The following is a 72,089-nucleotide window of genomic DNA, read 5'->3' as shown; positions in this document are numbered from 1 at the left end:
CCTTGGTGATTTTTCCTTAGGGAATTCCTTGATGGCTTGTTCAATTTCTTTTTCTAATATGGGAGTATTTAAGTATTTTATTTCCTCTTCTGTTAATCTATGCCATTTATATTTTTGTAAATATTTATCCATTTCACTTAGATTGCCATATTTATTGTCATATAATTGGGCGAAATAGTTCTTAATAATCGTCTTAATTTCCTCTTCATTAGAGGTGAGATCACCAATTTCTTTCACAATACTGTTAATTTGGTTCTCTTCTTTCATTTTCTTAATTAGATTAACCTATACTTTATCTATTTTATTTGGTTCTTTTAATACCAGCTCCTAGTTTTATTTATTAGTTCAATAGTTCTTTTACTTTCCATTTCTTTAATTTTTAGGATTTCAAATTTGGACTTTATCTAAGGGTTTAAAATTTTTTTCTAGTTTTTTTAGTTACATGCTCAGCTTGTTAACTCCTCTTTCTCTTTTTTGTTAATTTGGGCACTTAAGGACATGCATTTTACCCTGAATACTGCTTTTGCTTTATCCCATTATTCCCTTTCAAATTCTTTGTAGGGTAAGATTGAATTCTATACCCCATTAGATCTGACTATTCTTCCCTCTTGGCACTGATTCCCCTGAGAGTAAGGTTTAAGTATTACCTGTCACCCTTGTCACCAGTCTCTTCTTCTGCTTCTTATAATAGTATTCTTCCCCCTCCCTTATGCCTGTTTATGTGGTATAATTTATCCTGTTTTACCTCTTCCTTTGAGTTTCTCTTAGTTCCATCTTCCTTTTTGTCCTGCCCACCATTTTTTTAACATATCATCTGGCATGGCTTAATATCACATCCTCTGTCTATGAATATTTGTTCTATCTACTATGGTAATAAAAATAATTTTTAAGAGTTACCCTTTGATCCAGCCACACCATTACTGAGATTGTACCCAAAGAGATCATAGATAAACAGACTTGCACAAAAATATTTATACCTGAGCTCTTTTTGGTGGCAAAAAAAAAAACTGGAAAGCAAAGGTATGCCCTTCAATTGGGGAATGGCTGAACAAATTGTGGTATATGTTGTTGATGGAATACTATTGTGCTCAAAGGAATAATAAACTGGAGGAATTCCATATGAACTGGAAAGACCTCCAGGAATTGATGCAGAGTGAAAGGAGCAGAGCCAGAAGAACATTGTACACAGAGACTGATATTCTGTGGTAAAATCAAATGTAATGGATGTCTGTACTAGCAGCAATGCAATGACCCAAGACAATTCTGAGGGATTTATGGAAAAGAATGCTACCCACATTCAGAGGAAGAACTACAGGAGTGGAAACATAGAAGAAAAACAACTGCTTGAACACTTGGGTTGATGTGGACATGTTTGGGGATGTTGACCCGAAAAGATCACACCAATATAACTATCAATAATATGTAAATAAGTCTTGACTGACCACATATGTTAAAACCAGTGGAAATGCAAGTTAGCTATGTGTGGGAGGGGATGGTTGGGGGGGTTTGAAGAGGTGAAGGGTAAAGTAAAAACATGAATTATGTAACCATGAAAAATTTTTCTAAAAATTAAAATTAAAAACAAAGTGTTACAGATATTCCCTTTCCATATAGGAACATAATTAATTCGATCTTATGGAAGCTCTTAATTTTCCCCCACTTTCTTGTTTACCTTTTTTTATAGTTTTTTTGAATTTTGGATTTGGACATAAAATGTTCCTTTAGTTCTGGCATTTTCTTTAGGAATATTTGGAAATTTTCTATTTTATTAAATGCCCATACTTTCCCCTGAATGTATATAGTCAGTTTTGATATTTAGATGATCCAAGCCTTGAGGTCCTTTAATGTGGAAGCTGCCAGATGCTGTGTAATCCTGATTGGGGCTCCTTGATACCTGAATTGTCTCCATCTGGCAGCTTGTAGTATATTCTCCTTGGCCTGGAAGCTCTTGAATTTGGCTATAACATTCCTGGGAATTGTGTTTGGGGGATTTAATGGAGAGGGTGATCTGTGGATTCTTTCAATGTCTACTTTGCCCTCTTGTTCAAGAATATCAGGCAGTTTGCTTGGATAATTTCTTGTAATATGATATAAAGCCTTTTTTTGGTTGTTCCCCTCTTTCAGGGAGTACAATAATTCTCAGATTGTCTCTTCTGGATCTGTTTTCCAGGTCAGTTTTCTTTTCAATGAGATATTTCATGTTTCCTTCTATTTTTTCATTCTTTTGATTTTGCTTTATTAATTTTTGCTTTTTCTTGAGATCATTGGTTTCTATTTCCCCAATTCTCATCTTTAAAGACTGATTTTCAGCTATGTTCTTTTGATTTCCTTTTCACTTTGGTTTATCCTGCTTTTCATGGCTTCCAGTTGACCAATTCTAGTCTCCAATTTGCTTATTAGTTCATGTGATTTCTGATAAGCAATTTTAAACTATTATTTTCTTTTTGTATTACTTTCATTTCTTTTCCCTTTTCTACCCATTTTTCTTCTTGAGTTATATAGAGATTGTGACCAATTTCCATTTTTTGGAGGAAGATTGGATGTGTTTGCTTATTTTTCACTCTCTCCTGTTGCTTCTGTATTTTGCTCTTTTTTCCATAGAAATTATCCAGGGTCAAGAGCTTTTTTTTGCTGTTGCTTATTTCTTTTGCCACTAGAGGAAGTGAGATTCATGCATGTTGGTGGTCACTGCTTTCTTAGCTTCTGTCTCACAGAGCTTTGCCTTGGTACAATTTTGCCTTCCCTAACAGAAGCCTAAGTGAGGGCAGGTAGATCTGTGATCTTCCTCAGCTGCTACTACTGCTGCTGCTGCTGCTGCTGCTGCTTCTCCTACTCTTGCAGTTGTTGCTATTGATGCTATTGTTGCTGCTGCCTCAGCCCCTCAGCCTCTGTTGCCACTGCCACTGCAGCCACCACTGCTGCTGCATGGGAGTGAACTCCCTGCTATTCCCCAAGTCTCACTGCCCACATATGGTATAGTTTGTGGTGCTTTCAGCCAGCCTCCAAGAATTTGAAGATTTCCCTAGCCCTGGTTCTCACTGGTGTGGTGAGTGGGGTTAGGGGTAGGTCATTTTGTCTCCTTATAGAGCAGGAATTCCCTCTATCTGCCTACATTTCATGTTTTGTCCAGTGAAAGAACCCCTTTACTCACTCTGTTTTGATCTCTGTCCTTTTGAGATGCTTTGTAATGATCAGTTTGGAAGGAATTTCTGAGTGGCTCCATGTTTTCCCTGCTACTAAACTACCATCTTGGCTCTGCATCAAGACAAGGAAATACTCATGATAAAACTCAGGAAACATAGGTTAAGTGACTTCCTTACCCAAGATACAATATATCAAACAAAAAACTTGAGACCTAGATCTTCCTATATCCAAAGTCATTTCTTAATCTATTTTTCTATGCTGTCTCATATTTTGTCTAACAAACGCAAGTAGAATGGAAATTTTCATGACTAAAATGATTCAAAAGTATTGCTTTATAAGCTTAAGAAATAAGTCCTCCTTTTTTTCTAACTTCCCCTCTTCTCCCTCTCTCAAAAACACAAAACCAAACTGTCTCAGGAGTCTTTCATAAAATAATCAATGGAACAACCAAAGTCTGAGAGATGTTTAAAATATTCTAATTTCTCAAGGCACAAATGTGGTGAGCCAAGTTTTACCTAAAAAATGAGAGATAATCCTTTGCAAGACAGCTTTATATGCAAAAAGTAGATTAAGAAATATAATGTGATGTATAAAAGTCCATTTTATAAATTCTAAGTCAGTTAGAAACAGCACAAATTCTTTATTTATATGATTAAATGCATGTATGCATGCTTTTACTATCCCCTCATGTTAACATGAAAGTTGTTGGAACCAGTGGATGATGTTGTATAATATGTACTATATTATACATATTGTGTATGTATAATATATGCTCCTAACATATTGTGGACACTCCAAGTCAATTTATCATAAACTGTCTAGGAGGAGTAATAAATCAAATTTTTTGAAAAGTTATTTCTCCTTTGTAATAGAGTCCATTAAATTCATTTAGTCTTTTTCTATTCCCTTCTATTAAAAGAATACCAAAATTTCTTCACTGTAGTCTTATAAATGGATTGATTTTATTATTTCCCTTAAAATGTTTTTGTGTGATACTTAAAGGATAGGAAGAAAAACAAATTTGATATTTCTAAAATGATTTTGAAAGTCAAAGTATGAGATTTTGAAATTTACAGCCCCCTCTACAGTATCAAGTTGTATTTTCAAACAAACTTAAGGAGTACAAATTACAGACTGAGGCAAAATACCTGAAATTTTCCCTCCATGCAAAATGTCATATACATTTGTTTACTTGACACATATTTACTCACTTAAATGAGTCTCACCATCTTATCTTCCTGATAGGTGTCTACAACTGAGAAATCTTTGGAAATCTTGAGTTGCCATCTAAAGAGTCCTAATTTCCTGAGTTATTCAGTGTTATACTTAAATATCTAGAAAATTCAACTTTGCATTTGTAGTGAATAAAAAAGAAAAAAACAACTTAATTCCCATTTGTTTAATTTAATATGTCTCCATTACTATCTACACTTTCCTTGATCTAGTCTTAACTGCCCACAATTGGAACACATGTTTATAAAGCCTTACTTTATTGATGTTCATTGATTGGGAAATGTCTAAACAAATCATGGTAAATTAATAAAATTGGACATTGTTGTTCTATAAAATGGTATGAGAAGAGATATGGAATGACAGAAAAGGAAGTAGAATCAAGATAACAATAGACATGAAGAAAATAACAACTAAACAAGTGAAATTGAATGCAATTAAATAATTTCCATTTGGGCCACAAATAGGAGCTAGAAGAAGGTGTCTCCTCCCCTTTTTTGATGAAATAGAATACAGTACATATAGAATACAATAGATATTGTCAGATTTTTCACCGTACATTTTGTTGTTCAATTGTTTTTCAGTCAACTCTGACCCTTCATGACCCCATTAATAATTTTGTTGGCAAAGATATTGGAATGGTTTAGCTTATTTTACCTATGAAGAAAGAGAGGCAAACAGGGTTAAGTGACTTGCCCAGAGAAACAGCTAATAACTGTCTGAGGCTAAATTTGAACTGAGGAAGAAGAATCTTCATGACTTCAGGTCTGTCACTTTATTCACCAGACCACTTATCCACCCTTTCAATGTGATAATTTTCCTTAAGTTTTTTTCACTCTATTTTAATTCTTTCTAATAAGGGATTATACTCTGAAAGTAAAAGGAAGATGAAATATAAATGATATAAAAACAAAGGCATTGGGTCAGCTGGGTAGCTCAGTGGATTGAGAGTCAGGTCTAGAGACAGGAGGTCCTAGGTTCAAATCCAGCCTCAGATACTTCCCAGCTGTGTGACCTTGGGCAAGTCACTTGACCCCCATTGCCCACCCTTACCACTCTTCCACCTAGGAGCCAATACACAGAAGTTAAGGTTAAAAAAACAAAGGCATTTAAATTATTTTGAATGTCTACTTTGTTGTGTGTTATTCATGTGATCAACACCTGCCCTTATGTGAACTGTCTAGCACAAGTCTAAACTCTACTGTCCAATATCAATCCATCTTTAGATATATGCCATTTATTATTTTTAGCAAAGGCCCTTCTATTCCTATATTTTCTAGTGTTTTAAATAGGAATGGGGATTATATTTTGTGAAAGGCTTTTTCTGCATCCATTGAGATAAACATTGATTTTTGTTCGTTTGGTTGTTGATATTGTCAATTATGTGAATGGTTTTCCTAATATTAAACCATCTTTGTATTCCTGGTATAAATTCCACCTGATTATAGTAAGTAATCCTCGTGATCACTTTCTGGAGTCTTTTTGCTAGTATTCTATTTAAGATTTTTACATCTATGTTCGTTAAGGAGATTAGGCTATAGTTTTCTTTCTCTGTTTTTGATCTGCCTGGCTTTGGAATCAGTACCATATTTGTTTCATAAAAGGAATTTGGTAGAACTCCTTCTTTGCTTATTTTGTCAAACACTTTGCATAGTATTGGAATTAGTTGTTCTTTGAATGTTTGACAGAATTCACATGTGAATCCATCTGGTCCTGGGGATTTTTTCTTAGGGAGTTCTGTGATGATTTATTCTGTTTCTTTTTCTGATACGGAATTATTTAAGTATTCTATTTCTTCTTCTGTTAATCTAGGCAATTTGTATTTTTTAAAACATTCATCCATATCACCAAGATTGCCATATTTATTGCCAAATAATTGGACAAAATAGTTCTTAATAATTACCTTAATTTCCTCTTCATTAGAGGAGGGATCTCTCTTTTGATCTTTGATACTGTTAATTTGGTTTTCTTCTTTCTTTTTCTATTAGATTAACCAGTATTTTTATCTATTTTATTTGTTTTTTTTCAAAATTATAGCTTCTAGACTTATTTATTAATTCAATAGTTCTTTCACTTTCAATTTTATTAATTTGTCCTTTCATTTTTAGGATTTCTAATTTAGTTTTTTATCTGGAGATTTTGAATTTGTTCTATTTCTAGTTTTTAAATTTACATGCCCAAATCATTGACCTCTTACCTCCCTGATTTGTTAGTATAAGCACTCAGGTATATAAATTTCCTCCTGACTACTGCTTTGCTTGCATCCCATAGATTTTGATATGATGTCTCATCATTGTCATTCTTTTTAATGAAATTATTGATTTTTTCTATGATTTGTTCTTTAAACAAGCAATTTTGGAGAACCATATTATTTAATTTCCAATTAATTTTTGATTTGCCTCTCCATGTATCCTTTCTAATTATTATTTTTATTGCATTATGATCTGAAAAGGTTGTATTTATTATTTCTGCTCTTTTGGATTTGCTTGCCATGCTTTCATTCCCTAGTACATGGTCAGTCTTTGTGAATGTACCATGTGCTACTGAAAAGAAGGTGTATTCCTTTTTGTCCCTATTTATTTTTCTCCATATATTTATTAATTCTAATTTTTCTAACATTTCATTCACATCTCTTACCTCTTTCTTATTTATTTTATGGTTTGATTTATCTAGATTTGATAGAGGAAGGTTCAGGTCTCCCACTAGTATAATTTTACTATCTGTTTCTTCCTTAAGCTCCAGTAGTTTCTCCTTTAAAAATCTGGATGCTATACCGTTTGGTGCATACATGTTGAGTACTGATATTTCCTCATTGTCTAAACTATTTTTTTTTCAGGATGTAATTACCTTCCCAATCTCTTTTAATCAGATCTATTTTTACTTTGGCTTTCTCATATAGCATGATTGTGGCTCCTGCCTTCTTTTTCTCAGTTGATGTCCAACAGATTTTGTTCCAGCCTCTTACTTTTACACTGTGTGTGACCACCTGCCTTATGTGTGTTTCTTGTAGACAACATATGGTCGGATTTTGGTTTCTAATCCACTCTGCTATTTGCCTCAGTTTTATGAGTTAGTTCATCCCATTCCCACTCAGAGTTATGATTACCACTAAGATATTCTTCATTGTTCTGATTTCCTTTTCTAGTTTTACCCTTTCTTCTTTCACTATTGCCTTCTATACCAGTGTTTTGATTTTAATCAGTCCCATTAATAGAAACCTTTATTTTACTTCTCTTCCTACTCCCTCTCTTCTTATTCTCCTCTTATTTTTCTTTACTGTCTACTACATTCCCTCCCCACCTCTCTTTCCCTCCCTTTTGGTACTCCCTGCCCTTAGTTTTCCCCTCTCAACTTCTCTGTAGGATAAGATAGAATTTTATACCCCAATGGATCTAGATACTCTTCCCTCTCTGAGTTGATTCCACTGAGAGTGAGGTTTAAGTATTCCCTATTAGCACTCCCTTCCTCTCCTTCTTATAATAGTATTCTTCCCCTCCTCCTCCCATGTGCCTCTTTTTTGTAGTATAATTTATCGTATTTTCTTATTCCTTCAAGTTTTTCTTGGGGCCATCTTCTATTCCTCCATTTTCTTTTTTTATATATCATCTTAAATCACTTATTATGCCAATCACTACCTATAAATAATTCTTCTAAGTATTATGATAGTATTATTATGGGGAAAACCAGGGGAGTTAACTTAAATATTACTTGTGGGCTCAGTGGGGTGGATAGGAGACAGGAAGGGACAATGGGTAAGACTTTACAAGCCAGGGAACCAGGTTTAACTATAAGGGGATTGACCGTTGACAGAAATGGCAGTTAAGCCTGACTTACTGTCACCCTGCTCCACCCAGACTGAAATAACTTCAGAGTATTATACAAACAATGAGGACTTTAAAGTACTAGAAAAACAGACAGGGAAACAGTTTAATTATAATATGAAGGGATTGGAAAAGGGGATTAGGTGAAGCTATGACTAACTACCCAGGACTGGATTCAAAGGGGTAAGTTCCTCAGCCAACATGGCTTCTGCCAGATTTTGACAGCTTGGCTAAGGACCTGAGGAAGGGGGCTTGAATTTGGGGTCACACAACTGTTCCAAGAGATGTTTTCAGGATGCCAGGAACCAACTCCTCCATAGCCAATGATCCAAAGTAACCAGGTAGGGAGAGATGTCTGCAAACTGTCCACCAGATCATAAGACTCTTTCCTACTCACAGTTGCCTTGCAGGATTGATGTCTTCTGCCTTTTCAACCTTCACCACTCTCCAAGATCCCAGGGAATCAGGATATAACTCCACTTCCTCTGAATCTCCCAGTGTCAGTTACAGCTTGTCCCAACCACCATGGAGTCTGTCCCAGAGAGAGAAGCCCACTTCCTGCTTCCCCATTGCATTTGGAATTCTCCAGCCCTTCCTGTTAGGTCTCCTAAATAATAACTAAGTAATCTTCCTCACAACAGTGTATAGTTTTTGAAAGCTACAAACATCATTTTTCTAGATAGGAACATAAATAATTTGAACTTATTCAAGCCCTTAAAAGGAAAAAAAAATCCTCTTTCTTGTTTACCTTTTCGTATTTCTCTTGAGTTTTGTATTTGGACATCAAAATTTTCATTTAGTTCTGGTCTTTTATTTAGGAATACTTGGAAATCTTCTATTTTGTTAAATATCCATATTTTTCCCTGGAATTATATAGTCAGTTTTGATGAGTATGTAATCCTTGGTTGTAGGCCCAATTCTCTTGTCTTTCTGAATATCATATTCCAAGCCTTGTGGTCCTTTAGTGTGGAGGCTGCCAGATCCTGTGTAATCCTGACTGGTGCTCATTTATATCTGAATTGTCTCTTTCTGGCTTCTTGCAATATTTTCTCCTTAACTTGGAAGTTCCTGAATTTGGCAATGACATTCCTGGGGGTTGTCTTTTGAGGACTTAACGTAGAGGTTGATCTATTGACTCTTTCAATGTCTATTTTGCCCACTTGTTCAAGTATATCATGGCAGTTTTCTTGGATAATTTCTTGTAGTATGATGTGAAGATTTCTGTTAATTTTAGATTTTCAGGTAGGCCTATGATTCTCAAATTGTCTCTCCTAGACCTGTTTTCCAAGTCAATCATTTTCTCAATAAGATATTTCATGTTTCCTTCTAATTTGTCTTCGTTTTGACTTTGCTTTATTACTTCTTGATGAATTGTGAGATCATTATCTTCTATTTGTCCAATTCTAGTTTCTAAAGACTGGTTTTCAGCTATAATCTTTTGATTTTTCTTTTTGGTTTGGTCTATCCTGATTTTCCTGGCTTCTAGCAGGCCAGTTCTGGTCATCAGTTTGTTTATCTTTTCATTTGATTTCTGGGCTTCTTTTTTTCCAAGTGGGGAATTCTATATTTTAAGCTGTTATTTTCTTTTTTTAACCATTTCCTACTTCTCTTGACACATTTCTTCTATCTTTCTCACTTCATTTATCTTCTCAAATCTGAGCTCCTCTAGAGCTTGAGACCAATTTCCATCTTTTTCGGGAGCTTTGGATGTGTTTGCTTGTTTGCTATTCTCTGCTGTCTCCTCTGTAGTCTGGGGGTTTTCTCTGTAGAAATTATCTAGGGCAAAGGTTCTTTTCTTGGTTTTTTTTTTTTTTTTTTTTTGGTAGTTGCAGATTGTTGTTTCTGGGTGTTAGTGGCCATTTCTGTGCTAATTCTTTCTTCCCTTCCCAGGCAGAAGTCTGAGGGAAGAGGGCAGGCTCTCTGTATTGATCTATAGAGTGGTTTTTGCCTGAGGCTATTTTTCAGTATCCACTAACTCTGCTGTGCATAGCCCCTCTCTGCCCTATTTCTGTGCCCAGTTGCTGCATTCATCACCCTCCTGGGGTCCCAAATCTCACTTCTCTCAGGTATAAGTCTTTGGTGTCCTCAGCCAGCCTTCTAAGAACCTAGCAATTGCCCTGAGCTTGCTCTGACTCTGGCTCTGGCACTGTAGGTGGAGTGGGGTTGGGGTGATCAGCTGGAGCTTTGGTAGGAGTAATTTTACCCCCTTATTGTGTGGAAATGCCCAAACCCTGCCTACCTTCAAGGCCATGCCCTACAGATGAGCCCTTCACTCATCTGATTTTTATTTTTGACCTTTTGAGGCACTTTATATTAGTAGGTGTTGAGGAGAGAAAATTCTTTGCATCTACTCTGGGGCCATTTTAGCCCAGAGTTTCTTGAATTTTGTAAACTGTATAATTCTTGTCCCTTTAGAAAGATCATAAAGTATTTTAAGTTTATTTAGGACTGAGATTCTGACATATATATGTGTGTGTGTACATACATGTATGTATTATGTAGTCATGAATTATGATCTTTATAATTGCATCTACTAAAAAACAACAACATTGAAAATGGTTTGCATTTATAGGTTTTTGAATAAGACTAGAGCTTGGAAGTTCATGATATGCTATGTAGAGGCAGAGACAGAGAGAGACAGAGAGAGACAGAGAGATGAATGGACAGATGTATTATAGATATAGATATGGAAATATATAAATCTAATTTTATTCCTACAAATCTCAATGAAATGCTGTTATTTGAACCATTTTGCCTATGAGAAAACTGAGGCACAGACCTGAAACAATTTGTCTATGGATATAAAGGTAGTTAGTGTTAGAAGAAGTATACCAGGTCTTCCTATTTCCATATCTAGTGGGTTTTGAATTATTTATCAATTAATTTTGTTCTTAGTAGCAAGTATAAATAGAATACTTTTGACTTTGTTTTTAAAAGCAACTCATCCCCCCAAAATGACTTTGGCTCTGTATTTTTACCAGTGGCTATATAACACCACTGCTTCTGTACCTGACAATTCTTGATTTTACTTTGTGCTTTAGGAAAGGCAATTTGGCTTAAAGTACCATTATCAGAGTAAGAAGATCTGTGCTCAATTCCTCCTTCCAATATATATTAGCTCTATGATGGTGGCTTAACCTCCCAGAGCCACAGTTTCTCAACTGCAAAATTATAATCATAACACAAGTACTAACTAACTATAGGTTTATTCTTTAGAAAGTACATTATAAACTTTAAATAACTATAGGACTATAACTTTTAATACAATCCAAAGAAACATGAAGATGCAGAATAATTATGATTTGAATAAGTGACCTATATTTAGCAAGAAGTACATAAGAAGTAATGGAAGAAGATGACATATTTCATGGTATTAAAAAAATTAAGGATTAGTAGGAGCCTTAGAGGTCACCTAGATAAACTTATGCCTAAATAAGAATTTCAACTATAATATCTATGACTAGTGGACAGACCCCACCTTAATGCTTCAAATGATTGGGAAAATACAATCTCCCAATAAAGCCACCAATTAGAACTGACAGGTTGAACAGTACCTAAACTGGCAGAAATTGTGGTAGAGGCCAGAAGCCAGAGAGATGGGCATTTCCTATTTTTTCCCCTGAATCCAAAACAGAATATCTAGAAATGGCAACCTTTATAAAAGGGAGTAATAAAAATGGCCATTGCTCCCAGCAAATCTTAAAATTCAAGGCTATAATTGTATCTTAAATAGTTTCTTTGAATCAACTATCAGATATTCTTAAGAGCCTAATGACTTCTAGGCATACTAGGCATTGAGGATAACACTAAAAAGAGTGAAAGAAAATTAATATTTTAATCAGTGAGATGACAAATATATTCTGTAAACAGTAGGTGATATGGTTATAAAGTGAATAAATGCATATGTACACACATATGTATATGTACAAATAGCTAAGTATAAGGTAGTTTGAGAGGGAAGGCATAATACTTGTGAAATCAAGAAAGGCATCATGCAGAAGAAATTGATAAAAATGCATCTTAAGGGGAAAAAGAAAATCTGAACAGAGGGAGAGAAGGATTACATTGTAGACATGAGTAATTAATTATCAAAAGGCATAGAAATTGCATAAAAAATGTCTTGCATGATCAACAGAACAAGAACCACAGTTTTCATGAATGTAAAGAGTGAAGAAAGGAGAATAATGTCCAATACAATTAGAAAGATAGATTGGGACCAGGTTAAAAAAAGAATTAAGGAAACCACTAGAGTTAGCAAAGTAGAGATTTCACCTAATCAGATTGACTCTTATGGAAATCACTTTGGCAGGACTGTGACTTGGAGTGAGAAAAGACTTGAGGCAAGTCTTTTAGTATTCTCCATTATTATTATTCCCCATTACATATTTATTGTCTATAATATATCTATTACTATCTATTGCAGTTGCAGTAATCTTGGGGAGAGGTAATGATGGTCTGAATTAAGGTGGTGGCTATGTTAGTTTGATATGAGATTTTGTAGAGTAAGAAACTGCAAGATTTGGCTATTAATGGATTTGTGAGATGAGAAAGTATGCAAAATTTAAGACAAAACTGTGGTTGTGAACCTATACCTTTTGAAGGCTAGTGAGTTGTTATACTGAAACAGGAAATTTTGGAATAAGGAAAGGTCTATTTGGAAAAATAACGAGCTCAGTTTATAATGTCTCTACGACTCCAGTTTGAAATATTCAATAGGAAAATGGTGATGGTAGGAACATAGTGCAAAGAGGAGAGTAGAACTGGCTACCAGGATACAAATATGCTATCATTGAATCTAACTTAAAACTACCTATTGCTATAGAAAGGGAGGGATTTGTCAAGTTGCCATCCTTGTTACTTATGGTTTACTAACCTGTGCCTTTCATACACACAGACATTAATTCAGAAGAAACACAATTTCACAAATAGCTCACTTTTTCTATTTTCTATTTCTATGTTCTATTTTTCTTTTTTTTAGTTCCAAAGCCAAATATGGATCTTGAAATGATTCAAGGAGGAATACTACAATCTAAACACAATCACATTCAACACACATATACACACACTTCTATTTCAGTACTTTAAACAATGATTTTAGTGATAGAGAACAAAATGGAATTTAAACTTTTGCTTTCAGTGGCTTATAAGGGATGTAAAAAAGATAGGTGCTTGTTTATTTGTTTATTTTTATGATATAAATATAGAAATCTAAAGTGGAGGCCAAATGTTTGCACTGAATGTATGGCTGATCGATGAATAGAGGATACAGGAAGACAGAGACACAAAACAGCCAACAAAGAAAGGAACAGAGAACAGTGAGACATAAAGGGAAGAGAAAGACAAACAGAGAGTGATGGAGAAGGAGACAGAGAGAGGGAGATGGGGCAGGACTGTAAATGTACAACATTTATTAAGCAATGACCATGTGTCAAACTGTGCTAAAGTTCAAGATACACTCAGCAAGGAAGACAGCCCTTGTCCTCAAGAAGCTTACATTCTAAATAAGGGAAAAGCACATATTAAAAGAAGGAACTGGAAAGTGAAGAGTGGCATGTTTGCAATGACATGTAGCATATGGCCAAGAAAAGAGTTGGAAGACTAGTTTGGGGAGAGGGAGAAAAAAAATTAAGCCAGGGTGGTTTCAGGGGAAGACTCTAAAGTTCTGGTGTAGAGGAGCTAGCGATGATGGCCAGAGTATAGATGGAATTGTTTGGATCTGGTAGCTAAGGTTAAATCTTAATACCAATTATTCACATTAACATTCTGATGCAAAATAAGATATTTAGGTAGATATCTTTACATAATTTAGGACTATTGGTGATAGTTACATGAACCATCCACAGAACTTATCTCTCACGACATGCATACATCTCTTATAGAGATATAGCTAACTGAAAAGGAATTGGATACAGGATTAAAGAGGAGAAAGAAATCAGACTGAATCACCATATCAGAGAAAACAAAATTCTTTAAATTATCCCAAGTATCTTCTTTTTAGTCATGTGTATGTGTATCAGGGGGAGGAGAGGGAACTACATTTGCCACCAAACTTCTGTTTTTAAATTATGAATTAGGAGTTCTTGTATTTGGATTAATATGGAGAAAATGACTCCAAGGACTTACCTGGTGGTTTTCTAATTACCATAAGTCTTCTAATTATTCTGATTCTCTCTCTCTCTCTCTCTCTCTCTCTCTCTCTCTCTCTCTCTCTCTCTCTGTCTCTCGCTCTCTCTCTCTAGCTCTCTCTCTCTAGCTCTTTCTCTCCCTCTTTCTCTCTTTCTCTTTCTCTCCCTCTTTCTCTTTCTCTCTCTCTTCCTCTTTCTCTTTCTCTCTGTCTCTCTCTGTCTCTCTCTTTTTCTTTCTTTCTCTATGCCTCTATACCTTTCTATCTGAATATGTGTGTGCAATGTATATATAAAATATATACACCCATAAATATATGTGTATATATGCATATTTTCCACTATAGTTCCTATACATTTAATATATGTACTTTTCGTATATATTCACATACTTATGTACTCTTTTTTCATAGAGATGGATATAACATAAATATATCTATATAAGGATGAGAGTAATTACTGGGGTACCAGCTTTATCTGATTACACAAACCATTAGGCAAATCTTTAGAGCCATTTCATTCATTTCTATCCAAATAAAAGGACTCAGTTCATAATACATACATAGAAGTATAGCCAAAGGCTAGTGATAACAAAAAAATATTATGGCTCACTTTTATATCTTCCTGAGTTGTATCAATACATATGTATATTACCTATACACCGTATATGTATATACATATTTAAATTGGCTGAAGAGAATATTCTTTTCCCTTGATTGTTTTTCTTTTCTTTAATTGTGAAAAATGGATTATTTTTGCTATATAAGCATAGGCTAATGTTTAGTCCTCTATGTATTAGTAAAAATGAAACATATAGAAATACCACTGAGACATCATCTCTGGTCCATGCTGACAGAGCAAAGGCAGCTGGTATTGATTGTCACATCTAACAGCAGTAATGAGGCTCAGCCTGCCACTGCTTTCCATCAAAGCAATGGGAGCCCAGCTCTCTTCTCATGCATGCCTACATTCATCTGCTTGTCAATATACTCTGATGGTGCTTTTAGACACATCAATATTTAACAATATTTCCTATTGACTCAGCAATTACCTAGTAATTGATTTAAGATTGATTATCATAATGTTAAACATTTTAATGGTAAAAAAGCAAAGAAATTGAATTTTTTTTCTTTTGTTTGCTTGGGATCTTATTTATTTATCTCCACACCATTAATACTACTAAGGACCTAGAAAGACCAAGGTCACATTTGGTTTTCCTAAAATTAAATGGGTTCATACCAAGCAAGCTCTGAATTAGAACTATTCAGCAATAGTGAAGAGAAACATTTAATTCTAGGATTTTAGAAATGGAATAAACCTTTAAAATCATATGCCTTCAATCCCCACTCCCATTTGGCAAATGAGGAAACTGAGACTCAGTATGATCATGTGTTTTTTTCCAGGACCTAATAATTAATTAAATGATAAAAGGAGTATTCAATTGGAAATATGATCTAAGTTTTGAATCTGAGAGTAAAGAATGCAAGTTATAAAGGAAGCCACCAAATTACACCAATGAGTTAACTTTAGAAAACGATGCTTCATGTGAATCCACACTATTGATTTCTCATAAATAAAGGTCTAAGAGAGAGCCAGAGTTCTGACAGGTTTATATATGACAAGCCAAGATGGATATGTGTATTTAACCCAGGAAATGTTCCAATAAATCAAACCACGAATATGAAAAGATGGAGTTGTTTCTGTTGTTGTTGTTGTTTTATGACAGTAACTAACTATTGATTTCTTGAGGTATATTGTTTTTAGATTTTTTTTTTGCTAAAAAAGACTCAAGTTATAAATCAACATTATATAGGAGATAAAGAACTGAACCTGCTTCAAGTACTTGATTTTCATCCTCATTTTGGCACTGATTGCTTAATGCTGGGCAATGTCTTTGAAACTCAATTTCTCTAAGTGTAAAATGGAGATAATAATATTTGCAATTCCTCACCATGTTTGTATGAGTCTCAAAGGAGATAATATAAGAAAACAAATTTTTAAATTTTAAATGTTATATTATGATTATGATTAACTATTATTCTACCACATGAAGCCTGATACTTATTTAGGTTACTTATTTAGCAAGATCTTCTGAAAGGCAAAAAAGTCATCTCATTATAAAAAGGGCAGAAAATGAAAAATAAATACAGAAAGTATTTCTAGAACTTTTATAGAAATAAAATTGCTAGAGGAACAACAAAAGATTAAACTATAAAGTACTTTAAGATCTCACTAAAACACCATCTAAGAATAACACTCTGATTCTCAGCATTTTAAACATATTGGTGAATCAAGAGATTAATTTGCATACATTATATTATAAGCAGTGATTTGAGAGCTAGAGTATGGGGCATAGGACTTTTGAAGGGGTTCTTAATTGTTCTGATCATTTCACTTAGAAGGGTACTCAGCTCTTACTGGGTATCAGGTACAATAGGATCATAGCATAGTGGAATCATAGATTTAGATCTAAGAAGGTAAGGAAACTGAAACTCAGACAAGTTAGGCGAATGTTCCAAAATCATACTGGTAAGCAGCAAAACTAGCATTGTAACTTAACATCTTTTGAAATTAAACTCAAAATACTTTTCACTATACTATGCTAGAGATAAAAACAAAACAAAAATGCCATTCAAAACAATGTATTTTTTTTATTATGAGTCTTCTAAAACCTCTCCTCCTCATTAGCTTTCTAATTTTTCACTAATGTCAATTATTGAGTTTATTCTTTAAATAAGATAATGAGCTGTTTTGGTTGTATATGTCTTTTCATCTAAAAAATTGCCTCTTCAGATGAATAAAATTAAAACATTTTAGTGGGACTTTTTAATAATATTGAATAACTTATAAAGAGTAAAATATGAGAGAACTGAGGAATTTTATCATAAATTTGATTGAGAAGAAGACATGAATCCTTGGGAAGGGAATTTCCTACAGTGATACAGGCTAAATGTAAATTGGCTAATCCCATCAAATATAGCCAAACCATATAGGGGATTTTTCTAGGAGGAAGAAGGGAGGGATAAAGAAATCTACCTTATTTAATGTAAATTCATTTTAGAGTCTTTAATCAGGACAGAAATTGAATATAAATATGTTTATGAAGAACATAAGGCCTCTTTTCTTCCCTTATTGAAATCTCAAAAGCTCAAGACATCATGCCTCTCTTCTTCTTTACTCTAGTTTCTAAAAAAGAGATGGTATTTCTCATGTCCAAAGCCAGATTCTTTATCCATGCATTTAATTCAAAATCCCTTCCATTTCCTTTGTTAGATTGCAACCTCAATAATCTAATAAATTGGTTTCTGTCTTTGTCATTCTATCTCTGTATTTCTGTTTCTGTGTCTGCCTCTCTTCTCCCCTTCCACAGTCCTATAAAAAGTTGCATACCTTCCACTTTCTTTCTTCATCCACTACTCACCTCTGCATAGTTTGATTTCTCTCTGTTTGTCTCTGATCTTTGTGTCTCTCTATCCCTGTATCTCTATTTCTGTCTGTCTCTGTATCTTTGCTGTCTCTCTCCTCCTTCTTCCCTTTCTCTTCCCTATCCTCTCCCTCTTTCTTTCTCTCCTTATTCTCTTTTCCTTTCTCCCTCTCCATCTATCTGTGTGTCTCTCTCTTTGTCTGTCTCTATCTCTGTCTCTCCTTTACTTAGCCAAACTTCTTGAAAAGTTGTCTTTACTTAATCCTTCCATTTTTGTCCTCACTGACTCCTTATCCCTATGTAATTTGGTTCCTCATTTCATAATTCACTTGAAACACATTTTATAAACATACTGTAAATCTTTTAATTGCCTATTCTGATTATCTTTTCTCAGTTCTCATCTTTCTTAGATTATTTGCTGCATATGACCTTGTTGATCGGATTCTTCTCTTGTATACTTTCTTCTCTAGGATTTTATAGCATTCCTCTCTCCTGGTTCTGCTCCTACCTCTTTAATCACTCCTCAATTTCCTTTGCTACCATATCATACTCCACTAACTGTGACTCTTTCCCAAGGTTATCCTCAGGGCTCTCTTCTCATCTACTATTACATATTCCTTCTTAATAACTTTATCAGCTCCTATAGGTTTAATTATGATCTCTGCCTAAGATTCAGATAGATAGTTAGAGGAAGAGAGAGAGAGGAAGAGAGACAGAGAGGAAGAGAGAGAAAGGAAGAGAGAGAGAGAGAAAGAGAAAGAGACAGAGACAGAGACAGACAGAGAGCCTCGGTTTCTCTCTAAAGCTTCAGTCTCTAATCACTAATTCCCTACTGAATATTCTAAAAGCTATTGCTTGGTGATATCTCAAACATAACATATCTAAAAGTAAAGTCACTTTCTCTCTTCCCATGCTACCCCCAATAAATCTCTCTTCCAATTGTCCCTATTTCCCTATAAAGCACCATTCCCAGGTTAATCATTTTGGCATATTCTAGAATCTGGACACTTTATTTTCATTACCATATATATCCAATCAAATGCCAAATAGCATCTTTCGTTCTCTACTGCTTTTCTCTGCTTACATAGTTACCATCTTAGTTCAGGTCCACTTCACTTGTAATTATACCATAGATTGCTAATTAGGTCTCCCATTCTCATCTTCCTCTCTTCCACTCCCACCATCTAGTCCATTTTATATATTATTAGCAAAATGAATTTTATTAATTGTACATCTGACCATGTTACTTTCCTATTTGGTGAATTGTAGTATACCCTATCAATGTTTAAAATAAAATATGAACTCTTTTAATTAACTTTTAAAATTAATCTCAATATAATGCTAAACTATTTTTACAGCTTCATGGGACATTATCCTACCTCACCAAATGTCATGAGTCAGCTAAACTGGCTTTCCCCCATTTCCTTACACAGAATATTAGATCTCCCACTTCTGTTCCATTGTACTGACCATATCTCATTACTGATAGGTACTTCTTCCTCACTTTTGTTGACTGAATCCTTTTCTTCTTTCAAGACTCAGTTGATGGCAAAATCAGGACACTAATGCATTGCTGGTAGAGTTGTGAATTGATCCAACCATTCTGGAAGGCAATTTGGAACTATGCTCAAAGGCAGTTAAAAGAATGTCTACCCTTTGATCCAGACACAGCACTGCTGGGTTTTGTAGGAGGGTGTTATAGGGAAAGATACCCTATGGTTAGGATAGAGCCAATATCAGAAGCTTAAATGGTTTGGGAAGGCCAACAGAACCCAGACAGGCAGAGCCTGGTCTGAGACTACACACAGAGACCACTCAGTAACAGGGATGGATGTTGTATTTATTATAACAGGGAAAGGTTAAATGGGAATTTGGATGACACTGACACTAATGTCAACTACCTAACCTCCCCAGATCTAAATGTCCTGTCACCAGGAGTCTTCACAGAGTTTAAGCTACACAACTCCTCACCTCACAGACCTAAAGATCCCAGTCCCTAATCTAGGTAAGTCTGCACTAAACCAAACCCCCTTAGATGGTGTTGGAGGTAGTAATCTGTGGCAAACTTGACAGGGCCCAGGGAGAGGTCCTGAATCCAAAAGAACCCAGCCCTGATCTTACAGATGCCAGATGGTTCAGGATTACCAGGAAACACAGTAGATAACAGCAGGGTAGGAGAGGGAATCAGGGTAATATAGGAAAGTATCAGCCACTAAGGAAAAGCTGCCAGGCTCTCCAGGTCAAATTAGAGAAAGACAGCCCAAACCTTGGTTAACTGTTTGACTCCTACTTTTCCATTCTAGAATTCTCTCCCTGTTGGTCTCATGCCTCTGCAAACTTGCTCTAACCTTCTCTTTCTTATAACAGTTTATACCCCAAAGAGATAATAAGGAAAAAATATGTGTTCAAAAATATGCTCTTTGTAATGGCAAAAAAATTGGAAAATAAGGGGGTGTCCCTCAATTGGGGAATGCCTGAACAAACTGTGGTATCTGATGGTGATGGAATACTATTGTGCTGAAAGGAATAATAAACTGGAGGAATTCCATGTGAACTGGAAAGACTTCTAGAAATTGATGTAGAGTGAAAGGAGCAGAACCAGGAGAACATTGTACACAGAGACTGATACACTGTGGTACAACTGAACATAACGGACTTCTCTACAAGTAGCAAAGCAATCGATGATCCAGGACAATCCTGAGGGACTTATGAGAAAGAAAATTATCCACATTCAGAGGAAAAAACTGTGGGAGTAAAACACAGAAGAAAAACATATGATTGATCACATGGTTTGATGGGTATATGATTGGGGACTGGGCTTTAAATGATCACTTGATTGCAAATATTAATAATATGAAAATAGGTCTTGATCAATGATACATGTATAACACTAGTGGAATTTTTTATCAGCTCTAGGAGGGAAGAGGGAAGAGAGGAGGGAAAGAAGATGAATCATGTAACCATGGGAAAATATTCTAAATAAATAAATTAATGCAAAAATTAAATTAAATTAAAAATACTCAATTGAACCTCAACCTTCTAAATGAAACCTTTGTATTTCTCCCACCTATTAGTGTCCCTCTCTCATAAATATCATTCATTGATTCTCATTATGGTTTTCTTTTTTAAAAACCCTTATCTTCTTTCTTAGAATTGATACTAAGTATTGGTTCTAAGGCAAAAGAGCAATAAAAGCAAGGTAATTGGTATCAAATGACTTGTCCAGGGTCACACAACTAGGAAGTGTCCAAGGACAGATTTGAACCCAGGAGCTGCTAGCAACAGATGTGGCTCTCTATCTACTGAACCACCTAGCTGTCCTTCTTTATAATTTTCTATGTAAGCTTATATTTGCCCTTGCTGTTTTTTTTAATTAATATGTAAGCTCAGCATATATTGGAACTGTTTCATTCTTTGTATTTGTATCCCTACTTACTCAGCACTTAGAACAGTGAATGGAACATAATAAGTGATTAAAAATTATTGTTTATTGAGTATATTATGAAAAAATCTCAGTATTCTTTCATGAGAATAACATGTATATTCTTAACAATCTTAATTAAGCAAAGATGCATTAAGTTTCTTTTTGCATGTGGCTTCATCTTGGGCATCTTGTAAAAAGTTATAGCTTAGCACCTAGCATGATCTCAACCCTCTATACATATCAGTTATTGTTCTTGTTTATTGACTAAATAAAAAATACATAGAAGAAAGTAATAGAAATGGAGACAAGAAAAATAAAGGAAAAGACATTAGAAAGGAAAGCTTTGTAGAGGACCAGAATTAGAATTTGGGAAGAATACATTTAAAGAATTTAGGAAAACTTGAGGAAAAATTGGAAGATATTTAATTCAACAAATATCTAAGCACCTAAAGTAAAATGGGCCACAGCCCTAAGGAACTTATATTCTACTCAGAAAAGCCAGCATGTTCATAGAGAAACACATATAGGAACATAACTTGCCCCTCCTCCAAAAAAAACCAGTGATGTCTGGGAGGAGAGCTTGCATTAAATAATTAGGAAAGCATTTTTGAAAGGACAACATTAGCTGAGGAACTGAATATTCCAAGGATCCAGAATTTCAAGAGGTAGGTGTCATGAGGGATAAAACTAGAGGAATTGAGAAGAGGCTGTATAAAATCTTGGGAAAATTGGTCTGGGGTTCTACAGGGTCCATTAGAAAAGGAAGGGATGGTTGGATAGGTACCTAAGAAAGAGAGATCTACTTGAACTGAAATACAATCATTAATGAAAAATACCTCAGAATAAGAACCTAAGTATAATAATAATAATAATAATAATAATAATAATAATAATAATAACATTTATGTCATGCTTTTAGGTTTGCAAAGACTTTAAATATGTTACCTCATTTAATTTACACAATAATCCAGGGAAGTATTATCATCCTCAGTTGATAAGATAAGGTAAATGAAAAGATCCATATATAAATTAATAAATAAGCTAAGAACATAGTGAAAGTATGTTGGATATGACTATCATATTGTTAAAAGATGATAAAAGGGAATACAAAGGACAAAATAAAAGTAAATTTTTAGAGAGTTAAAGGAAATATAGGAAATAAATTTGTAACAAAGGAGACAAAAGAGTATAAAAACCAGTACAAATGAACAGAGGCTCACTAGTTTAAGAATATAGGAACCTCATGGGATAGTGATATGCCCATAGAATGTCCAGCACACCACATGCAAGTAAAATCTTTGTATATTTTTTAATCAGCAGCATTTATGCATTTTTCCTAATTCTTCACCTCTCAAGGTGAAGAAATGATCTGAAATTACATTGGTTAGTCTATAATTAAGTATGATATTGCTATTCCATTTGCCATTTCTTTCAAAAGATGGAAATTCTTCACCTATTTTTAAACATCTTTTTCATTTGGTCAAGGAAAAATGTAGGATGTGGGGTAAATCTATTATGAATTAAATATCAAGCTTACCAAAACTTCATGCTCCAATTTTAGACCTTTGTTCCATTACTTCTTTTCTATGTACAGCAAGAGAATTAAAAAGCATTAATGTTTTGTAAATGTTCTCATAGGTGAGACCCATCAATAAAAGACAATTAAAGTTGAGTGATACCTCATACCTAGCACATTGGCCAATATGACAGAAAAGGAAAATAATAAATATTGGGAGGAATGGGGCAGAACTGGGACACTAATGCATTGCCAGTGGACTTGTGAATTGATCTAACCATTCTGGAAGACAAATTGGAATTATGCCCAAAGGACTTTAAAAGATTCCATGCCCTTTGATCCAGCTATACCACTACTGGGTTTGTACCCGAAAGAGATAAAAAAAAGATGTTTGTACAAAAATATTTATAAGTATGCTTTTTGTGGTAGCAAAAATTGGAAAATGAGTGGGTATCCCTCGATTGGGGAAGAGATGAACAAATTATGGTATATGATGGTGATGAAATGCTATTATACCAGGAGGAATGATGAACTTCTTGATTTCTACATGAACTGGAAAGACCTCAGTGAACTGATGCAGAGTGAAATGAGTAGAACCAGGTGAACATTGTGCACAGAAAATGAAACATTATGGGATGATCAAATGTAATAAACTCTGCTGCTAATAGCAATTCAATGACCAAGAATGCTATCCACATCAAGAGAAAGAATGGTGGGCATAGAAATGCAAAAGAAAAACATATGATTAATCACTTGGTTATATGAGTACATGATTTGGGTTTGTGGTTTTTAAAAGATTACTCTAAATACAAGTATGAATAATATAGAAATCTGTTTTGAGTAATAAGACATGTATTAACTCGAAGAATTGCTTGTCAGCTCTTGGAGGGGAGGGAAGAAGAGATGGGGAGAATATTAATCGTGTAACCATGGAAAAATATTATGAAAAAATGAATAAAATAATATGGAAAAATAACTTTAGTGATAGAGTGTATGCACTTATAGTTTTACCAGTTCTTTTAGCTTAAAAGAGGAAATGAACACTTGTGGGGTAATGGTTTGGGTTTTTTTGTTCTTCAGCAGGTTTTTTTTGTCTTCCTATGAGAAACCCTAAGATAACACTTCATATGTCTGTACGCTTGAGCATATACTAGCACAAAGTAGCATTGTATTTAAAATCATAGAAAGTAAATGTTTCTGGATTTCCCAATGAATATGAAATGTCAATTGGTTCAAATTTATGCCCATATCCAGTTGCTACATTAATAAAATCTAATTAACCACTTAACATTAGAATAGTTATTTATTCTGCTTAGCCAAATGTTGGTAGAATGATATGCTATCTTGTACAGATAGGATCTCAGTATATAGAGAAGTGACAAGAGAAGAAGAGAGGAGGGGGGAAGGAGAAAAGGAAATGGTTTCTTTCATGTTAATTTTTTTTCTGTGGAGTTTAATGCCACTTCAGTTTCCTCCTTAACCATAAAAGGAACTGGAATATTATGGTCCAGTTGTAGAGATTACACTATCATTGATGTAAAAAAGAGAAATGCAATAATTTTACCAAATTTAGTTTAGCAGTTATTCTATAACATAGTTTTGGAGAATTCTCATGATCTATAAGAGATTATATGATTTACCCATAACAAATAGCTAGTTTTTTTTAAGGGAAGGACTTGAACTTCACAGCCAACCCTTAAACCATGATGCCTCTCCCCTTATCATATACAGTAAATATAATATATATCTATAGAAAATATGGGACCTTTTGTCTCTAATACTCATAAAATTTGATCAATTAATAATGAACATCTAGGATGAAACTATCTCTAAATTTGCTCAGCTCACTTTTCTTTTGAATTAGTGAAAGTTTGCTTCATTCATGGAACAGTGCTTTCTTTGATGTAAGAATGCCATATCTCCCAGTTGATAACAAAGTTCTTCAGAGAGGGCTTTAGAGGGTCCTTCTTCTGCCCTCCGTGTGAGTGCTTGCCTTGTGTGAATTCTCTATAAAATGAGCTTTTTAGGAAAATGTATGCTTATCATTTGAACAACATGGCAAGCCATATTGCTTTCTCTGCAGTAGAGTTTGAATACTTGGTAATTCAATTCAAGAAAGGACCTCAATGCTGGGTATCCCATCTTGCGGGGATCTTCAGAATCTTCCTATGACTCTCTCTGAGGGAGTCATGGGAGGAATTAGACAAGGATCACACAAAGACTCTTGTGAATAGGCTGTAATCTGACCCATTAAAAGGAATTATCTTCATAATCAAAATTAGGAAACTATTAGCACATGGACAAACCTTATTATGTGAGGTGCCAGAGATACAAAGTTAAAAATTATTAAGTATCACCTCTCAAGAAATTTACAGTCCAAAAAAAAGCAATAAGACATGGACAATAAGTAAAATAAAGGCATTTTAAATGACTCTCTTACTTTTTTTAAATAGGAGGTCCCCACTAAAATTCAAAGACATATTGTATTGCCTGTCAATATTATGATTAGAATGTGTACCAACTCAATTTTTTTCTTCACTCTAAGAAAGGAGCCAGAAACAACTGTTTGGCATGACAAATTATACCACTGTAACCAGTCTTATAATTAGTATAGAAGGTAGATGTGTTAGATCCACATTTAGTGAATGAGTTAACGAAAGATTAATTGCAGTCTATTAAAATTCCAAGTCCATCCCCATTTGAAATTTTCCTTACTTGAAGCCAGAGTGGAAGGAGCCCCAATGCATTTGGTGAAATGAATCTTGTATGCACTAATCTTCCATGCTGACCTCATTCAAACTTGAAGGCCTTGTGCATTATAAGCCATAATTACTTTAGAGCTAAAATCTTAAACAAGACTGAAAGCAGAGAGCTGTGTATGTGAAATGTAAATTGAAATGGCCATCCTTCATGTATAAACAAGGAGTCTCATCAAGTAGAATTGGCTTTTTCATTCACTAGTCCAAAAATATAAGATTAAAAGAAAAAAATGTAGTATAGTCCATATTGTTACTTTCATTTCACATTCTATCTTTTTTAATTAATCTTAAACCTTCTAATGACGTGTAGGTTCTCATATCTTTTAAGTTATTAGTTTTAAAATCCTTTTATATTAGCTAACAGATGTCACAATAGAACATCACTGGATTCATCAATCTAATTACACAAACCCAGAATTTGGATGGAATCTTATTAATAATATGACTTCTAGATGCCAGAGGCTTTTTTTTTCATTTTTATTAGCACAATTAATCTAATTGCATATTAGTCAATTTATGATTTAAACTCCAAATAACAAGCTGTCAACTTTGGGAGTGCAATAAGGGAGGGAGCAGTAATTTTTGAAGAGTTGCATTTAAGAATGTTTTTTTGTTTGTTTGTTTGGTTGGTTTTTTTGTGGACTGCATTTACAGTAAAGCCTTTTAGAAATAAATCATTACTATTCAAAGGTAACAGCAAAAGTCTTCAGAAAGGAATTTGATGAACAAAAATGGGGGGAAAACCGATAGAAACAAAGAGTATTTTGCACCAGAAAACAAGTAGGAAACAATGTGCTCAGTTTCAGCTGACATTTGACATGTTTGAAATTCCCAGTTGCTTACCTTATTCAGAAGTTGAGATAAAAATCAGATCTAGCCTTCCCTCCCTGGATCATGCTACACTGAAAAAAACCCTGACACTAGCACTTCATTACTTTTCAATAATACCCATGGCTTAATTTATCTTGAAGCGATTATAGCTTGATGATCAGCTAATTAGGAACACTCATTATAATTTTCATACACTGTAAAGTCTTGTGTCTGAGTGACTTACTGTAAGTTGCTTGATGAGGACTCTTAGCCAAGTTTCAGGGAAAGTACAGAGAGATGAAATCAAATTATCATCTCCAGTAATGACAATCCAGTAAGCAACATTACTAAGGAAGGTATAGGAACAGAAGCCAGCATCAAGAAAAATAAAAAGCCACAGCTTTAATCTTTAGCAACACAGTATCAGTGTTTATATTGTATTTCCTGATCTTCTCAATAATTTTTCACAGTACACAAGTTCTTTATTTCTCAAAAATTAGATGATTTTGACCATGTTTTCGAACTAAATTATAGGAATGAAATATATTGTACGAATGAGTGTCCTATTTACTTTTTCACGTTCTTCTTTTATGAGTTTCCCCCATCCCAATGTCAGTAAATAAGCAATTAAACATATAATTAAAATTCAATACAATTATTTACTATATATCAAGGATTTCAGTAGATGTTAAGGCATTGTGGGATATGGATCAGGTGTTGTAAATGGGATTCAGGAAGACCTATATTTAAATCTTGCCTAAGTCACTTCTTCATTTTAGGCAAGACATAAAATCCCTAAAAAATTTAGTTTCTTCACTTATAAAATAGCATTATTCACATCACTCTACCCCATAGGAATGTTGTGAAGATAAGGATAAAATACAATTTTTAAAATTCATGGAAAACATTTTGCAAACCTTAGTTATTTGTTATAATAAATGTGAGATATTATTAAGGTTTGGATTTTTTCCCTATTATAGGGAACCCTTAGTAAGGACACTTCCTCAGACAGTACAATTGCAAAACTGCAGTATTTAGAGCAGTGATGGGGAACCTTTTGGAGACTAAGTGCCCAAACTGCAACCCTCATGCCACATGTGAGCTGCTCCCTTACTCCAGGCAGGGAGCGAGGAAGTATTCCGATTGGGCTTCTGGGCAGAGGGGCAGGTGATGTGAGAAATGTTGTCAGGATCATGGAGAGGAAGAAGGGAAGCAGCCCCTTCTGGCATGCTCCAGCATCTGTGCCATAGGTTTGCCAACACAAGTTTAGTGTACTGCCTCAGGACTCTGACTGGTTAATTTCTGTTTCACATAGCGAGTCTATGTCAGGCAGAACCTGAACACGAATCTCTGTGGTTTGTTTTCTATCCATACTTCCTTTCTTAATGTTATTACAAAGATAAAAATCAAATAATCCCTGCCTTCTCCTCTAAGGGAAAACAAACATTTCACACACTTAAGTAAATATATAATATATAAAAAAGTCAAAATAATTTTGATGGAAGTGTCCTAACAAAATAAAAACAAAACAAACAAACAAAAAGAGTCCCACAAGAGAGGAAAATTTGTTTAACAACCTTCTGATAATAAATATAAGGCAAGGCATAAAACAGTTACAGATATGCCTTTCAAGATGTTCACCATTGTTATCAGGGAACTTTGATTCAGAGTCCAGGTCAAAGAGGCATTTGCTGTGGCTGGTGAGGTCTGCCCGATGGTTCCTATTTATAGATGACATTGTGCTTGCTGAATCCAACCCTAGAATATATCAATGCCTTAGAAGAGATCTGTAATCACTGAGGGGAGAAAAAGTGATGAAAAATCTCTATTGTACAGAATACAACATATAACTGAGAGGACAATGGCTTGGCATACATGTGTATGCATAAGTGTGTATATGTATATAGATACATATTTATATACATATTACATATGTAACCTCAAACCCACTGGTATGAGATTCTCTCCTCTTTGGGGGAAATCATTGCCCCACATCTACCTCAAGTATGGAACGCAGTTTGTGAGAACAGGAAAGAGAATTCCTGTCCTTTTAGGTCTCTTCAGTTTAGGCTCTTTGGGTATATCTGACTTCCAGCTTTGAGGGAGAAGATAGATAATGCGAACCCTCCTTCAGGTTGCTGAAGGAAAAGTCCCAGAGTCTTTTTCTGAAGTAAGATCAGAATCATTTATCATCTCTCTTGAAGTTGGAAGTCATATTTGCCCAAAGAAACTTTAAAGCAAACTTGAAAAGACTGAAGGAATCTTAGCCTGAAGCTCTCCTCTCTCTTGCTCTCACCATCTCCAACACAGGTTGGTATGGGATATTGATCTCCACAAGAAAAGGAGAGAATTCCATATTATACAATTCTTTATTCATACATACATATATACTGGATAAACAGTCTAGAATGTAAATTGGACACAGTTAAACAAGACTGCTATGCAGGAGAAAGAGCAATGCTGCTAGATTCTGAGGATTTAGGTTCCAAACCTGACTGTCATGCTTACTACCTGAAAGACCTTGGGCAAATTACCTTCCCTGAACTTTGGTTTCTTCATTATGAAATGATGGGGCTGTTCTGAGAAACAACTTAATGACCTAGTTATTCTCAGCAATGCAGTGATCTAAGATAATCCCTGAGACTCAGGATGAAAAACGTCATCTGCCCTCCAAGATAGAACTGATGGAGTTTGAATGCAGACTAAAACATATTACATTTGATTTTCTTTCTTTTTTTGTTTGAGATCTCTTTCAAAAAATGGTTAATATGTAAAAATGTTTTACATGGTTACACATGTAAAATCTATATTGGATTGCTTACTGTTTTAGGAAGGAGGAAAGTCGGAAGGGAATGAGGAAGGAAGAATGGGAAGGAGGGAGAGAATATAGGACTCAAAATTTTAAAGAAAATGAAAGTTTAAAATGTTTTTTTCATGTAATTGTAGGAAAATATTGATTTGAAAAGGAAAAAATGAAATTAAAGAGTTGAATTCTGAAAACTCTCCCAAGTTCCAATTTAGACCTTGGATAAAAAAAGAACAGGCTAGAACTGCCTTCAGGAAATTACATTATTGAAAAAGCTCATTTTTTTTATTATTGTAGTTGTTAATTAATTAGTTTAATTAAACCTAATTTCTCTTTAAAAAAGCCATAGTTTTAACTAAAATTCCTCCAAAGTTGACTGTAAGTTACAGAACACTATAGATTCCAAAAAAACAAAAATGTGTATCATTCAAAGGACAATGGAGAGATGTAAGATAGTTGCAACATAAATAACTTTGAAGAAGAATTGGAATAAATGGTGTCATCAAGGAAATGTATAGGAAAGAACATGGGTTAGTAATATTATGAGGTAAGGGACAAACTAATATGTAGCCTTGACACTCCATTAACATAATTCCACATACTCATGATGAACTTTTGGAAGAACATGAGCATGATTCCCACAGAGTCATACATGAATTCTGATCTGAATCACTAGAAGAAAATTTTCACATGGATAAGATTACATGTCAATTTAATTGTTATTCAAGTACTACTAATATGTGGAATCTAAGAAATCTTCTTTAGTAAGGGATGACTAAATTTGAGGAGGGGTTAAGTTTGGGAAGATTTCACAAAAAAATCTAAACAGAAACACAAGAAAATTTTAGAGTTATTGTATACTTTCTCATCATTAGGGGGAAATATCTTGGAGATGGGCAATGAAGTAAGTAGCCAACACATTTACTCAGGGAAGATTCCAAATCTACTACCACATGTAGCTTGGTATATATATTTGTATAATCTAGATCTTTAATAGAAAAGTACTTTCCTATTACATCAGAGAGCACTAAATGGCTTGAAATAGAACATTTTATAATAAATAGAAGGTCATTATAGAGAATAGGAAGACTCAGGAGACACTATCTGATTTCTTAAAAGGAACTAAGATTGTAGTTTAAAACCTTAATCAAAAGGAAATAAAAGACAAGGTTCAATTCCTTAACGTCCTTTGACCCTTAGAAAGGATTTATTTAAACCAAAGACACAAAATTCCTAAAAGCAAAAGATAAGTTTTTTCAGGGAAGTTAGAGAACACCCCAGACTGAGTAAATCATTCCAAGAATATAATACAAATTATAGTTGAAAGAAGCCATTTGAAACTTTTTAAAAATCTCTATTGAATATCTCACTCCACTCGGCATATGCTGCTCTGTCTGTTTTCAAGGCCATGGAACGAGAAAAATGAGATATTTCCTCATCTCTCTCATCTTTCCTGCTTCCTTTTGTATATTATCTCTCCCCATTAGATTATAGGGTTCTTTAGGGCAAGGTCTTTTTTTCTTTTATTAAGTATATCTCCAATGCTTAGCATAGTGCCTGGCACATAGTATGAATTTAATATATATTTATTGGATTTTATTGAATATCTCTTGATTTCTGTGGATAGCCTTCTCTTTATATTCCTAGCATTTTAGAATTGGATAGAACTAGAGGCCAAATAATCCAGCAGCCATCTTTCCCCTATGAGAAGTCAGAATTGCTTCCAAAACATCTTGTCTCTGAATGTCAGAAGTCCCAGGGAACTCTTTAACATGGTAGTCTGTTCTCTTATTTGGATAATGACATCTGTAAGAAAGTTGTTTCTTTAGAAACACAGAAGGAAAAAAAAACAGCTGCTTTATCACATGGGTCGATGGGGATAAGATTGGGGATGTAGACTCTAAATGATCACCCTCGTGCAAATATCAATAATATGGAAATAGGTCTTGATCAATGACACATGTAAAACCCAGTGGAATTGTGCATCGGTTACGGGAGGGGGTGGGGGAAGAGGAGGGAAAGAACATGAATCGTGTAACCATGGAAAAAATATTCTAAATTAATTAAATAAATAAATTTTTCAAAAAAAGAAAAAGAAAGAAAGAAAGAAAGAAAGAAAGAAAGAAAGAAAGAAAGAAAGAAAGAAAGAAAGAAAGAAAGAAAGAAAGAAAGAAAGAAAGAAAGAAAAAGCTTTTCCTTATAATGAGCTAAAACCTGCTTCCTGAAAACTCAACCTATGTGCTCCAATTTGATCATCTGGAACTACATAAAATAAATCCAGTCCTTTTTTCACATGCCAGCCGTTTAAACATTCAGACATAGATCCCATACCTGCTATGCCTTTTTGTTTTGTTAAAGGACAAATAGCTCCAGTTCCTTTCAGCTGTTTCTTATATGACACAACTTTCAGACCCTTCACCATTCGGGTTAATTACCCTCCTCTGGCCACACTCCAGTTTGTCAATGTCTCTATTTTAAAAAATCAATAACCTTAGTCCAAATGGGCTATTGAATGAAGTTTCTTATAACATATTACTTCAGGTGACTTTTAGAATTCACAGATCACTGAGGGAGAAAAAATCATACATTTTCATGCGTGCAAAATCTTTGTTCCACATTTTTTCATCACATTAATGGTAGCAACAGCAAGTGATAATCTGATAAATGGTGTCTTTTTATCATCTAAAAACACTTAAATTATGCTATATTTGATAATTATTCACTCAAAAATCCACCCACAAACTGATTGAGTAATAATTTTACTAGTCACAATCACAAAATACATAATCAGTCATTCGATCAACATTTATTAAAAGCCTACTATGGACTGAGGACTGTAAATAATCAACAAAGATTTTTGTTGTATTATTGTTTCTTGGTTTGTTTATTTCTTAGTTCAAGCCTTAGATATCATTTGTTTGGAGAATCCAATTAGGGAACTTTGAATTCAGATGAATAATTTACCTGTAGGAATTGACCTACAGTATTGAGAAGTTATGACTTGACTGGTCACATAATTAATGTCTTCAAAAGACAGGACTTGTAAGTAGGTCTTCCTGACCCATCAGGGCCAGCCTTCTCCTTGCACTGTATCACAAGTATATGAGTGTGGTGCAGAAAATTTCCCATATCTCCCATATTTTAATTGTTGTTGTTCAGTTGCTTCAGTCGTGTCCAACTCTTCTTGATCCCCTTTGGGGTTTTCTAGGCAAAGATACTGGAGTGGTTTGCCATTTCCTCCTCTAGTACATTTTATAGATAAACTGAGGCAAAAAGTTAAATAAATCACACAGGATTACATAGCTAGTAAGTGTCTGAGGTTGAATTAGAACACATGCCTTTCTGATTCCAAGCACAACGTTTTATTCATAGCTGCATATTTCAATTTTCTAAAAAATTAGAATCTGATAATAATCGCACTTTAGGAACTTGAATTACCTTTTTTTTCCCCTTTCATAGCACTAAGTTAGTGAGATAAGGGATACGTTTGTTAGATATTAATTTGTTTTCACAAGAAATCTACATTAGAGCAATTTCTGATTCAAATAACCTGCATACTTCCAACCAAGTAATTTTAGGGTCAAATGACTTTACTCTGGGGAAGGTTAGGGTTGGAACTAAGGGTTGACACCGAGTCTCTGTACTGTTTATAATCTTGTTTTTAACATCTCTTAAACCTACTAGAGTGCTTAGCATATTTATGTTTAACAGATTCTTCTTGAATTTAATATATGTGGTACCTTTCAGCCATTGCCCCACTACACCAAGGTCTTTCCTATCCCATGTCACCCTGAGTTGAGGTACTCCTAAGAGGTACATTTTATCTTCACTAGAAGAAATATCAACAACCCAGAGTACAAATTTGCAAAATATTAATGAGAAATGAGATTACATAAGCTTTTTCTGGCATAATTAGATAATTTTTTAAAATTGAAAAATGGAAATCTTGGAAATTCTGACTAGATGACTCATTTTTGTTGGAGGAAATCTCTATTTTTATTCACCTCCTAACAATTAGTATACTATAACATCCATACATTTTGTCTTCCTAGGGATATTTAGAACATTACCTTCAAATAGAAAGGGTGGCCCTATCCCAGGATTGAAATGTATCCTACATATTTACTGACTATGACAACAAGCAATCTTTATCCTATCTCCAAGAACAACCTACAGTAAGCCTGACTCTGTGAGATCTCCCCTACCCTATGCCTTATTAGCAACAGTTCAATATTCCATGAATATGGAGAAGGCATAATCAATTGGTTGGATTAGACCTATGAGTGTAAGTAAAGTAGCCTGCCCTAAAATGACTGAATTATGCTCCTAATCCAGGGAAGTCCAATTTATCAGATTGAAGTCCCAGGATTTGAGAAGTAAGCTTTCACACTCCACCCATCCTTGCCTGGCTAGATCTAGCTGTCTAAGACATGATGGTAAAACAGCAAGGTAGAAGAACTTCTTTCCCACTAAGGCTTCATTTTCCAAAGAATATAGCCATTTTCTAGCCCATCTCTTGAGGTAGTGAGGGAGGAAGACAAGAATGAGAAGAAGACAAGAAGAGAAAAACCAATATTATGATACAACTAAAATTTCTCTGTGTTCTCCTCACAAACTCTCTTCCTTAAAACATGTCCCCCACATTGGAGGTGTAAAGTTATTTCATTTGTCCAAAGCACTCCCTAATAAGTACATCACCTAGATCTCTCTTCCCCTGACTTGATACTCTATGCTTTAAAATGACCTCTTCCTTTTTTATTTTTTTTACAACTCCCAAACTCCTAATTCCTTTAGTATAATGGTGAATGAAGAAAAGAACCCTAATTAAATAAATTCACATGAAGGTATGAATGACTTGGGGGGGGGTCTGTTTTTCATCTTCCATATTTATGTAATGTATTTGAAGGTAACTGAGAACTACATAGCTGTATCTGCAGTTCAATATGATTTGAATAACTCATTGACCTGCTAAAAATCTACTTAATGTTTTTGAAACAATTATCTTATAGATTTAATCTATTTATCTATTTATCAGGCACACAGTAAATAGAAATGTAATTATAGTAACAATTAAATGTACAATTACAATACCTCAAGATTGAAAGTGACCTCAAGAATTGTTGGCTCACTCGTGACTGAATAAAAAATCCTTTATAACATGCCTAATGAGTGATCATTGTTTCTCTTGAATGTATTTAACAAAGGGGAAATAACTTATATAAATTATCCTTTTCCACTTTCATAGAACTCTAATTTCTATGATTTTTCCCCTTTTACATGAAGCATAGGTTTTCCTCTTTGATTTTCATCCATTGTGCTTACTACTAGCATCTGGATTCAAGCAGAAGAAGTCAAATGTCACACTTATCTGAAAAAAAAATTTCAAATATTTTAAGACAATTGGTCCCCTTTCCACACATCTTCTCTTCTCTGGGTGAAATGTCCCCAGTTTATTTAAAACCCAAATGGCATAGCCAAGGTTATTTTTTACAACCTTGGCTTCTCTGCTTTGGATATTCTCTAGTTCATCAATGCCTTTCCTAAACTATGATGAAGATAATACTCTAGATACTGTTTGATCTAATTAGCTTATTATTTCCTTGGTCCCCTTAGTCATTAAATTATTTGCTGTAATAATCAGAAAGAATGTATGATTGATAAACCACGGTTAAAATAGTTGGCCAAAGTTATGCAGGCTAATATATCAATAGATACACACACACACACACACACACACACAATGAACTACAAAACTTTCTGATCTCTCTCTCTCTCTGTGACCTAGATAATATGGACTATTATTCTGTTTCCCATGTCATTATTGTTACTTCAATGACTAAATTTACATCTATTTATTTAACAGAGGTTAGAAGTTAGAGACTAACCATTACTTCTATAAATATTAAATTGTGTGTGTCAATTATAATAATAAAATGAAACAAAGTACATTTTTACAACATTCTGGTAGACATATGCAAAATTAAGGAATATAAAATCCCTCAGCTTTAACAATTTATTATCATTAGAAATTATAGTTAAGGGGGTAGATAGGTGGCTCAGCAGATTGCATCAGATTTCGAGACAGGAGGTCCTGGGTTCCAATGTGACCTCATACATTTCCTAGCTTTGTGACCCTGAGCAAGTCATTTAACCTCCATTGTCTAGTCATCATCACTTTTCTGCCTTAGAATCAATACACAGTATCAATTCTAAGATGGAAAGTAAGGTTTTGTTTTTTTAATGATAGTTAATAAAGGTCAAGTCCTAATAATTTGAGTAGATAAGAGATACACTCTGAAAAGGAACTTGGATTTATATGTTAATATATCATCTATATTAATGCATTAAGTCCTGCCCTCATAGTTTCTGGTTGTAGCCTCCAGTGTTCTCCAGTCTAGCCAGAGTGGTTTTCTCATTGGACCTCATACATGACATTCCATTTTCTATCTCTGTGGGGTTTTTAATAGCAGCCATCTCCTCTGCCTAGGATGAACAACCTCCTCATTTCTGTCTCAAAGAGTTCCTCTCTTCTTTCAAGATAAAGTTCAAGCACCACCTTTTCCCTAAAAAGCTTTTGATTCCCCCTATCTTAAGTAACTTTCTGAAATTAGCTTATATTCAAATATTTTGTATTTGTATTCATTCTCTTTGCATATTCTCACATTTATATTTGTTGTTTCTCCTGTTAGGATCTGAACTATTTATCTTGACTTAGTACTTAACACGGTATGTAGTATGTAGTAAAAACTTAAATGCTAGCTGACTGACTGACTGACTAATGAAAAATTATAAATTTTGGAGATGAAAAAGATCTTATATGTTATCTGGTTCCAACCCTTCTTTTTCTAGAAATAAGTAACCTGAGGCCCAGAGAGGTTAGTCACTTCCCAAAGATTTCTCAGTCAAATGTCAGAGTCTATATTTTAACCATCTCTCTCCAAAGCCACAAAATGACTCTACCTGCCCAATGTAAGAGTCTATTATTCCTTGACAAAAATAGCAATTTCCCTGCCTGTCGAGGATTGTTGCCAGTATTAATACGTTAATGTTTCCAAAACTCTTTGAACTCCTTAAACAAAAGTGTCAGGTAATTGAAAAAGTATTATTGTCATGATGATGATTATTATTAACCTTTCTTGGCACTTTACATTTTGAAGAGCTGGGCACACAATTTATTAGCTATTATTAACAACCACTCCAAGGTGCACTTCAAATTGATTAATAACATCCCTGACCTGATTACTCTATTCATGTTGGGGGGTTTTGCTCTGATATGTTTAAATTACAAATTACAGTTTCTAGTTTTCTATTTGTACATTTGATCCAGGGATTTTTAAAAGTTCCCCTTCAAGATAAAAATGAAAATAGCATCTTTCATGTAATCCCAATTTCTTTCTATAAAAGCCTTTTAGAAACTATAGTACTTTTTTTTCACCCACTTGTTATAATGGTCTTTTAGAACTGATACAATTCCATGTGTGAAGAAAATTGTATTCATTTTATGAAACCTTGTTCACATTTTGAAGACTGACATTGATAATGCCTTTCTTTTAAAAGTACAAGTTCCTTCCAGAGGAAATTACTAAGGGATGGCAGATTGGAACTTTATGATGGTTTTGAGAGCAACTAACAGTCCATGTGTGACCTGTGAACACTACCTTATTAGCCTTTTATCATGGCTATCTCTACTCTTGCCTCATATCTGCTTAGCTCTTCGCCCTCTTTCAATAGGAAACAGACCTAATGTAATTGTCACAACCACATGAAATAGGCAGGGTGAGAAAGGGGAGTGAATATATCTGCCTATTGGGGAGATTGTCAAGTAATGGAGCCTAGCTTAGCTTGTTGCACACGAGAAGGAAGGAGGGTCAGGCACCTGTAAGAACATCAATATTGAGATCTCTGTATGGCAGTTCTTTCCCTCCATATAGTTCAGAATTTCTTGTACAGCTTCATTTCTTATAGAATTGCCTGAGGGCACAGAAAGGCTAGGTGCATTGCCTTTGGGGAAACTATACCAAAAGCAGGATTTAAATCCATGGTTTTGGAATCCTTTCTCTATCCACTCCATAAAGGTACTTCTTAACTTTCACATTTATTTTTGATTGTTTAATGATTTCAGCAGTGTTCCCTCTAAAAATTCAGAAGGACAACACAATGAAAATGGAACTTAGATCAAACAAGAAACTGAAAGCGTACTAGAGTGTGCTAGACTATTTGATTTTATATTTGTGTATAATGTAAAATTATAGGTTTGTATACAGAGAAACAGACTGGAGGAAAGAGACCAAGAGCACTTTAAGTTTTACTGTGCCTTCCTCACAATGATTTTGTGACACTGGTATTCTAACTTTTTGTAGAGATCCCTCTCCTCCCATCCTCATTACTGGTATCACTCAGATGTCTTTCTTTAATAACTCCTCTTTCCTGCATGTTTCATTTAAAGAAGTAGCCTTTCTCTTTGTCAAAGTAAACTCATTTTCCGAATTTAACACTGAATTACATTTTGTATCCTCTCATCTCCAGCAGACTTCCTCGTTTCTCATTCCCATTCTCTTCTATTTTTTCACCTCTTTCTGTCTACTGGTTACTTCTCTGTTGTCCCCTCACAGATAACATTCAAGGGCAGATTATATGTGCATTAGCTCTTTGACCAAAATATAATATCTGGATCAAATTGTGTTAAGTAAGAGGATGTCCTATTATGTCTTGGAAAAGGTGGGAAATTATTAAAACTAGAAAGTCTGTTCAGGGCAAGCAAAAATAGATGGCTAAGGTAATAAAAAATGCAAGTTATTGGTAGAAGTTTAAATCTGATGTAGATATGTCCCCAAGACTTTGTTTCGCACAGCAAAATCAGAATAGCTCAGAGTTTAAAGAAAACTTAGATATCATTTAGGCCACCTGGACAAAAACTTCTCTCTATTTAGTCAGTCAATAAGCATTTATTAGGTGCTAACTATGTGTAAGCACCTCTACAACATCCCTCATACTTTATTTCTCCTTTATTTGAGAAAATAGAAAGAGTAGGAATCCATTCACTCTTAAATCAGCTTATTCTACTTTGGATGGTTCTGTTATCATACATTTCCTAATGAGCAGATAAATTGTATCCTTCTTTCAATAAGCTTTAGTTTGGAAGGCTAAACAGAATTAAGTATTATCTTTTTTTTTCAGAAGATAGCACTTAAAATATTTAAATGAAGAGAAGCAATAGTGACTAACTCTAATTTTTTAAAAAGCAATATCAGAAACAAAATAAAGGAAAATATGACCACCCCTCATAATTTTAAATGCCAGTGAATCAAACAATTCAATAAGGGAAAGTGGGGAGTAATACATTAGATAAGCAAACAAAATTCTACAATCTATTGCCTGCAGGAAAAAAAAAGTGTAAACAACAAATATATACATCGAATTAGATTAGAGACTAGAAGAAATTTCCTCATCATTTATTCAGAATTTATCCATGAAGTAAATCTAGAAAAGTAAGAATTGCAATCAGGATATCAGATAAAGAAAAAACTAAAATATAAAATATAAATTGAAGTGAGAAAGAGAATTACATTAGTATCTGAATAAAGAAAAAATAGTTAAATTACAGGAAGACATAGACATTAATACAATTCTACTTGGAGGCTGTAATATCCATCTCAGATTTACTTAAATGTAACAGAATTATAAAGAAAAGAGAAACTATAGAATTTAAAAATTACTAGAGTAGTGAGACAGAAAAGATTTATGGGTTCTTCTGAATGGAACAATTAATGAGCATACATATTTCTCTGCATACTTTGTGGAACTTTTACTGTATTTGAAAATCTACAGGGACAAACAGATTTTTCAATTAAATGTAAAAAGACAATAAACTTTTCTGTTAGAGACCATAATGTAAGGAGCATAAAGAAAAGACATAGGACCAAAATAGGTACTTAATCCTAAATAAAAAGTGGTTAAACAGACAAATTATAGGACTTGTTAGGGATTAGGTAAAAAAAAATAAAATAAAAAGTAATATATCAAAGTTTCTCACATTCAGTTAAATGAGACCTTATGTGGAATTGAAAACATGTTATAGAAATAGCAACATAGGAGATGAATGAATGATTGTGCATCTGTAATACCAACAAATAAACAAACTCAAAAAAAGCAGAAAAAGGAGATGTTAAAAATTAAAACAGAAATGAATTTGAAACCAAAACACAATGGAAATAATCAACAGTATTAAAAGCTGATTCTCAAAATAATTTTTAAAAAATCAAAGCAATATAAAAACAAAAGAATTAGGTAAAACACAACTAAACCAGATAAAATAACCATCATAAGAAACTATCATGCAATTATAATATAAGCTAACAACATTGATAAAAAATATAAAGGATTACCTTAAGAAATTCAAACTATGAAATCTAATAGAAGACCAAATAGAATTAATTAAATTTCAGAAAAGCAAATAAAGTAGTTCTATAGGAATTGAAAAAGGAATACCATAAGGACTCTCCTGGTTCTAATGAATTTATAGGAGATTTTACAAAACAATACTTGAAGAACAATTGATACATGTGCTTTTGTTTCTGTCTATATGTATAGATAAATTTATATATGTATATGTGTATGTATGTATGATGAAAAGCCATTGTCCAAAAGTGGTCAAAAGATATGAGCAAAAACTTCTCAGAAAAACAATTGCAAACTATTTTGAACCATCTGAAAGCACGCTCTGATTCACTAATAATATAAAAAATGTTAATCAAAACAACCCTACAGTTTCAAATCACATGCTGAAAATTGTCAAAAATGACTAAATATGAGAATATTGGAGAGATTGTGGCAAGATAGGCATACTAGTCCATTATTAATGGAACAATGAACTAGTACAACTTCTTTGGAAATCTATTTGTAATGATACAAATAAAGCGAAGAAAATATCTCTGTCCTTTGACTCAGAGATACTACTAATAAACATATATCCCAAGGAGATCACTAATGAAAAGAAAGTCTCTCTAATAATTTTTGTAATATTTATAGCAGCACTTGTATGGCCACAATGAAATGAAACCAAAGTAAATGTTCACCTCTTGGAAAATGGCTAAACTAATTGTAACACATGATTATAATGGAATATTACTGTGCTAGAAGAAATGACAAATATTGTTAACATCAAGAAGTGTGGTAGATATATATGAATTTATAAAGAGCAAAGAAGATCCAAGAAAACAATATATACAATTACTGGATCAAAATAAATATAAAGAAAAACTAACAAATACACACAAATCTAAAGTGGTAAAAAAAAATCACAAAGAACAAGATTGGCCCAAAAGGAGAGATATAAAAAGGTACCTCTGTCCTCTTCCTTTGCAAAGATGGGAAATCCATAGGCATAGAACATTGTGTACCTTTTTCAGAAATTTTCAATGTGTTGATGAGTTTTATTAATTATTTTTTCCTCTTCCTATTTTTCTTTTTAAAATATTGTTATATAGGAGGCTTATCTGGAATGTGTGAGAGAAGAGGTTACAGGGGAAAATTTTAACATTGCGAAAACAAAAATATTAGCAAAATAATTTTTTAGCAAAATCTAAGATGTTCAATTAGTTCCCTATGTATCATTGCTTCATTCTTTAGATAATTTTTCCCCATTTTATTTCCGTATCATGTTTTTGTTTAAGAACCTTGATAGAGAGAGCTTCCAAATTCTCTTGAGCTGCCTCCTCTTTTCAAATTTTAAGCTGTTAAAACTTACATATTCTTTTCCTGAGCTTTTTGAAATCTATTCTCCCAAAATCTAAATTTCACATCAGGCAATTCATATAGTTCATACCATTTTCTCTCAAGTTTAAATGGCATGATCACTTCCTAGCTATGTTCCCTTATTTACTTCCCTTGGTAATGATTTCCTCCCTATTGGTTGGCACATTATCCAGAAGAGTAGTTTCTTCTTTTACTTCTTTCCAAATTTGGGGAGGTTGAAGTTATCCTTAAGGCAAAAAAAGGAGTTATTAACTGCTCAGCTTTTGACAGAGAGAGAATTCCAGCAGATGTCCAGATAATTGAAGTCACTCATCAATAATATATCATGCCTTAGTGCCAAGTTCAAGATCTGTTTCCTATTATCTTGATTTATTTCCTCCCTTTGTCCAGGGGCTCTATAGTGTGCTCTGAGCACAGTACCTTTTCTTTTTCTCCTACCATTGATCTTTGCCTATATTCTCTCTACCAGACGTTCCTTTCTGGTTCTTAGATATTCACACATGAGCTTGTGATTTCCTAATATATAATAACATAGTACATTTCCTTTTGTCTATTTTGTTCATTTTGGACAGACCTCTAGTTAGCTAGGCTAAATCTGTTTTTGTATATCTTTTAGAGGAGTCCAGTGAGGGTTGGGAAGATTCATCAGTACAGAGGATAATTGATACAGGAGAGGGTGTGGGAAAGGATTGAAAAAGAATAAAAGCACAAAGGACAATCTTCCCATGATGCAATTGCCTTTAGGAGGGGACAAAATAATCCCAAGACAGACTTGAAGGAGCTCTCTCTTCAAAGGACCATTAGATGAGACCTTGGAATGGTAAGGGAAAAGCAAATTTCCCTCCTCTACTTAGAGGCAAATGAATATTTGTCTCATGTAAATGACTGATCTAATTTGGGATAAAATATTTTTTTCAATGCCATATTCCAGACAAGAATCCTATCTAACCAAATCTTATTGAGATTTGTCTCTGAGTCTGGAGGTTTAGTTCACCTTACTTATTTTTCAAGAGTTCTTTAGACTTGAATTTTATTGTTCACTACTTTGGAATTTGTCTCTTATGAATTACTGAATATTTCTACCACTATGCATACATACATACATACAAATATACATACACAGTTTTCTCCAAACTCTTTACTTTTTGATTTAAAGGCTTTGGAAACCCAATTGACAGTTAGGAACTATTCCTGCTGTCAGGTTTAAAAAGCATTTGTTAAAAAGCATTTGCACCATTAACCTTAATATTTTTGTTCACTGGAATAACTTATAATTTCTTTTTATGGTTTCTTTAGATTTGGGTGCTTTAATCAGAAAGATAACACTTATTTATTTATTTATACATATGTTACATATCTTGCTATTTGATTATTATGGTTTACATAAACTTGCCTGGAATGATGTTTTTAGGAATTCAGTTGAAAAAAAGAATAGTTTGGGGGTAGGATGTGGATGGCCAGGGTGTTTTTACTACTAGGGCTCCTGCGTTTACCTCCCTAACTGTGCCAGTCTGTTGGAGGTTAGTGTTGTTGAGTGAGGAATGTTCCTTCTCCATGATGAGTTCTCCCTTCATAGCTGCTAATTGGAATTACAGCTGCTGGTCTGGAAGACAATGCTCTTCCTAGGTTTAGGGTCCTTGGTTAACTGTATCAAAGGTAACTGTAACTAAATATCAACCCTGTTTTCCACAAGTTTCTCATTTATATTGATCCCTCTTTAATCGGTGACATATCATCTGTACTTGAGTCACTCATAAGAGAATTTAACCATGCTTCTAATACCATCTAACACCTGCTAAATGCTTATTTAAGACACCTGATATTTAAAAGAATCAGGCTAATGGATGCTTCGATGATCCATTCCTATCAGGTCTCTAAATTTTATACCTGTATTCAGGGACACAATCATAATGTAGCCTCCTACCTTGACCATATTATCTCACTTCAGAAATGGTTCCACTAAATTATTAAACTGAATGTTTTGCTTTAGAGAAGGTCAATATAAGAAATGTTTATTTAAAGAAAATAGTATTGATACTCTTAGAAAATGTTAAGAAAGTGTGTGTGTGTGTGTGTGTGTGTGTGTGTGTGTTTATTTATTTATTTATTTAAAGCCCCTTATATAAGGACCCATGCAAAAATTCAAACTTTCAGCAAAGGAGAGCTCATTGCTCATTACTTCTTGAGGTAGCCCATTCCACTTGACATCATTGTAGCACAGAAGTTTTGCCTTCTTTATATTGAATAGAAATCTGCCCTTCTAAAACTGTCACCCATTACTCCTATTTCTGCTCTCAGTGACCTTGATCAATAAATACAAATCTTCTTTCATATTATTATATTACTGTACCTCAAATACTTCAAAAAAATAACACCTACCATTCCCCTGTTGCTTCCCTGTCAAGTTTCTTCTATTTTCCAGTTTTCTGCCTTTTGCTTCCCTTATTCTTGTTGCTGTCCCCAATTGTATTTTTAAATGTTTTAAGGCTTTCTAAACTGCCTCATATTATTTTTAGAATAATAAATTGAAGGACTAATTTTGGACTGATCCTCCATAAAAGTCTTACATCAATTCTTGATTTTAGCATGAAAATGAATTTGGATAAAGGATTAGAAGCTATAGCTGATACTACCCAGCTATAAAGGGCTAGGTTTTAGGTCTACTGACAGATTATTCTCTGAGGATTAGGCTAGCTGTGTCAATCCACAGATGTTAAGAATGTTGCAAAACTGATTAGAAGGATATCAGAAGGGATCCTTTGCTGGCACTAGCAAAAAGGACTTTGTTGCATTGTCCATAAGAGGTTATAGATCACAGTCCCAGAGCAAGGAGGAACACTAGAAGGAGTGGGGACCTGGGGCATAGTTCCAGAATAGAAAGGAGTGTCTGTAGTTCCAGAATAGAAAGGAGTGTCTGTGGTTCCTCATAGACAAGAGCATAGGTCAAGAAGAGGTAGCAATCATGATCTCAGATGAGCAAAAGCAAAAATAGAGCTGACTAAAAGAGATAATCAAGAAAACCATGTTTTCCTGAAGGTACAATAGACAATTAAGAAATATCAATACCGATATTGAACACCAAATATTTTCCCAGTTTTCTGCTTTTATTTCTAATTTTGCTTGCATTGCTGTTGTATGTACAAATTTTTTTAATGTAATATGATTAAAATTATCCATTTGTACATCCTGCAATGCTTTTCCTCTCTTGTTTGGGCCTAAATGTTTTCCTTATCCTTGGACCTGATAAGTAAACTATTTCATGGGCCCTTAATTTATTTATGGTTGGTATTAGCTTTTATATCTAAATTATGCATTCATGTTGACCTTATCTTACTGTGTGGTGTGAAATGTTGGTCTACCTTCAGTCTCTGTCATACCATTTTCGAGTTTTCCCAGTAGTTTTACCAAGTAATTAGATCTTGTCCCAAAAGCTTGGATCTTTTGCTTCATCAGACACTAAGTCAGTATGGTCATCTATTACTAGGTACTGTTTACCTAATCTATTCCACTGACATACCACTATTTCTTAGCTGGTAACAGATTGTTTGATAATTTCCACTTCATAATACAGTTCAAGCTCTGGTACTACCAGGTTACCTTCCTTCCTTTCTTTTATTCGTTCCCTTGATACTCTGGGCCTTTTGTTCTTCCAGATGAATTTTTAGAAAATTGTAGCTGAAAAAATAATTTTGGGGCAGTTTAATTGGTATAGAACTGAATAAGTAGTTTAATTTAGGGAAAATTGTCATTTTTATTATATTGTCTTGGCTTACCCATGAGCAATAAATTTTTTCCAGTTGCTGAGATCTGACTTTATTTGTATGAAAAATGTTTTGCAACTGAGTTCATAAAATTCCTGGGTTTGTCTTAGCAGGTAGAGGTCCAAGGATTTTATATTATCTACTGTGAATTTTTTTATTTCTTTCAATTAATTAATTAGTTAATTTTGAATATTTTTCTATGGTTACATGATTCATATTTTTCCCTCCCCTAGCTCCCTCCTCTCTCCCATAGCCAACAAGCAATTCAACTGGGCTTTACTTATGTCACTGATCAAGACCTATTTCCACATTCTTAATATTTGCAATAGTGATCATTTAGAATCAACACCCCCAATCATATCCCCAAAGTACCATGTGATCAAGGAAACGCTTTTCTTCTGTGTTTCTACTCCCACAGTTCTTTCTCTGGATGTGAATAGTGTTCTTTCTCATAAGTCCCTCAGAATTGTCTGGATCATTGCATTGCTGCTAGTAGAGAAGTCCATTATGTTTGATTGTGCCACAGTGTATCTGTCTCTGTGTATATTGTTCTCCTGGTTCTGCTCCTTTTACTCTGCATAAATTCCTGGAAGTCGTTCCATTTCACATGAAATTCCTCCAGTTCATTATTCCTTTGAGCACAATAGTATTCCATCACCAATTGATGATACAATTTTTTCAGCCATTCCCCACTCAAAGGGTACCCCCTCATTTTCTAATTTGTTTGCCACCACAAAGAGCATAGCTAAAATATGTTTCTATACATATTTTCCTTATTATCTCTTTGGGGTACAAACCCAACAGTGGTGTGACTGGATCAAAGAACAAGCAGTCATTTTAAGCCCTTTGAGCATAATTCCAAATTGCCTTCCAATCCACTGTGAATTTAAGTGGAATTTCTTTGTCCTTGAATGGATCTTGAAGTCTCTGGTCTGAACTTCCTGTGAACGTTTAGGGGAATTGAAAACTACATTTCCTATGATTCCTCTTACATAATATAGGTGGGCAGGAAGTGTGATTATGTAGACAGAGGTAAAAGAGGTTGAATGGGACACTCTCTTTCCTATGAGGCAGCCAGGGAAAAAGCATGGCGGGGCATTTGAATTAGATCTTAGCAGGCATGTGGTATTTTAAAATTACCAATATGACTTTAAATAAAACCCTAATATCTTTAGATATACCCTTCTATATTAATTTTATTTGTTACACAGTAAAGTATAGAAATGCTGAAGCTATATCTGGGTTTGTTTTATATCCCGCAACTTTGCTAAAGTTGATTATTTCAACTAATTTTTGCTGATTCTCTAGGATTCTTTAAATATACTATCATGTTATCTGTAATGAGTGATAGCTTGGTTTCTTCATTTCCTAGGCTAATTCCTTCAATTTCTTTTTCTTCTCTAATTGCTATAAATAGCATTTCTAGTACAATATTGAATAATAGTGATGATAAGCTTGTCTTCTCATTAAGCAGTAATGGGAGGGAGGGAGAGAATTTAGAACTCAAAATATTTGAAAAAAATACAAAAAAGGACAAACTAATGTAAAGACATATATTGTTATATAGTGTTGTGGATTTTCTCTTCCTGAAGTTGTTTACAAAGAGCCTGGAATACCACCTAGTGAGCATGTTTTTATAGGAGGCTGATTCTTCAGTTAAAGGGCTTCAGTAGATGATCTCTCTATTCTATTTTAAAGGGATTAAAATCTTGGAATTCTAAAAATTTTGCTGTCTGTGATCCAATGAATGGAGCTTTTAGTCCCAGGTATAGCTAGGTTTTAAGGAGGAATTTAACTTTGATTTATTTTTTGATGAAAGACAAGCACACAATTTAGAAAGAAGGAATAAGGGAGAATAGTCCAGATAGGCAATAACAATTCTTTTTCCTACCTTAATCTTCACCTTGGATTAGTGTTGTTCACACTCATTTTATCTATCTTTGCCCAATCAACTCACTCAGGTCTTTTACAGAAAGCTAGGCATCCTTTTACATTTCCTGCATGATTTTTTGTTTTTTTTTTTAATTCTTTAGAAAATGAAGACAGGCGATAACATCCTTTCAGAAATGACCAGATCATACTTCTCAAAAAGAACCAATTACCATAGTTGCCTTCAATATGCTAGCTAAATAAATTTGTTGACACTAACAGAGTAGCAATAATACTTTCTAGGTATATAGGTTTATATTTCAGCCAAGAAGCTTCAAGCATCATGTAATGAGTAGCTCATTAATCTTCACAGTTTTCCTGTGATGAAAGGAGGGGGAATTATTATCTCAATTTTGCAGATTGGGTAATGACAGCCTAGAGAGATTAAATTGCTTGCCTCAGGTCAAAGCATGAATCAGAGTGGAACCAGGCATACGACTTCCAATGTGGTAGGCCTATATAACTGTTCAAACCTTTCCTAGAAAATTATTAATAAATATGAGACAATCTATCACTCTATTAAATTATACAAAATTACAATAATCATTCTAGCTAAACTTTTAATATTCTAGTAGGATGGTAGGAATTCTTGTTCCATCGATTTGTTTATCCTCTTTTCCTTATTTACATTACGTCTTTACTTTCCTTATTCATTTTACTTTTTACCCCACTTGAGACTGGAACAGGAAAAAGAGCTACGAATATAGACTAAAATTTCCATTTTCTCTCACTCTCATATTTATATTGTTGGAAGTGACGATTTTTAATGAGGAGCAAGCACCAAAGCCAGTGTTAGACCCGAATATGTAAACCCACTTTCTGTGTGCATTTTAGCCAGTTACCTAAAGGAAAATTTCCCTATTCATTGTTGCATCCTTTACCCTAATAATACACAGCATACATAATAATACATCATAATGAACCTTGGACAACTCATATTTATCTATTAATAGTAATAATTACTTTATTAATAAAAGCAGCTAACATTTATCTAGTGCTTTAAAGTGTTCAAGGGGCTTTAAATACATAAAATCACTTAATTCTAACAACAATACTATGTGGTAAGGGCTTTTATTAACCCTTCTATGTACAGATGAGGAATAAACATCAAAAAAAACAAATGACATGTTTAGGATCACAAGTAATTAAGTGTCTGAGGCAAGATTTGAACCAAATCTTAACTGATTTCAAATCTTTCACTTTATTCATTACTACTTATGTTCCTGCTGGGTTGATTGAGTTACTAAAATTTGAATTTATCATTCCGACAAAATCATAGACCCTTCACTTATTTATAAAAAAATATATCTTGATTTATCTGAACTTTTTTTCTTCAATTACAAAACAGAAGGACTCAGTCAAAAGGAAGCATAAAATATATTCCATGTTTAAATCTACAATAGAGATATTAGTTTTTGCCTATTCTTTACTGTTCTACCCCATTCTGTACTTCACCATAGATGCCAATCTGTTACAACCACAAATAAGGCAAATGGAGCAACTAGGTGGCTTAGTAAATAGAGTGCCAGGCCTGGAGGCAGGAGGTCCTGAGTCCAAATCTGACCTCACACACTTCCCTAGTTGTATGCCCTTGGGCAAGTCACTTAACCCCAACCACCTAGCCCTTACCACTCTTCTGCCTTGGAACCAACACTTAGTTCTGATTCTAAGGCAAAATGGGATTTTAAATTATTGTTCCTTCTTTCTACAAGGCTTTCTGCCTTTTCTTGATTTTGCCATACTTTCCTTTTTTAAAAAAATATGATAGTTATATTTATTTGCATTGAAGTACATCCTTTTGAATTCTCAGGTCAAAAATGTCCATTTCAAACACTGACTTTGATCTTTGCTCACATGTACATTTTATGTGACTGCCTTTAAACTATCGGATAGCAAATTAACTTTCACACATTTTCTTCCACTTGTTAATCAGGACACCCAACACCTTCATAGCCTAGAAGATTGAACTGAATTTAAATAAAATTGTCACTGGTAAAGCAAGGTGATTATTTCTCAGAAAAGAACTGGAGGCAATTGTTCTCATTCTGTGTAATTTACGAATAAAACATAATGGGGAGAGCCAAGCACAGTGTTCTGGGACGCTAACATTTTTATATGGATGAACAAATGCACAGCATGTGCAAATATGCTTGAATAGTCATTGTGTGGCAGAACCAGGAACTGGGTTCATTATTTCTGAAAGAGAGTCTTCCATGACTGTTGAAGCATTATATTCCTTGTTGTGCATGTGTGTGTGTGTGTGTGTGTGTCTGTCTGAATTTTAATTGTATCTATCATTTCCCAAGTGTCTATTTTTAAAATAAGTACCACCTGAGTATGAAATTCAGTTCTGGAACCCTTTAAATAATGAAAATCTTAGAGGGTGGAGGGTGAGGGAATTCTCTGAAAAGGTCCCTCTTCTCCAAGCTAAACATCCTCTAGTTAACCATTTTACATGGTTTGATCTGAAAAGTCTTCATCGCCTTGGTAGGATCCTTTGGAGTACCTCTAGTTTATTAATGCTATTTCTAAAATGAGGCTTCCAGAATTCTATTAATGTCTGGGTATAAATATGTTTTATAGCATGTCGACCACTTCACATCACTCCACCCCTATCTCTCTCTCTCCATTCTCAAACTCTTACACAGCATCATGTGGTAACATGGAATATGCCCTGGGTAACTAATAGGGGTTTATATTTACTCTAACCCCTAGGTAATGTTTGTTAGAGACTTACTATACCACCTTACTTCCATCTATGTGCAGAACAACTTTCTATCTTTTAACCTTCAACTCACTTATTATACATCTGCAAGAAAACTCTCTTCCCCAATCTCTGACCAGAGTGGGACTAGGGAACAGGAATATAAAATCAAATGTGATTTCATTGGGAAGCTATTCATAGATAAGGAAATTCCTCCTACCAAACCAAACCAGCATCTTCCTTTCTTCTTATAGTCTTAGATACTTGCCTAGAGCACCAAGGAGCTATTAGTAAGGATTGATTTTAAAAAAAATTATTTTGATAGCAAATTGCCACATGAGTTTTCCAAAGTTATATAATTGAAATTGTCTCCTTCCCTTCTTCCCTCCCCACTTCCAGAGTTGGCAAGCAATTCAGTCTTGGTAATACATGTATCATCACTCAAAACATCTTTCATATTGTTTCTTTTTTTTTTAAAGTGAATAATCCTATAAAACTCTAAAACATATACCCAAATAAACATGTGATAAATGATATGGTTCCATCTACATTCTTATTCCAACAGTTCTTTCTCTGTAGGTGTATAGCATTCTTTTTCACAAATTCCTCAGAATTGTTCGGGACCACTGTATGGCTGATAGTAGCAAAGGCTATCACAGTTGATCATTCCACAATATTGTTTATTACTGTGTACAGTGTCTTCTTGGTTCTGCTTATTTCACTCTGCATCAGTTCACGTAGATCTTTCCAGGTCTTTCTGAAATCATCCTGTTCATTACTCCATATAGCACAATAGTATTCTACCATTATCGTATACCACAATTTGTTCAGGCAGTGCCCAATTGAGGGACATTAAGAACTGAATTTTCAAATTATTCCAAGCTATCTTCAGCATCTGCTTTTAAAGACAAATCCTCTAAAATTTCCAACGTGGGGATCAGATGATCTACTTCTTGGGTTAGAACCATAGTTATGTCTCAATCAAACTGAATCAGTGAATGTTTAGCATAATTATTAATTTGCATATATAAATTAGTATAATATATAAGATTGAACCTAAAATATCCAGAGACTCCACAGATTTCTTCTGCCTTGAATAAATATTCCCAGAGTTCTCTACAACATGACTTCTGACAATTTCCTTTAGGGTGGCCTTGAATCTCTTCTACACACACATTTAAATCTTCTTTTGGTGCCTACAGATTCATAAATGTCCAAGGAAAAGCAGATGTTCCTCTTACTCAACAGAAGTTTGGGGTGACAAGCTTTGAATATTCATGGTGTAGTTTCTATGTTTTGATATATGTTGTATTTTAGTTTTTCTATCTAATATTAGTTTCAAAAACATTTGTAAAAAATGCAAAATTTCTGGCAATTGTGGCACAGGTTGAATTCTTCTTTTAAAGATTTGTCCTTTGATCAGATATTTAAGTGAGTTTTACTGTCCTGGAATAATAATTTTAAAAATAAACAAAATCTTACTGGCAGATCTGCAAATGATGTCAGGGTAGGAAAATATTCCATCACTAACTAAAAAGTATTGTGTAAACAAAATGGTTTTGTCAAACATCTTGATCTACTCTGTTGACTAAACGAGTTCTGTCAGATCCATAAAAAGCTTTCTTTCATAGAAATTTTACATTGTCAAAACTGAAACCATTCTAAAGGAAACATACATTTTGATAAACATGATACAATAATTATCTATTTTGATAACATGAATTTTGGTAGGTCTCTGGAAAAAAATTAAATCTGTATTTTCTTTGAAACCTATACTACCAAACAAGGAAAATATTGAGATTTTGTATGTTTGTTGAATGAAAAAAGTTAATGAAAAAAAATTTTAAGCTAGAATATTTTCAAGTTATATCAAGAATAATCAGAATATAATTTGATCTCCATGTCAAAACCCATCCTGAGCTTTTTAGGTAGTTTATATGAATTTCTTTTAATTCCTTGGGCGCACTGAAAATAGTATAGTTAATGATTGCCTCACAGAGGGCTCCCCTTATTAGAATAGAATTCCTTTTATATTTATCTTTATAAAGTAGTTTTAATTTGTAGTAGCCACTTGGCCATTATTTGCCTATTATTTGCCCACTTTCAATAGCTCAGTTTATCAATTGACAGCTAAAAATTTTATTTGATAGCTTAATTTTTGAAGAGATGAAGTATTATTCCTATGATTTCTGCATATAACGATGGTAGTTAATACTACCATAGTACTATTAGTGCATAAAAATGTGATATTTCATATCTAATCCTTTTACTAAAGCCCATTGGCATGGGACTCTCTCCTTGTTTGTAGAGATGAATGCTCTTTCCTATGCGAGGGACAGGGTAGAGTTAGCAAGAGAGCTTCAATCTTTACAAGTTCTCTTTGGACCTTTCCAAAGATCAGTCCTCCTTTGGGGACTCTCCAAATGGGAGTCCCCATCCAAGATTCTCCAAGTCAGATCCTTCTTTAGGAGTAGTGTCAAATTGGCTTCATAAGCTCCCATGTGTAGCACAAAAATTGTGGGAGTGAGGGATTAAGTTTCACATGTCTATGAGGCTCCATGTGTGGTAAGGATGCGGTAGTTTATGTATGGCTTGAGACAGAAGAGGCATCTCTTGTCTTTTCTCCCTGCACCCTTCTTCAAAGAATACTTTCATTCCTGCCACTTTGCTCTCCTCAGAGAGCAAACCAGCTAGAATCTCCCTTAAATCATATTCATGTAGGGGACATGATCAGGATCCATTTAACTTTTGATCACTTTCTCATGTTGGGAGAAAGACTTTCTCCATTGTACCATGTTGCTAATAAATTAATAATCCTAAATTATAATTCTAATCATACCATCAACAAACCCAAATTTCAAGTACTTCACCATTACTAACTTAAATATAGCAATCCCTTTAGTCTAGCATTCAAGAACCTACACAATGTGATCACATCCGGTATTTCTGGACTTTTCATCTTTCATCATGAACAAAGACAGCAAGACCAATGTCATTTTTATAAAGTTACTAGACTGGTAGTCTAAGGTATATAATAGAAATAGTATATTTTGTCTTAAAAACATAATTTTATAAAGCATCTAATATTAGTCTTATGAAAAAGATAGAGAAATGTGAACTTAATAAAGCATAATAAAGTGACTTTAGAATGACTTGAGATACAAGATTCAAAGAGTAGTCATAATGGTTCAATTTGAACTTGGAAAAGTATTTCTGGTACAATACCCCGGAGTTCTGTGTTTTCACCCATACTGTTCATATTTTTATTAGTGCTTTAGATGAAAGTGCAGGTGGCATGCTTATGAATTTTGCAAATGAGACAAAGATAAAAAGGAAATTTGAAAAACCAAAAAGATTTTGATAGGCAAAAATAACAATTCAAATGTAATAATATAAAACATTTATAAGGATTAATGTAAAGTCTTCTACTTGGAGTAAAAGAAAAAAAGGATTTAACAAGTTTAAGACTAAAGTAGCATTGCTAGATTAGAGTTCATTTGAAAAAAAACTTTATGGGGCTGGTTAGTGGATTGGAAGTTAAGTCATTGGATTGGAATATAAGTCATTATCTAATGATATTTTAATCTTGTTTTTTAAGAAGAATACTGTCCAGGACAAAAGAATTGATGGACTTAATGCTCCTTGGTCTGGTGTCTTTATAGTCAGAGAACCTCAACTTATATCCTGTCTCTACAACTCACTATCTATATAACCTCGGTGGGCACTTAATTTCTCCAGACCTCATTTTCCTCATTTTAAAAATGAAGGTCTGGATTAAATGTCCTCTAAGGTCCCTCTCCTCTCTAGATATCTGGTTTGATGATACAGAGATGTGTAGAATATTCGAGGAGGATTAGCACCTCCAATTTAAGGGCTTACTGATCCCTTTTCAGGGCTGCTTATCCATCCTTGGTGTCCATTTGTCATCTGTGACTCCAAGAAGCTGTAGCAAGTGCAGCAGCCACACTCCAATAAAAACATCTTGGTGAGCTAAGACAAGTTGAGGCTAATTGACAGGCCTCAAACCAATCAGCAATTTGGGGGATGTCCACCAATGGAATGGTCACATGAGGACATTTTATTTCAATAGCCATGAAGGCAACTGAGGTAAGTATTGTAGAGTGCTTAGAGCTTGGTCAGAGAGCAACAACATCAAGTTAATCCATGCTATCAGAGGCCATCATCAGTCATCCTGATTTTTTTTCCTTTTCATTAGACTTTGATAACTCTGGAAGAGCAAGTGAAGCTGAAAGCTTTGTGCTTACTCTGCCTGATTTTGACACAATTCACATGCAAGACATCATTCCATGAAACCACTGGTGTTTTTCAAAAAAAGGAAGGATGAACAATAACATGATCCTATGATCTTTTCACTCCAGCCAAAATGAGCAATTTGATATTAAAAAGAAACTCCTGCCCTTCTCTACTTCTTGTAGATTATGTTCATTCCTTTTTTATAAAATGTTCCCTAACTCATCTGCATTTGAGGAAATTCTTTTTTTATTTTGAATATTTTCTCATTGTTACATGTCAACGTCCCCAATAATATCCCCATCAGCCCATGTGTTAAAGCAGTTGTTTTTCTTCTGTGTTTCTCCTCCCACAGTTCTTCCTCTGAATGTGGCTAGTTTTCTTTCTCATAAGTCCCTCAGAATTGTCCTGGATCATTGTGTTGCTGCTAGTAGAGAAGTCCATTATGTTTGATTGTGCCATAGTGTATCAGTCTCTGTGTGCAATGTTCTCCTGGATCTGCTCCTTTCACTCTGCATCAATTCCTGGAGGTCTTTCTAATTCACATGGAATTCTTCAAGTTCATAATTCCTTTGAGCACAATAGTATTCCATCACCAACAGATACCACAATTTTTTCAGCCATTCCTCAATCAAAGGACATTCCCTCATTTTCCAATTTTTTGCCACCACAGAGTGCAGCTATAAATATTTTTGTACAAGTGTTTTTCCTATGATCTCTTTGGGGTATAGGCCAAGCTGTGCTATGGCTGGATCAAAGAACAGGCAGTCTTTTAAAGCCCTTTGAGCATAGTTCCAAATTGCCATCCAGAATGGTTGGATCAATTCACAACTCCACCAGCAATGCATTAATGTCCCAATTTTGCCACATCCCCTCCAACATTCACCACTTTTCCTTGCTGTCATGTTCACTAATCTTCTAATGTGAGTTGGTACCTCAGAGCTGTTTTGATTTGCATTTCTCTAATTATAAGAGATTTAGAATACTTTCTCATGTGCTTATTGATAGTTTTGATTTCTTTATTTGAAAATTGCCTATTCATGTCCCTTGCCCATTTATCAATTGGGGAATGGCTTGATTTTTTGTACAATTGATTTAGCTCCTTATGTAATTGAGTAATTAGACCTTTGTCAGAGTTTTTTATTATGAAGATTTTTTACCAATTTGTAATTCTATCATCATACCTAAGTCAATAGCAGCCATATAAAAAGAGTTCCACATTACTTTTTTTACATTTTTCAAGACTTAATTTTCAGGATAATAAAATGAGCATTATAGTATCTATTCCATTTATCATCTAAATTGGTTGTGGGGATTATAGGAAAATAGTATTTGTGAAATAATTTATAATCTATTAATTAATATACATATGCAAAGTATTGATATTATATTTTACTTGGGATTTTGAAATTGGGAAATTTTGCCAACTTCTTAACAAATATAGTTTAAAGTTTTATCAATAATATCCATGGTTTCTTCAGGGTTCAGACTGCTTCATTTTTGTTTTTATATCTCTTGCCCCTAGATCGTCGCACATAGTTAAGTGCTTAAAAATTATTTTTTGAGTGATTGATTCGTAGCAATCTTGAAAAGACTTTATAAGTTTCGGGAAGTCATCCATACCTAGTAGAAAATCTTAGACAATTTCCCAGGACCTAATGTTTGCCCTTGGTCACATAGCTACTGCATGTCAGAGGCAGTATTTTGAACCTGGAGCCTCTTGTCACAGCACACTATCCACCATTTAACGCAGCTATATTGTTCTTGTAAATGCATGCATTATCTATTTTGCTATTCAGTATCTTCATTTATACAAGATGAAAATTTGATACTTGAGGAACCAGATACAGATTCAACTAGGAAATAAAAGAGGATAAAATATCATTTCTTTTCTCCTTCATTTAACAGGGGAATGAATTTTAAGCTATTTCTGCTTAGGAGTTTGCTTCAAGATATCTCTAGTTAAAGTCTATTCTCAATATCTCTCAGAATTGTGACAGAAACTGCCTCTTTGTAAATATGATTATAATAATAAAATATGATTTCATTACTTCTCCAGCAAACATTTATTTTTAAAAGATCATCACTGTCAAAAGTCACATGCTAAGAAGGCAATAAGAATCATTTTTACTTATAAATCTGATTTTAGTTACTGGCATTTTTAAAGGTATCCTGGTCTTTTCTGGTAAGAGAACAGAACTAAATTAGAAAGAACAGAAGAAAAATAATCTTATGAGCAATGGAAGAAATAATGCTATACCCTTTTGTCAAACAAAAATTGTGGTACATATGTCTTTCAGGTCAAAATGATATCTAGATCATAGCCATATCCCCAAACAGGAAAAGTCAAGGAGAAAACATTGTACCTTTAGGTTTCTTATAAGGTGACAGTTCGCCTCAATGAAATTCTCAAAAGAGAATGAATTCTTTTAGAATTAGCAATTAGCACTCTACTGTGTTGACATCAACATGGGTCTGGACCAGGTTTAACTTTCTAAAGAATTATTACAAGTTTTTGCAGTCATTTTGTTTCTAGGTGGGAATGTGCTTTTTACTCCCTAGTATCTTCTTATGCCTTTTAGTTTGGACAATTGCTTTACATAGGGACTGATTTCTATAGCAAGAATATAATATATTTGGCTCTTAGACAATAATATCCAGATATCATTTTCAAATCTCACAACTTCTGCCCATGGACATTATAATTCCTTTAGTATTCTGGTATACTCAACACAGTTTTTTAAAAAATATTTATTTATCATTAAATATTTTTCCTTGGTTACATGATTCATGTTCTCTTCCTCCCTTTTTTCTTCCCCCCTCCTGGAGCTGACAAGCAATTCCACTGGGTTATACATGTATTATCACTCAGTACCCATTTCCATAACATTCATTTTTGTAATAGAGTGATCTTTTAAAACCAAAACCCCAAACCACATACCCATATAAACAAGTGACAAATCATATATTTTTCATCTGCGTTTCTACTCCCACGGTTCTTTCTCTCAATGTGGATAGCATTTTTTCTAATAAATCCTTTGAGATTATCCTGGATCATTGCATTGCTATTAGTAGCAAAGTCTTACATTTGATTGCTCCACAATGTTTCAGTTACTGTGTACAATGTTCTCCTAGTTCTGCTTACTTCACTTTGCATCAGTTCATGGAGGTCTTTCCAGTTCACATAGAAATCGAGTAGTTCATATTCCTTATAGCACATTAGTATTCCATTATCATCAGATACCATCATTTGTTCAACCATTCCCCAATGGAGAGACACCCTCATTTTCCAATTTTTCCACCACAAAAAGCACAGCTACAAATATTTTTGTACAACCATCTTTTATCTCTTTGGCGTACAAACTTAGTAGTGGTATTGCTGGATCAAAGGGCAAGCATTCTTTTAAAGCCCTTTGGGCATAATTCCAAATTGCCTTCTGGAATGGTTGGATCAATTCACAATTCCACCAGCAATGTATTAGTCAACACAGTTTTCTCAATTTTGTGTGAGTGTGTGTGTGTGTGTGTGTGTGTGTAATGAACCCTTTTGTCATTTTGAAGACACCTATAGACCCCTTCTCAGAATACGGTTTTTAAAATACATAAAATTTGTTTTAAAAAACCAACTATATTAAAATGCAATATGAAAGTAATTTTTAGAAATATTCAGGAACCTCAAATTAAGAACCTCTATTCTATCAAGATATTCTGTTTAAATATAAACTAAATTTATAACTATAAATTTCCTAAGGTGTCCAAAATATTTACCCGTATTGGAATTTCATGATCTCATAATATAATGAATCATCACTTCAGATTCTGAAACCTTTTCATACATAGATTTCCTTTGTTAGATGACATTGGTAAGCTTCTCTGAGAGCCCTACCTCTCTAAGGATACCTTCCATCTACTCAATACATATTTTTAGGAACCATGAATCATAGATTTAAATCTGGTAAGGATTTTATAGGCAATCAAGTGAATAGCCTCAATTAATACATGAGGAAACTAAGCCAGAGAGAGGTTAAGTGAAACCTTGCCTCAGATATGTCCTAGCTATGTGATCCTATTGGGATCATAGCCCACTTCTTCCTGACCAATGCTTTATCCACTATTATCTTACTATTTATATATATGTTGCTGTTTTCCCTCTCCCTCTCATTAGATTATTAGTGGTTTTAGAACAGGGATTGTTTCATTTTTGCCTTTCTATCTCCAACACTTAGCACAGTACCTAGCACACTGTAAATACTTAATAAATGTTTGTTGATTAACATGTGTTGACTGGATGGATAGATGGAAAGGTGAATGAATGCAAATATATGTAGATTTTTATATACATACATATATATATATACATATATATATATATATAAGCTCTTATTTCCATCAACTGAAAATCTAGGGGAAATCCCATGATAAAAGTCCTTTCAGCATCTTATAACATTAAATTATTAAAGAATGTAGTTTGATAAATACAGATAAAGAATATAGTTTGATAAATATAGATAAATACAGAATATAGTTTGATAAATACAGATGAATACAGGTTGAATGTGTTTTCCTTAAACATTTTTTGCTAATCTCAATTAGAATTATATGTACTTACTTTGGAAATACAGAGCCAGATTTCCCACAGAATTATATGCAAAGAATGAGATTATGGTTTGTTTTACATATTAGTAGTATCACTTAACATAATCAAGGAGGCAGACCTTACATATAGTAACTATATCAAAAGATATAAATTCTTTGAGATTCATACAAGAGCTTGAGTTGCTCAGAATAATGTATTGAATTAATGATTTGCCCACAATATATGTATAATTATTTATATGTTTGGACACATTTTACTATAATAATATATTGTGAATTTTTTAAAACTTTAAAAACAGGTATTTAAAAGAACAAGTTAAAGGTAAAATAAGTAATATTTTAAATAAGTTTAACCTCTCAATCCTATCTTCCAAAAATTTTTTGTTGAAATCCAAAAATAAATTATCCTCTAATGTCAATATGTTGTTTTTGGAAACTACCCATATAAAAGGATAATTGTGAGGAAGATGAGTAATTCAATATTTAATTATTCTGATATTCCAATGGCACTGGGAATTTATCAACATGGTTATTCTCTTCATCACTGAAGATCATAACCCATATGTTCAAAAATTTTTACAGTAAGTCTTTCTGACATCTCAATGAATGAGAAGTTAAAAAGGTGCCCATTATTTAGGGAATGAATAAAAAAATGTCAGTATATGAATCTAATGTAATATTATTGAGCCACAAGAAATGGTGACAGGAATGCATCAGGGAAACCTAGAAAGACTTTCATGACCTGACGCAGTATAAAAGAAGCAGAAACAAGAGAAAAATTATACTGTAAAAAACAACTTTGAAAACCTTAACCTCTCATCAATGAGTCATCATCACTTCAGAAGATGTAGAATGAAGCATGCTCTCTGCTTCTTAACAGATATGTGATAGACTCATGGTGCAAAATGAAACATGCAATTTAGGAAACAGGCAAGAGCAACTTGTTTTTCTTCAATATGCATATTTTATAATGATTTTTTTCAGTTCATGGGAGATAGGATGAACAAACAAATGCTTGCTAATTAAAAAATAAATTATAAAGAAAAGATATTTAAAGGTCATGGAGTAGTGAATTTCTCACTTTCTTCATGAAAACTCCCTGGCTTAAATTTTATTATTTTTCATATTCCTGTACCATATAATGAAAAGTATCTCCTTACTAGTCCCTTGATTCAATTATAGGAATCAGGATGCTTATATCAAAAAGGACTAGCTTATATCAAAAAAGAAGAGTTGCTCCATCTGAAACCTTTTTTTTAAAGGACAATTAAATTTTTTAAAAGACAATTAAAATTTTTAAAGCTGTTAGTTAAAGGATACATATCCCATAAATGAAATCAGCAAAGACTGAGGTAAAAAGTATTCTGAAAATTCTGAGATAGCTCCTCCTAAAAAGTATGTCTTTATGATACCTGTTTGGTCACCTGTTCTTACAAAAAGATGTCCAGTGAATAAAAACAGAGCTTCAACTTTACTTAGGAAGCACCTTTGTTTGAAGCCACTATAACTACCACAGGAATAGGTTTTCTTTTGCAATCTCACATAGAAAATCTCAAAAATAATCACCTGCAGGACTTCCTGAACAGGAAGAAGAGAAGATGATAGAGGATGGAGTTATCCCTCTTATGGTCCAGCAGGAGGATCTTTCTGGATCCATAGCCAATATTTTCTAATACAGATTCCAAAGAGCCTAAGCTCCCCATCCCACGTTTGAATCCTGTTATCACAATGCAGTCCTGGAAATGGTTGCAATACCCCAAGATGCCACATCTTCCAATGCTGAACCCACAGGACAAGACCTATGAGAGTTCATATTAGCCCTGGGCATGCTTCATGGTATGGTCTCTGCCATATATAAATGAAGAAATCAAAGTTTAAGGGAAATAATACAATTTGACCATGATCACCTTTCTAATATGATGCCTTACCAATCTCTCCTTTTTTTAATTCATTTATTTTATAAGCATCTTTCATATATTCTATTTAAACACTCTATAGTTATAGTCCATAGCTTTAAAATCCAGAAGTTCTTAGGATAAAATTCATTTATAAATGATCATGACTATGATATAGCCTGGTATAGTGAATTGAATGCTGGATTTGGCATCAAGAAGACTTGGGTTCAATTCTTGTCCTTGACTGGATTTGTGGAATGACTGAACCAGTATCTCTTAGCCTTGAGTAATTCTTTAATAAAGTTAAGTTGTAAACAGCTTCCTACAGCCACTTGGGTGAAATCATGCCTTTGATTTATTGACTGTGACATTTAACATAGCTTTATGAAGAAGAGGATATGATTTGATTTCATCATGAAATACGAAATTCATTGTTTCTAAATATCTAAATTTTAAAGGATTCATCATATGTGATTTATTTTATATGAGCCTAAATGAAATCTTTCATTTTAGATGCTATAAATGTCATATCTTAAAATAATTAATACCTACTGAAGAATCATCTGCAAAATGAGTTTAAATATTTTGCTTAAGTTTTTCTTTTAGTTATTCATATAATTCAATGAGTCTAAAAAATGAGAAACCAATGTGTTGTTTTAGCCTCATTTTTCACTGTCTACTTCTGAATACCAGTCTGTTTCTGATAAATTGGGAAAAAACCTAACTCTTCCCATGTCTCCATGTCACCTGTCTAACAATGTGTTTGTTTTGTCCTTCATTTTCATTTCAGCTTGGTAGGTATTAAAAATTTAAAGCAAAGGTAGATAATAGTCACGTTCTATAATTCATGAGATGTTGTGGGCATTAGTTTACCTTTGTACTGAGAGATAGATTGAGAAAGAAAAATCTAATATTTTCACAGAAATATTCTTTCCTTATTTATTCATAAAGATGACCTTAAGTCACCAAGCATAAGTTGTCTTACACTCAGGATCTGCTGTTTAAGGAGGCAGAAAAGTACCAGATAAATGAGGTATTACTACATTAACATTATTGACAGAACTTTTAAAAAGCTTCTTATTGATTCCAGAGAATACAGAAATATAAGGGGGTTAGGACGAGCTATATAATAAATTTCAGAGGCTGAATGGAGGATACCTCTGGGGAGCATACATGAAATTGGTCTATTAGGGCCAATCCGAGGAACATATGCACAAAGCTCTCTGGGAGACTTACACCAATTCCCAGGTATGATTATATAAAGTTGAAATTAGAAGGAAGCTTATATATCATCTAATCCATAGAGATCAGCTAAGCACTCTCCTTTTCAGATGAGGAAATTAATACTCAGAAAGGTTTAACTGATTTGTCCGAGGTCATTCTGTCAATGGCAGAACCATAACTATTCCAAAGTTTCCCAATTCCCAAACAAATGTTCTTTCCATTAGAGACCATGAAGGTATTTTAATTCCATTTCATTCCCTACGTATTAATTTACTACATGAAAGGACTCTCTACATTCTTTTCACTGTGCTAAATTGTTAGAGATACAAATATAAAAGTCCCTTCAAGAAGCTTTTGTGGCTTAAGAATATAGAAGATAGTAAAAGATGATTTCAAACTTGTTTGAAATTATCTTTAAATCTGTTTTATATTCTTTTTAATTATATTTTATTTTCTCCTCTAACATGTAAAAACAATTTTAACATTATTTCTTTGTTTGAGTTCCAAATTTTCTCCCTTCCTCTGACCCTTCATACCTCCCTCTCTCTGTCCCTTTGTAAAGATTAAAATTTATATTCAATATTCTAAGTATTATATTTAATAAGATTTATTAAAAATAACTTGAAGAAAAATAAACAAGCTAAAGTAAAAAGGCAGCTAACCCAGTCCCAGTGGGGAGAGAAGAGAGAGAGAGGCAGAATTACAGAACTTATATACAAAACATGACCATGCAACATGGTGGAGAGTTTAAAAGGAATTTTGGGAAATACCAAAGACATTCTGGGGAATGTAATTTAAAGGTACAAAATTCTCTAATTATACATTTTCCCTCCCAAATCCAAGAGTTGGCAAGCAATCTGATATGAATTTTATATGTATAATCATATAAAAATATTTTAGCATATTACTCATTTTGTGGAAGAGTTCTCAAATGGAAAAAAAATCTATATTCTTAATACCTGGCAGTTCCTTGAAAGAAGGGATTAATACTAGGAGAAGGGAAGGAATATTAAACACTAGGGAGAACAAATAAAAGTATCTGAGCTAAAACTTCAAACAAGATGGTTATTTCAAGAGATGACGGTGAGCAGGAAGAAGACTGCGGGTATGGCAAACATTCTGTGCAAGGAATATAGGTAAGAGATGAAATGGCATGTGCACAAAATATAAATAGGACAATTTGACTGAAACATGGACTGCCTGAGGGAAAAGTAACTGAAACAAGCCCTAAAAGCTGATGCCAGATTGCAAAATAAGGGCTTAATAGATTTGGTAAGACTTTAAGGAACGTCAGGGGCTTTATGGTTCAACTTTCTGTTTCTATTTTGTTCTGGAGGTATGGGGGTAGGGAATGAAGCTTCTTGGGTAGGAGGATCACATGAAATAGAAGATTATTTGGTAGCTGTGTAGAACATAAAAAGGAGTAGGGAGAGACTCGATGATGGGAAATTGTTCAGGTCACTATTGCAATTATCCATTGATGAGTGATGAGTGGATGATGCCATGATGAGCCATCTAAGGTGATAGCTTATGTGAGTGAAAAAAGGGGAATAGATATGTTTAATGTTATGAGAGTTGAACTGAAAAGACTTAAGAACTTTTGGGATGTGAAGTCAGGAAAAGAATTGAGTATGACTCTGAAAGTGTGAGCCTAAGTGGCTAAAAGAATCTTTATCCTTCTGATAGATAATTAGGACTAGAAGGTTTGGGATAATATTTTTAAAATTATTTTACACAGTTTAAGTTTCCTGAAAAATATTTTTTATGAATCACTAAGTGAAGATGTCTGTCAGACAGTGGTGATATAGAAGTGAAGCTCAGGAGAGACATGAACTATATGTTTAGATAGATAGATAGATAGATAGATAGATAGATAGATAGATAGATAGATAGACAGACAGACAGACAGGCAGGCAGGCAGACAGACAGACAGACAGACAGACAGACAGACAGACAGACAGATAGATAGATAGATAGATAGATAGATAGATAGATAGATATAGATATGGTGATATATCTACATCTATATCTATTTGGAAACTGTGTAATCATTATTTAATTAAACCCAATGGAGCTGATGATATTACTGAGAAATATATGGAGAGATGGAACAGCAGCGAGTTAAGGACAGTACCTTGGTGGGCACCTACCAGAGTTAGAGTTAGCGGGAAATGGATAATGATCTAGCAAAAAAGGTCTAAGAAGAATCATTGAGAAGAATGGTTAAGAGAAGAATCAGGAGAAACTATTGTCATTTAAAATCCAAAAAGAAGAGAATAAATGAGTTTACCAGAAGAGATTTTGGATCTACAGTATTTTTGGTGTCCAGAAAATTCATATTAAAGCCATATTGAATGAGGACATATGATGAATGAGTGGATGAATTACAGTGGAAATGAATGATAGAATTCCTTCATTTACTAACTGGGTGACCATGGGCAAGTCATAATCTATGTGGTAAGGGAAGATAATATCTAAAAAAGGGAGATAATAATAATTGTAGAAGTGTGTAATCAGTGTAAACTACTCATTTTATAATGTTATATAAATGTCAGTGTATTATTATCATATTATTTTAATTAGTTTAAAATATTATCATCCCTGGATTTATTATTATCTAACAAAACTGCCAGGTCTTACATTTCCCAAAGTGTAATTAATTAATTAAAATTTAATATTCATAAAACTGGCAATTTAGTTAACTAATGACAGAAAGTCAACTAATATTTATTAAATGCCTACTGTGTACTAGGATAGAAGCCTGTCCTTAGAAACAGGAAGAGTGAAATTTAAATCCTAACTCTAGTTCACACTAGCTATTTACAATTTTCAAGTCACTTAACTTCAAAGCATTCTCAGTCAATACCTTTTAACTTTAAATTATAGAGAAAGAATCTATCTACATCAGTAGAGGGAGTTTGGATGCCAGGAATTCCCTACAGTAGTGAAATGACATATCTAGACAACAGAGTGACAAATGCATATTTGTCTGCAAAAGAGGTATTACCCCTAATAACCAGGTATCATGGGTAGCTAAGGCAACACAGTGGATCAAATGCACCTGAAATCCAGAAGAATTAAATTCAAATCTTGCCTCAGAATTGTGTCTGGACAAGTCATTTGAACATCTATCTTATTTTCTTTAACTATAAAATGGGTATAATAATAGTTTCCATCTCCTATGATTGTTGGGAAGATTGACTAAGATAATATTTAAATAGTGCTTAAGCTCAGTGCCTGGCAGTAGTTAGTGCTTTATCTTTTTTCCCCTTCTTTACTGTTGACATCATTTTTTTTTCATAGTAAGTAATTCATTGATCTGTCATTGAAGGATGAACTGAAGGAAAATTCAGCTTTGTTAAACATTATGACAAACCTATTTTATCCCTCATAAGATTTAAATGGTATCAGTGGAATTCCTGTACTCATTTCAAAATGTCTTCATCTTCAAATAAGAGCCAACATATCTGAACATCAGCTTTCACATTAATTTTCCTCAAATATTAAGGAGGCAGCCTCACTTAATAAGGAATTGTCGATGATCATGAAACTTCTTTAATGAATGATCCTAATAAAATATGCATCATACCTCTTCCCCAGAGGACAGAAGTGTATGGGTTATAGTTATCACTTCTTTTACCTAATAATTTAAGCTCAATTCAGCAAGTGTTCATAATTCCAGTGATATTTTCTTTATCTGAGCTCTCATCAGCTAATTGTCTCTAGTAATTAGATGTAGTTCTGTGAAATATCAATTTTCAACCCAAAAATTTCCTCTTCATTTTTTTCCTTTTCTTATGTCTTTTTCCTAAAATGGAAATATGTTCTCTATATTAGACAATTGTCATTCAACAATCAATTGCTCAATCAAAAAGCATTAATGTCCTAGGTACTTTGCCTAACTCTATAGGTACAAAGAAAAGCAAAATGAACTCCTGCTTTTCAGGAGTTTACATTCTGTTGGAACATATAAATAAATAAGTACAAATATGCAAAAGGAAGGTATTTCAGAATTGAAAGTTCTAGTATCAGGGGGCAGAGTCAAGATGGTGGCTTAATAGCAGCAAAAGCTGGAACTGCTTAGAGAATCCTCTCAAACCATTAAATCTCCCAAACCTTAGAATAGAACCTCAAAATGACTGAAGTCACAGAATCAAGTGTAAGTGAGAGGACTCTCCTGTGGAAAACAACTTGAAAGGTAGACAGAGAGATTCAATTTTCATGGGATAAGGGGGAAACAGAAGAAAAAGTACTCACAGAGGAGTGTAGGCTCAACATCCTCCCTCCTACTATCCCAGCTCCTGAGCCAGGATGTAGATCAACATTAAGGTCCATGGACCCTGCCTAAGCCAACAGCAGAGCACTCCCCCACCCATCCTCTGAAGTCCTAAGCACTGGCATCAACCCACAGTGATTCCTTGAAGTCCAGTCCCATAGATCTTGACCCCTTCAAGCCTACACTGTGGTGAAACTTCCAGGCTCACGGCAAAATAACTCACAGTGCTCTAAATTCTGTGAACCATCAGGAGAGGATACAGAATCAACGGGTTTCAGAATTCTGAATCCATAGGCAAAAAGACTGGGAAAATGAACAAACAGCAAAAGAAATGTCTAACATAGAGTATTTTTATTGGGACAAAGATGAGCAAGGTGCAAATTCAGTACAGTAGAGTGAAATTAAAGCAACTACATGTGAAACTTCAAAAGTGCAGAAGAATTGGTCTCAGGCACTGAAAAAGTTCAAAAAGAAATTCAAAAATTAAATGAAAGAAGTGGAAGAAAAATGGGGAAAGGAAATAAAACTAATGCCAAAAAATAGTAGCTTAAAAAGCAAAATTTCTCAAGTGGAAAAAGAGGCACAATAATTCAATGAATAAAATTATTCCATGAAAAATAGAAGAAACCAAATGGAAAAGGAGGATCAAAAGGTCATGGAAGAAAATCAGTCTTTAAAAATTAAAATTGGGCAAATAGAAGCTAATGATTTCATGAGACATCAAAAAACAATAAATCAAAATCAAAAGAATGAAAAAGAAAAGAACATTTGAAATATCTCACTGAAAAAAACAAATAATCTCAAAATTAGATCCAGGAGATGTGATCTAAGAAATATTGGACTACCTGAAAGCCATGATCAAAACAACAACAACAACAAAAAGAAATTATCAAAGAAAACTGCCCTGATATTCTTGAACAAGAGGGTAAAATAGATTTTAAGAGAATCCACAGATCACCTCCTGTGATAAATCACCAAAAGACAACTCCAAGAAATGTTATACTCAAGTTCAAGAGAGCCCAGGTCAAGAAGAAAATATTGCAAGTAGCCAGAAAGAAACAATTCAAATATCATGGAGCCCTGGTCAGGATTACACAGTTTCAGTTCCTCTTAAAGCTTCTACAATGAATGACCAGAAGGGTTGGAATATTATATTCCAAAAGGCAAGGGAACTGAGTTTACAATCAATAATCACCTATCCATCAAAACTGACTATATTCAGGGGAAAACATGGTCATTTAACAAAATAGAAGATTTCTAAGCATTCTTGAAGAAAATACCAGACCTAAATATCTAAATACAAAATTCAAGAGAAGCTTAAATACGTAAATAAGAAAGAGAAAAAAAAAATTAAGGGACTCAATAAGGTCAAATTGTTTATATTCCTACATGGAAATATAATTTTTGTAACTCTTAAAATTGTTATTTTCATAGTAGTTAGAAGAAGTATACATAGAGGTGTGGTAGTAAGCTTTTTAGAATGATATGCAAAAAATATATCAAGGGATGAAACTTCTAGTATATGGAGCAGCAAAAAAAAATACCCTACAAAAATGTGATTTGAACTCAGCTTTGAAGAAATCCTGAGATTGTAGGAGATAAGGAAATAGGGCATTCCAGGCATGACAGTGTGTGCAAAAGTTTATTCCCTTCACCTCTCTCCTTTCCTCCAGTCTCCAGACATAGAATATTACCTACATATAGTAAGTTCTTAATAAATACTTATTTCTTGTTGAATAATTATTGCTTTTTCTTCTAATACAAAAAGTATCATTTAACTTCTCTAGTTTTGGTAGATTATTTAGTTTTGGATGGGGATTTTCACAGCCAATTCAGTGTACCTTTTAGAGACTATAGATTTAGATTTCTTAAAATTACATTACTAAAAGCACATTTAATGACTACGAGGAAAAAATAGTTGACAAAGAGGTAAAGGCAGACTGAGAAAATTTGTGAAGTCTTAGAATCCTCCTGCTCAATCAATAAAGTTGTCTCTATATATTCCTTGACCAAAGGGCCATCAGCTAAGTTTTAGGTCAGTTTGCCTGAGCTCAGAGCTAACTTAAACTCTAAGAGTTCTGGGTAATTAAAAAAAGTTAGTTTTGTGAGAGTAGAGGGGTTAATTCAGGATGCCCCAGGACTGCTAGCATCCAAGCCCATGGGAGCAGGAAAATATATTATATCATTTTTATAGCTGTAGTTTTACCATATGTTCTTAATTGTACTTTCCTTAGGCTATGATATTAAGGTTTATTTGAATTTTCTAAGCACACACCCACAGAAAGCAAAAGGAAATTACCCATAAGCATGCTGGGTAGCATAAGGAAAATGACCTGGGATTAAATTTTTAACTTGAAATACTCATATACAGAAAATTAAGAATTGATTGTATTCTTTTTTAATTTAAAATGCTTAATGGAAAAATAAAATACAACAAAATAATATGTTTAATGGGATGTATGTTAGATTTAAATAAATAATAAATATATAGTCTCTTGAATTCAATTACATATAAAGGTTATTTGAAGTAGATAGAATATCTTTGAGAATTTGGTGTTTTGTTTAGTTGAAGGTGGGAGGACAAAGGTTAGACTATTATAGTAAAGAAAGTGTACAATCTGTTTTGCTTCCTGCCCTTGGGATATGGGTATCATTAGTATTGCCCCATCATATCTCTTCTCCTTCCATCAGGCATGCTTCATCCTCTAGTCACTGTCCTTGGATTCATTCCTACAGCAACTATTCTATTCATTTGTGAAAAGGGAAGAATGGAGAAGTCAGAATCTAATACCCTATGCCCCACCAAACAGCCACCACTATTTTTTGATTGCATCTCACTAGGGGAAATGAACCAGATGTATTTTGGTTGCTCCTATGATTTAGAAAAAAATTTAAAATATGACAAAATCTATAGGATTCAGTATAAGAAATCCTAGGATTCTGGGAGTGTCTGTCCTCTGTACCTTTCACTTCCCTCTGTATATTGCAGTGTAATGTCCATGTCTCATTTGCTAATTTCTATTCACAAATAATGAAATACACAAAAGAGAAGGAACAATGATCAATCACATTTTATCTTGTCAGCATTCAAACAAATTAAAGAAATTTTGTAAATTAAATTTTAAAGAATAGAGATAAATTTTTGAAAAGAAATACACTTTCCTTTAAAGGAAGAGGAGACAGACAAGCAGACAGACAGAGATGGAGAAACAGAGGAGAGAGAGAAATGGAGAAAGTTTGGCCATCATCTTTCTCAACAGGCTTTTCTGTCTTTCCCAACAAGTATAACATGAGTTAGCCTCCTTATGGTGAGAGTAGCCATTGTAGCATCAACAGTTCACTTCATTTATCTTAATTCAATGAAACACAAAAGGCAAAATCAACCCATTCACATTTTAAAAGAGGCACCCAGGTCAAAACTCCATATATTTACTAATATCTTTCATTTTATGATTTTTAATTGCCATGGTGATAAGAAGATGACTTATCTTTTTAAGACTAATCATTCTTTCTTCCATAAATCTTAACAGAATGATGAAGTCCATCCTTTTCAGCAGAACTTCATTCTCTAGCCTTAATATTGTCTTAGTTGAGGAAGGCGTCAGGGGATATCTATATCTATTTGTCTGTCTCCTCATTTTAGGGAATTCTAAAATTCTTTAGGGAATTTTCATGGTTCCCTCAGAGAAAAATAAATGTCTAATAATTATGTTTATTAAATAGTTCCAAATAATATAATAAATATTTATGCCCTAATAATAATATGAAAATACATACATAATCTTAGATGAAATTATTATAAAATAATAATATTGTATTTCATTCTTAAACAACTACAATCACTTACTCATAAAATGTGTGTGTTCCTGTTAGAAATTATATAACTTCACAGACCTTGCAATCAGATTGAACATGGCCACCTTCATTTCCTGTGCCAGATTGATTTGTCTGATATTTACTTTTTATCAAAGTAACCACTGAAACTCTGCTTCACAAAGACATGATGTGACAAATGAGAAAGTCTGAGAAGTTACTGGTGTAGCTGAAAACAAAAACAAAATAACTAAATATATATTTTACATATATATACATATTAAATATTTGATAATGTCACTGATAGGAATGTATCATAACCTAATGTAGACACTGTGAACTAACTGCGGAACCAAAAATGCATTAGAAAAATATATGCTTGATCACGTGGTGCAATAGGGATGTGATTAGGGTTTTGATGTTAGAGGATTGCTCTACTGCAAATATGAATAACATAAAAATAGGTTTTGAACAATGATACAGGTATAACCCAGTGGAAATGCTTGTCAGCATGGGAGGGGGAGGAAACAGCGGTGGGGGGAGCATCATAAATCATGGAACCATGAGAAAATATTGTAAATAAAATTTTAGAATTTTAAAAAGAGAAAATGTGAACTATTTCAAACTAGTAGTTTATATGGTATCTGAAAGATGTTGTGTATGTCATTTTGTTTCTTAAAAATGTAAAATATTGTACCATGCCCCATAATTTGCTTTAGCACCTTGGACCTCTGCTTCACAGACTTTGGGATTTTAGGGAATTAGGAATTTGAGCAATAAGATAAAAATCTAATAAGAATAACTTTAAATTCTTACACTTGGGTTTAAAAAATTAATGACCAAAAAATGGATTGTTTTTAGAGAGCAATTCATTTGAAAACAATCAGTTTTATAAGATTGCAAGTTTAATATGATACCCCAGTCTTATATGACAACCCAAAAAGTAAATAATGTTAGGATGAACTAAGAAAAGTAGTGCCCAGAATTAAGGAGGTGATAAAATCACTATATTTTGCCTTAATCAGAGGATACCTGGGTGTATTATGTAAAATAGAGGACATCACATTTTAAGTAGTGTTCTGACAAGATAAAAACTAGAGTTTCTAAGGCGAAGAAGCAAATTTGAGCTCATTATTACTGAGATCTTATTATTAAATTATATGGTCTCAGTATTACTAAGACTTGGTGAAATGAGACAAATTATGGAAATATGGCTCAAGATGGGTATCCATTATTCAAAGAAAATAGGATAGCTTGGAGATATGGCAGAGATGACATTGCAAAGTAAATGTGTACTAAGATATATCCATGTAAGAAATTTCAGGTAGCAAAAGAAAAAAAACCATCATGTATATAACACATGAGTAAATATCAATAAAGAGAAAAAGAGAAGTAAGCAAAAAGAAATTGTAGTATGTTGTAGACCACCAAAAAGGGAAAATAGATGAGGAAATTAAGAAATATCACAAGGATAGCAGAAAAGCATGATGTGATTAATGGCAATGAGGGATATTCTTGATTATGATTTCTCTAATAAAAGTTTCATTTACAAGATGTATAAGAAACTTATTCATATTTCTAAGAAATTGATACATTTCCCAATTGATAAATAGTCAAAATATATGGACATTACCAGTATTAGACCTATATCACCAAGAGTCATAGATTCCAGATTTTTAAAGGAAAAACTGAATGCGATATGGATAGAAATAAATGAGAAAATAGTAATAGTGGGGAACTTTAAACTTCTCCTCTCAGAACTAGATAAATCTAAACAAAAAATAAATTATAAAGAAGTTAAGAAGATGAATAGAACGTTAGATCAATTAAATATGATAGCTATATGGAGAGTCTCCACATAACTAACTGTGGCTAGGAGTAGATCTTAGCCTGAGCATATACATGATCCAAGCATAGTTTCTACTGGGCCAAGAATGGGTTGAGAGCATAAATATTCAAGTCTTATTTTAACACATCATACTATGGAAGAAATCCTGCATTCCTGAAGGGTTGTGACATTGAAATAAAAGTTCCGGGTATAACCAAGCTGGTAAGACTTGATTGAGGAAACAGATGTCTGATGCCAAAGGACCAATTTAGATAATTTTGGCTCTGATAATATATGTTAACTGAGAACAAAACAGGTTAAAGTGATCAAATTAAATGCTGATAGGAACATGGAGAGACAGGCCTAATATTATATTGATAGAATAGTTGTGAATTGTTTCTTAGAAAACAAGATGAAAATTAACTGTAAAGCTGTTCTTCTTCATAGGCCTACAGATCCCATTACAAAGATTTTTGTCCTTAAAGGCATTATTGAGAGGGTAAAAATCCATGTTTGTATGAAAATATTCATGGAAGCTTTATTTATAATGACAAAATAACTGGAGATAACAAATGCAATGATTGTGAGAAATGACTGTATAAATTGTGATGTTTGAATATAATGGATTGCATTATGTTATTAGAAGTGACAAATATTGAAGGAAAGAAATATATGTGAAGATATGAAAAGAAAAGAAATGAGAATAAGAATAAGATACTATGATTGCATTAGAAAAATAATAGCCACAAAATAAAGAGAAAAAGTATCAAAATAAAACAAATTCAAAGGGAATTCAAAAGTAGAGGATATTTCTATTAGCACATATATGTAATTTACATTTTTCAAATAAATTATGAACAATTTGGAATTTGTGGTGTTGGACACAAATTTTATGCATTTGTTATTTTAAATTTCTGGTGGTGATGGTGGCTACTAAGTATATAAAAATTTTTAATTAAAAATAACTAAGGAATGGACAGACAGTTTTCTAAGGAAGAATTC

The sequence above is a fragment of the Gracilinanus agilis genome, chromosome 4 (assembly GCF_016433145.1).
Source record: "Gracilinanus agilis isolate LMUSP501 chromosome 4, AgileGrace, whole genome shotgun sequence".
Classification (NCBI taxonomy): Eukaryota; Metazoa; Chordata; class Mammalia; order Didelphimorphia; family Didelphidae; genus Gracilinanus; species Gracilinanus agilis.
The sequence above is the reverse complement of the archived record's forward strand: the minus strand, read 5'-3'. Positions refer to the sequence as shown.